Source organism: Somniosus microcephalus, chromosome 33 (genome assembly GCF_052327205.1).
Source record: "Somniosus microcephalus isolate GS21.2 chromosome 33, FLI_Smic_1.0, whole genome shotgun sequence".
Lineage (NCBI taxonomy): Eukaryota > Metazoa > Chordata > Chondrichthyes > Squaliformes > Somniosidae > Somniosus > Somniosus microcephalus.
In genome coordinates, this window is record NC_141019.1 from 26392304 (window position 1) to 26464392 (window position 72089).

The window sequence follows — 72089 nt, forward strand, 5'->3', positions numbered from 1 at the left end:
TCGAGGGTACAATTAAAATCCCCCCCGAGGATGACGCACTCGCCCGCGTCGATGGAGCCCAGAAGAGTGGACACTTCTTCAAAGAAGCGCGCTTGCTGCGCACCGGCCCCAGGGGTGTACACATTCACTAGATGGAGCGGCACGCCCCCCAGGCGAACAGTGACCTGGAGCAAGCGGCCCGGCACGAGCTCCTTGACCCCCAAGATCTCCGGCTGAAAATGCGGGGCCAACAAGATAGCCACCCCACTGGAAGCACTGGAGAGGTGACTCATGCTGACCCCTCCTTGCCACTCCAGGAGCCACGTGGCCTCGTCTCCCGGAACGGTGTGGGTTTCTTGCAGGAAGCACACCGCATACTTCCCGTCCCGAAGGACCGAAAAGTTATTAAATCTGCGGCTAGCTTCCCTGCTGCCGTTGATGTTGAGGCTGGCTATGGTTATCTTCATCTCAGAAGCATAGATCAACCTCTACTTATATCTAACGGGGGAAGGGAGAGCGGCCGCTAGTCGACCGCCACTCCCTTAGCAGCCCAGTGAGGAAGGACCGGAGCTGACGCAGCCCGAGCGGGCTCACGCCCACGCCCATGGCTTTGACGGCGGCGCGGGCCGACCCGACGAGCAGCGCCAGGTCCGACCATCTGTCGAGGGCCACCCGAGTCCTGTGACGACCCTGGCACGTGGCCACAAAGTCCCGGAGTTCCCCGATGGGAATGAGGGGGGTCCCGGCGAGGGACGGGAGGTCATCCATCGCCTCATCGGCGATGGAATCCCAGTCCTCCTCCGCCCCCACCACCGAGTCCCCGTCCTCCTCCGGGGGGTCGCCATCGGCGGCCGACCCGTCCGTCACGCAATGCGCAGTGAACGGCTCGGCCGCGACGGCCGGCTCCGCCTCCGCCCGGATCCCACCCCCAGGATCGATGGCGGAGGATTCCTCCCTGGGCTCCTGTAGGGGCGCCGGGCCAGAAGACGGCGGCGGTTCGGAGCCCCCCTCCGCCCCAGGTGCCGGAACGACCGGAGAGACCGGAGAATATGTAAAACCGAGCTCCTCCAAGTCGCCCGGCGCCAGAGACACAGACAGAGGGCCTTCCTCTACCGCGCCACCGGCCTCCGACCCAGCAGAAGGGGTATTTCTTGCGAAATCCTCGACGAGGTCGAGCAGCACCTGGGAAATGTCCGGGCCGCTTTGGGTGAGCTCATCTTCCGCGAGCTCGCCCGACCCAGACTCCAGGCCGCCCGACTCGTCGAGGGGTAACGCCACCGAAAGGGGATCGATTACGTCCACGGGTTGTTCCGCAACCCCCCCCACGGGCAGGGTCTCGTCCCCATCCCCGGGAGGCACGAGCTGGACAGACACCTCTGCCTCAGCCTCCCTAGGGACAGGCGACCCCTGCCGATCGCCCACGATGGTGACAGCGGTGGGGAGGGGCGCAGCACCGGCGGCAGGCGACGACTCCCCCTGTCCGGAGGGACCTTCCTCCTCCTGGTCCTCCTCCTCGTCTTGAGGGTCGCGCCTTCTTTTTAGAGCGGAGGGATAGTGGGAGAACTCCATTTCCACAGAGGCCTCCCCCGCTCCCTCCGATGGAGCAGGTTCGTCGGGTCCCTCGGGCCCGAGCCCGGCCGCAGGTTCTGGCGCTCCCGCCTCGGCGGTCACGGCCACAGGCTCGGGCACAAGGTCCCTCCCACTCTCGCCCTCCCTGATTAACGCAGTAACGCGCTCGGGTGTCAGGGGCGCCAAGTCCAGGGGCACGCCCACCACGGGGGGACCCACCCCACGGTGTTTATTTTTCCGCGCCCTCTTCCCGACCGGACGCACTTCCTCCCCCTCGCCAGAGGCCTGGATGGCATCGACCTCCAACGACGACCACACCTCGGTAGTATTTGTTTGGGGGGGGCGCGGCCAGACCCGGGGGGAGGAGCGGCGGCGGCGGCGCCAGCCTCGGCCACGCCAGACGACCTGGCGGCCTTGGAGGCGGGGCAGTTTTTTTGTATATGCCCCACCTCCTTGCAGGCATGGCACCGCACACCGTCCGTCGTCCAGAAGACGCGGTGAAGGGTCCCCTCGTGGAGGACCGAAAAAGCCCCGTCGGTCTCCCCCTCCCGCGCCAGCTGAACGAAGGCCTGGCGCCGGAAGGAGAAGACATGGCGAAGGCTGGCTTCCCGGAATCCGAGCGGGATCGGCGTGATCCCCGACCTCACCTCCCCAAGTTGGAGCAAGTGGAGGAGGAGGAGCTCACTCGAGATGTAGGGCGGGACGTTCGATAATATGACCCTCTGCGCAGTGGCCTCTAGAGGGTCCACCGGCAGGAAGGTCCCACCCACGGTGAGCCCCTTGGTGATGGCCAGGGGCACCGCCCGCTCCAACTCCAGGAAGAACACAGCCTTCCCGTACATTTTCGAGGCGGCGAGTATGGCTGGAGGGCCGACAACCCCAGCCATGGCCTTCACGCACGCCTCGATGGTCATGTTGGGGTGGGTGTAGCTCTTCACCCCAAGCTTCTTTGTTATAAGTTGGAATGGCGACGGGGCAGCAGCAGAAGCGGGAGCAGCCGTGGCTTTGGCCATCGCTGCCGCATAGGTCATTGCCGGCCCCGTCACCGCCGAAGATGTGCAAGCCATAATGGGGTGGTTCTTTAAAGAGCTACACACACCCCAAGTCACAGGCCTGAAGGTGTTAAAAGGCCTCGGGTAGGTTTTTTTGTTTTGAGTCTTCCCTTGAGCAGAGGGAGCTGTTAAACGAAAGGCCCGCCTCTCCCCTTGATGAAAGTAATTGGGAGAGGGGCCTACTCCCCTCTGCTCAATTGGCAATTAGTTGGAAGATTTAGAAAGAGGTGCCTCCTGAGAGACAGGGAGAGAGAGAAAGACAAAGAGAGGGAGAGGGGGGGAGGGTGGGAAGGAGGGAGGCCGCAAAGGCAGGGGCGCCACACAGGAGGGCAGGTGGGTGGGTGGGTGTCAGCAGGGGTGCACTCCCCGATGGAAAAATAGATAAAGTCTCTGTGGGTGGTCTTCAGGCAGGGGGAGAAGATGTCTTCGCCTGGGAGAGCTGGAGAAAGCCCAGGCTCAGCCCCACACCAGGTCTTCGCGATGAAGGCTTCACCTGGGCAGCTCCAGCTAACCCAGGCCAGGCAATGGAAGGGGCTTTTGACACCCCTTGTTCTTCCGGCCCGGTCTTCTTTCCTCCCCCTACCCACAATACAAAGTCTTTGGGGAATGCACGAATGACACCCCCCTGCAGAAGTTTCAAAATAAAAAAGTTGCTCCTACCCTCCTTCCAAGCAGCGGGTGTTGAAAGCAGCTCCTCTCCCCTCTCTCCCCCTCCTGGACTGGAGGCCAATTTGGGGAGGCAGTGATGGAAGGCCTCTCCAGTTGTAATGCTCGCCTCCTCTGTCCTCTCCTCCTCTCTCCCCAGGCACCTCGGTGGATGAAGTTGGTTGAAGGTGGTTGAAGGTTGCTGGTAGTGGTGGCCTGGGGTCTCTCCTTCCCCTCCACTCCCAGGCCAAGGCGACCACACACTCTCCACACAGCAGCAGCAGCAGCACAACCTGCTCTACAGAGAGCAAGGTCTGCAATGAGGTTGTGAGGGTGCCAGTCAGTTCCTTCTGTAGCCTCTAGATGGCACCTTCACTTGTTTGTTTCTAGCCCTTTGTTAATTGTTCCTAGCCTCCTCTTTGTGTCAGACCAAAAATACATTAAACAAATAAACTGTAACTAAAAGTCTAATAAACCTTTAAATAAAACTTAACAAATCAAATTAAAATTTGGTCGTTTAAACCGATTATGCACTCCAGTTCCCGCGGCGCCCACCGGTCACGAAAGAGCTCGAGCTCGCCGGCGGACACCGCGTGCTCCATCTCCAGGGCCACCCGGGCGCGAACATGGCCACGGAAGAGAGGGAGACAATCTGGCTGGACGACCCCCTCGGCCGCCCGCTGCCTGGACCAATTAATGGCTTTCTTTGCCAGGCCCAGGAGCAGACCCACGAGGAGGTCCTCCAGCCTGCCCACTCCCCTCCGCACCGGGTGACCATAGATCAAGAGCGTGGGACTGAAGTGCAACCAAAACTTGAGGAGCAGCCCCTTCAAATAATGGAAGAGGGGCTGCAACCTCTCACATTCAACATAAACATGGAACACGGACTCCTCCAGACCGCAGAACAAACAGGCGGTCTGGGAGTCCGTGAACCTACTTAAGAGCCTATTGCACGGGACTGCCCTGTGCAACACCCTCCAGGCCAAGTCCCCAATAGAACAAGGGAGGACTCCCGCATAGAGAGCCCCCCATTGGGGACTTCCGCCTCCGTCGGAAGGTAAAACAGCACGCCACGGCGTGTCCGGACGGCAGGCGAAGATGGCAAAGTGGAAGGTGTGCAGGAGCAGCCCGTACAGGAAACCCCTCCGCGCGGAATGAAAAGGCACGGAGGGCATCTCCTCGAGACGGCTCAAGTTGTGAGGCGCCAATCCCCGAGGGGAGTTTTGGGGCAGGGCGCCGATAAGGAATTCCGTCCGAACGGGGGAAAGCTCGGACGGGATCGCCCCATGCGCTTGAGCCGCCTCGATACACCTCGTGGCGCCAGGGGGCAGCGTCACTTTCACCGCCTCGATGGCATCGACCGCGAGCCGGACGTTGTCCCAACACATGCGCCGCGCCAACTCCTCCGGCGCCATCCAGCCCGCTCCTCCGCCATCGAGTAGGTCCCCGACTCTAGTCACCCTGCCAGGCACAGCCCTCCGTTCCGCCAGCCACCCGAACTCACGGACGCGGAGGTGCGGATTCCTGAACAGCGGCTCTCGAAGGACAGCCGCCATTCCTGACGGGGGAGAGCTCCGCCTGGAGGCGACGTAGTTCCAAACCCATAGCAGTTCCTGGTAGAAGACAGGCAGCTCCCGCAGGCTGGCACGCCTGCCGCCCACTTCCAAAAACAGGAGCTGCATGTCGTAATTGAGGCCGTGCAGCTGGCGGAAGAAATACGTCGCCAGCGCACACCATCTCGGAGGATTCTCAACGTACAGGTATCTCTGCAGCGTCTGAAGACGGAAAGTCGCAGCCTGGGTGCGAAGGCACACCAGCGCCTGACTGCCCTCCCTAAGCGGGAGACTCAGAACCGCAGCAGAGACCCAGTGCATCCTGTTGTTCCAGAAGAAGTCGACGAGCTTCTTCTGTATCTTGGCGACAAACGCAGGGGGAGGGATCAGGGTAACGAACCGGTACCACAACATGGCGGCCACCAGTTGGTTTATGACCAACGCCCGACCCCTGTAGGACAACACTCGGAGCAATCCTGTCCAGCATCCTAAGCGAGCGGTGACTTTGGCCTCCAACTCGTGCCAGTTCGCCGGCCAGGCGTCCTCGGCCGGGCTGAGGTAGACTCCCAAGTAGAGGAGGTGCGTAGTGCTCCAGGCGAAGGGCCTGAACTCCTCCGGCAGGGAGTCCACCCGCCACTGACCCACCAGGAGTCCAGAACATTTCCCCCAGTTGATCCTGGCGGAGGATGCGTCCGAGTAAATCTGCTGGCATTCCTGCATCCTCCGCAAGTCAACGGGATCCGTGACCATGAGGAGCACGTCATCGGCGTAAGCCGAGAGGACCACCTCCACGCCCGGCCCTTGCAGAGCCAGTCCCGCCAACCTCTTCCGCAAGAGGCGCAGGAAAGGCTCTACGCAAATGGCATATAACTGGCCGGACATGGGGCATCCCTGACGCACCCCCCTCCCGAAGCGAAGGGGCGCCGTCAAGGACCCGTTAACTTTAATCAGACACTCCGCGGCAGCGTACAGAAGTCGGATCCGGGCGACAAAATGCGTCCCGAACCCGAATGCGCGCAGAGTCCCGAAAAGATACTCGTGATCCACCCTGTCGAACGCCTTCTCCTGATCCAGGGAAAGGAAGGCGACCGACAGACCAGCCCTCTGGGAATGGTGGACCAGGTCCCGGACCAGATGGATGTTGTCATGGATAGACCGGCCCGGGACCGTATAGGACTGGTCGGGGTGGATCATGTGGGCCAGCACGGCGCCAAGGCGAGCAGACATAGCCCTGTCAAAAATTTTGTAATCCGTGCTGAGGAGGGAGACCGGGCGCCAGTTCTTAAGGAGGCGGAGATCACCCCTCTTCGGCAGCAGGACAATCACCGCCCTGCGCCAAGAGAGGGGCATCTCCCCGGTCGCCAAACTTTCCCCCAGGACCCGCGCGTAGTCGCCCCCCAGGACGTCCCAGAACGCCCTGTGGAACTCCACGGTCAGCCCGTCCAGCCCCGGGGACTTCCCCCTAGAGAGCTGGCGGAGGGCGCCGGTCAGCTCCTCCAGACTCAGAGGAGCGTCCAATTTTTCGGCGCCCTCCAGGCCGACCTTCGGCAGGTCCTCCCACAAAACTCTGCGCGCATCCTCGCTGGACGGATCCGGAGAGAACAGAGCCCCGTAATAGGCGCGGGTCTCCGCGCGGATTCCCTCCAGATCCGAGACCAGAGATCCGTCGTCGGCCAGCAGCTCCAAGAGCTGCTTACGGACCCCCCGTCTTTTTTCCAGCGAGTAGAAGAAGGGGGAGCCGCGGTCCAGGTCCCGCAGGAACTGGATCCGCGACCTCACGTACGCGCCTCGGGACCCGACGAGCTGCAGGTCCTTCAGCGCGCCCTTCTTCTCTTCGTACACCAACCGCAGGGCCGGGTCCTCGACGACTTGACCGAGACGGGACTCCAGGTCGAGCACCTCCTTCTCCAACTGCCCGACCCGGGCCTCCCGCCTCTTGGTCGACCCCTTCGCGTACTCCTGACAGAAGAGACGGATGTGAGCCTTGCCCACATCCCACCATAGCCTCAAGGAGGGGAAGCCCCCCTGCTTCCTTCTCCAGCCGGCCCAGAACCGACTAAACGAGTCCCGGAACCGTGCGTCCTCCAGCAGCAGGTTATTAAAGTGCCAATACGCGGACCCCCCCCGCGCGCGCAGCGGAACGAGCTCCGCCCACACCAGGTGGTGGTCCGTGCATGGCACCGGCCGCATGGAAGCCGCCGGAACGCAGGAGACGTATGCCCGGGAAATGTAGAGGCAGTCGATCCTGGACGCTCCTCTCCCAGACCTCACGCAAGTGAAGGCGCTGGAGTCGGGATGGAGATTTCGCCAGACGTCCACCAAGTCGAGGGACCCGACCAGGTCCCTCAACTTCTCCGTCGCCGCCGGGCAAGGCAGGGTGCCCGTGCGGTCCCTCGCCTCGAGGGTACAATTAAAATCCCCCCCGAGGATGACGCACTCGCCCGCGTCGACGGAGCTCAGAAGAGTGGACACTTCTTCAAAGAAGCGCGCTTGCTGCGCACCGGCCTGAGGGGCGTACACGTTCATTAGATGGAGCGGCACGCCCCCCAGGCGAACAGTAACCTGGAGCAAGCGGCCCGGCACGAGCTCCTTGACCCCCAAGATCTCCGGCTGAAAATGCGGGGCCAGCAAGATAGCCACCCCACTGGAAACACTGGAGAGGTGACTCATGCTGACACCTCCTTGCCATTCCAGGAGCCACGTGGCCTCGTCTCCCGGAACGGTGTGGGTTTCTTGCAGGAAGCACACCGCATACTTCCCGTCCCGAAGGACCGAAAAGTTATTAAATCTGCGGCTAGCTTCCCTGCTGCCGTTGATGTTGAGGCTGGCTATGGTTATCTTCATTTCAGAAGCATAACCAACCCCTACTTATAACTAACGGGGGAAGGGAGGGCGGCCGCTAGTCAACCGCCACTCCCTTAGCAGCCCAGTGAGGAATGACCGGAACTGACGCAGCTCGAGCGGGCCCACGCCCGCGTCCGCGCTCATGGTCTTGAAGGCGACGCGGGCCGACCCGACGAGCAGCGCCAGCCCCGACCATCTGCCGAGGGCCAGCTGGGTCCTCTGACGACCCTGGCACGTGGCCACAAAGTCCCGGAGATCCTTAATGGGAATGAGGGGGGTCCCGGCGAGGGGCGTGAGGTCCTCCATCTCCTCATCGGGGACGGACTCCCAGTCCTCCTCCGCCCCCACCACCGAGTCCCAGTCCTCCTCCGGGGGGTCGCCACCGGCGGCCGACCCGTCCGCCACGCAGTGCGCAACGAACGGCTCGGCCGCGACGGCCGGCCCCGCCTCCGCCCGGATCCCACCCCCAGGATCGGTAGCGGAGGATTCCTCCCTGGGCTCCTCTAGGGGGGCCGGGCCAGAAGACGGCGGCGGTTCAGAGACCCCCGCCGCCCCAGGCGCCGGAACGACCGGAGAGATCGGAGAGAACGTAAAAACGCACTCCTCCAAGTCGCCCGGCGCCGGAGACACAGACAGAGGGCCTTCCTCTTCCGCGCCACCGGCCTCCGTCCCAGCAGATGGGGTAATCCCGGATAAGCCCTCGACAAGGTCGAGCAGCACTTGGGAAACGACCGGGTCGCTTTGGGCGAGCTCATCTTGCGAGTCCTCGCCCGACCCGGACCCCAGGCCGCCCAACCCGTCGAGGGGTAACGGTACTGACAGTGGATCAATTTCCGCCGCGGGTTGTTCCGCGACCCCCCCCCACGGGCAGGGTCTCGTCCCCATCCCCGGGAGGCACGAGCTGGGCAGACACCTCTGCCTCAGCCTCCCCAGGGACAGGCGACCCCTGCCGTTCGCCCGCGATGTTGACAGCGGTGGGGTGGGGCGCAGTACCCGCGGCGGGCGACGACTCCCCCTGACCGGAGGGACCTTCCTCCTCCCGGTCCTCTTCCTCATCTAGGGGGTCGCGCCTTCTTTTTAAAGTGGAGGGGCAGAGGGAGACCTCCATTTCTGCAGGGGACTCCCCTGCTCCCTCCGGTGGAGCGGGTTCTTCGGGTCTCTCGGGCCCAAACCCGGCCGCAGGTTCTAGTGCTCCCGCCTCGGCGGTCGCGGCCACAGGCTCGGGCACGAGGTCCCCTCCACTGCCGCACTCCGCGATCAATGCGGCAACGCTCTCGCGCGTCAGGGGCTCCATGTTATGGGGCACGCCCTCCACGGGGGGACCTGCCCCACAGTGTTTAGTCTTCCACCGCGCCTTCTTCCCGACTGGACCCCCCTCCTCCCCCCCGCCGGAGGCCTGGATGGCATTGACCTCCGACGACGACCGTACCCCGGTAGCATTTGTTTGGGGGGGGGCACAGCTAGACCCGGGGGGGGGGGGCGGCGGCGGCGCCAGCCTCGGCCACGCCAGACGACCTGGCGGCCTTGGAGGCGGGGCAGTTTTTTCGTACGTGCCCCACCTCCTTACAGGCGTGGCACCGCACGCCGTCCGTCGTCCAGAAGACGCGGTATGAGGTCCCCTCGTGGAGGACCGAAAAGGCCCCGTCCGTCTCCCCCTCCCGCGCCAGCTGCACAAAAGCCTGGCGCCGGAAGGAGAAGACATGGCGAAGGCTGGCCTCCCGGAATCCGAGCGGGATCGGCGAAATCCCCGACCTCACCTCCCCAAGTCGGTGTAAGTGGGGGAGGAGGAGCTCACCGGAGATAAAGGGCGGGACGTTAGATAGTACGACCCTCTGCGCGGTGGCCTCAAGAGGGTCCACCGGCAGGAAGGTCCCGCCCACGGTGAGCCCCTCGGCGATGGCCAGGGCCACCGCCCGCTCGGACTCCAGGAAGAACACAGCCTTCCCATACATTTTCGAGGCGGCGACTATGGCCGGAGGGCCGACAACCCCAGCCATAGCCTTTACGCACGCCTCGATGGTCATGTTGGGGTGGGTGTAGCTCTTCACCCCAAGCTTCTTTGTCATCAAGCGGAACGGCGACGGGGCAGCAGCAGAAGCGGGAGTAGCCGCGGCTTTAGTCGCCACCGCCGCATACGTTCTCGCCGGCCCCGCCACCGCCGCAGATGTGGACGCCATAGTGGGGTGGATCTTCAAAGAGCCACACACACCCCAAAAGTCACAGGCCTGAAGGTGTTAATGGCCTTGGTGCAAAAAAAAATGTCTTCCCTTGAGCAGAGGGAGTGTAAATTAACTGGGCCGCCTCTCCCCTTGATGGTATTAATTGGGAGAGGGCCCTTTCTTCCCTCTGCTCAATTGGCAATTAGTTGGTAAAAGGAGGTGCCTTTTAGAGAGGACAGAGAGAGGACAAAGAGAGAGAGAGAGGGGGGGGGAAGGAGGGGGGGGCCGCAAAGGCAGGGTCCCCACTCAAGATGGTATTCGGGGGGTGGGTGTCGGCAGGGTGCACTCCCCGATGGAAAAATAAAGTCTTAACAGATGGTCTTCGGGCAGGGGGAGAAGATGTCTTCGCCTGGGTAGGCTGGAGAAAGCCCAGGCTCAGCCCCACACCAGGTCTTCTCAATATAAAAGGGAACAAGAAGCTTCACCCGGGCAGGCTCCAGCCAACCCAGGCCAGGCTTTCCGGCCCGTCTTCTTTCCTCCCCCCGCCTAGAATGCAAAGTCTTTAGGGGAATGCACAAAGACACCCACCTGCAGATGTTGAAGGTTGCAGCAGCTCCTCCCCTCCTTCCAAGTTGTAGCAGAGTGGAATTCCTCTCCCCTCTCTCCCTCTCCTGGGCTGGAGGCCAAATTGGGAGGCAGTGATGGAAAGGCCTCTCCAGTTGAAATGCTGGCCTCCTCCTCTGTCCTCTACTCCTCCCTCTCCAGGCACCTCGGTAGATGTAGATGGTTTGTAGTAGGTTGCTGGTAGTGGTGGCCTGGGGTCACTCCTTCCTCTCCACTCCCAGGCCAAGGCTACCACACACTCTCCCCGCAGCAGCAGCAGCAGCAGCACAACCTGCTCTACAGAGAGCAAGGTCAGCAATGAGGTTGTGAGGGTGCCAGTCAGTTCCTTCTGTAGCCTCTAGATGGCACCTTCACTTGTTTGTTTCTAGCCCTTTGTTAATTGTTCCTAGCCTCCTGTGTTAATTCTTAAGGGCCTGTTAGCTGTTCATGGGCTTCACCTGGTTTTCTTGGTATATAAGTTCTGTGGTTTGTTTCCTCTGTGCTCAGTCCTAACCGGGGAACCGGAGACTAGCCTTCGCTCTGTGGCTGCTGGCTTTGACTAGTTGGCTGCCATGGTTCTCGAGCTCTGTATTTAAGATGTATCTAAGTCTGTGTTCTTGTTGTTCTTAGTCTTGATAAGGTGCTGGGCTGGACTAGCGTGTTGCCATGTTGGCGCTTGTCTTGAGCTCTGTATTGATAAGCCTGTTACCCCTGTGGCAGCCCCTCGTGATAGCTTGTTTCGAGTCTCGTCTCGGCAAGCTGGTTGCGCTTGTGGTAAGCTTATCCCAGCTCAGTATGGACAAGTAGGTTGCCTCATGGAAGCTGTCCTGAGTTCCTATTCTTGACTAGCCGTTTTGTAACTTGTCTCGAGTTCTATGTATATTGTTGTGTTCCTTGTATGAATCTAGTTATGTATGAATCTAGTAAAGTACCTTAAAGATTGTATACCTGCCTCTAGCCTGGTTTCTGCACTTGGGTCCAGAACCTACCTTGCCCGGAGAGCACGGCCCCGTATCTACACGGCCCCGTGGCTCCCCAAACCCTGACAGCCTTTGTCTGCTGGGGAGGCATCTTCCTCCCTGATGAAGGGAAGAGCAGCTCCTTGTGAGCTCTTGCTCCCTCCACTAAAGCCTGCAGGGCAACGTCGTCAAAACGGGGTACAGACCTTGGTCTTTCTCTTACACTGAGCTGGAAGCAGAATGGCATCAGCAAATGCCAAAAGGTTGGCAGCCTGCAGAAGAAGCAAGGCTTGTTGCAGACCCTAAATGCAGCAGCAATAATGACGTCATATTATGCGACTTTCTGACTGGAAATACTCATTTGCCAAGGGTTCCCACACGTTGGAAATCAATTGGCCAATTGAGTTAAAATTGCATCAATCTCACACACCCATTTAGATTCATGTGGGAAACACCAAATTCGGGGAACCCGACAATTCCCCGCACCGGAGTTAAAATCGACCCCATGGCCTCTGCTTCAATCACTAACTCTGGGCATTCTACAGCCAGTGGATTTCTTACAATGCACTCACAGCTTCTTTGTTCATGATTGAGTTATCAGCTTCCTCAGTCATGGGTATGATACCACCCATCCGGCACATATTACACAGTAAACTGGATCAAGAATGCTGTGAAGTTGATAAGGTGCAGTACCAGTAACCCTCGGCTGGTGACGCTGTGAGCACTGTGATCAGCAGCACCACCAGTGGGTGTTGCAGTTTGTGATCAAGCACAGAGGGCTCCATTTTCTGGTTCCTCTGCTTCTCTCTGGTCTCTCATTTGCCCCAGGAGCACGACAAAATTGTGCTTGTAACAGAAGGCTGATTTTTTGTCCTTATTTCTCCACTGGGGAGTTTGAATGGGTTTTTGGGTGCCTGTTATTTCTGTTAACCAAAGGTATTAAGGGATATGGGGCAAAGGCGGGTAGATGGAGTTAGGTCGCAGATCAGCCATGATCTCATTGAATGGCGGAACGGACTCGAAGGGCTGAATGGCCTCCTCCTGTTCCTGTGCTTGTGCAGGCCATTTTCAGAAAGATTACACAGATAAGTACAGACCAGAAAGAAAGACTTGCATTTCTATAGCGCCTTTCACAACCTCAGGGCGTTCCAAAGCACTTTCCATGAAGTACTTTTTAGGTGTAGTCACTGTTGTAATGTAGGAAACGTGACAGCCAATTTGTGCACAGCAAGCTCCCACAGCAATGTGATATTGACCAGATAATCTGTTTTAGTGATGTTGGTTGAGGGATAAATATTGGCCAGGACACCGGGGAGAACTCCCCTGCTCTTCTTCGAAATAGTAGCCATGGGATCTTTTACGTCCACCTGAGAGAGCAGACGGGGGCCTTGGTTTAAAACGTCTCATCCGAAAGACGGCAGGACTCTTGACGACCTTATACTTTGTACAAACATAACACGGTTCTGAAGCACAGTACTTTGTTTTATTTCCCAAACATACACGTTACAACGGAACCAGACGCATCGCCTCGCCAATCTGTCGCGGTAAAACCTGCCGAAACCGAGCGATTTTCACACCGCCAAGACTAACCTGAGGCAAGCGTTCCCCAACTTCATTGCGACCTCTCTAAGCCTAGTCATGTTCCAGCGTGTGTATAATGCTCCATTCTTACAATGCTCTAACTACGATAACGTGACGCTGTAACTAGTTTGATTTTCACTCACTCTGTTGAGTTTCTGTTGCTGCTGGCTTGCAAATAGAGAACAGAAGTGTGGCATTAGCAACACAAGGTGGTGCTTCAGGAGAGCAGACAGTGCAGGGGGGCTGGGGAGGAAGGCAGAGGTGAAGCAGCAGACCTGAAAGCACTTGCTCCTTAGAGGGGTTTACAGGCAGGCTAAATACTAAGACCAGCCTGCTCAAGAGTTCACAGTATGACAGACCCCAGATCTGCTGAAGTACGAGCTTTCGCGAAGCAGTTTATTGTCAAAAAAGGTTATAAAATTAGTGGATTTACCAACTAAATAGTGAACACAGTCTGTCGCTGTGTACACACTGTATAATCCCAGGAGTCCGATATTAAAAAGTGTATAAAACCAGTAAATTCACTGTAGCAACAGCCACCTCATGTAAATTGGAGCCACAAGGCTTGTATTTTTATGTTTAAAAAATGTGTTTGTTCACATCAGAGGATCCCTTGCTGCATGCTCATTATCTCCAACCTTCCACTCTCTGTTCTACGCTGTCTAAACTAAACAAAGAACGATTCTGGGCTGATATGGGTGTCGGTGTCAGCTTCCAAACAGATAGCCACCCCCCGCCCCCCTCTGCCTAGGGCTCTCCTGAGGCTCCGAGCTTTAGGTCTCCGTCTCCGAGCCTTAGATAGAAGTTACAACACAGAAACAGGCCGTTCGGCCCAACCCATCCGTGTTGGTGTTTATCCTCCACACGAGCAGTAATCCTAATCCCGTGTACTCACCCTGTTCCCATATCGCTTTATTCCCCCTTCCTTCAACCACCTATTCTTAAAATGTGGACATGGTCTCTGCCTCAATCACTAACTCCAGTAGTGCGTCCCACTGCCTCACAGCCCTCTGTGTGAAACGGTTCCTCCTGCTCTCTGCCCTAAATCACTTACATTTAATCCTACCTCTATGTCCCCTCGTTCTAGCACCCTCAATCACTGGGAACAATCTGTTTCTATCTGCTCTGTCCCATCAATTCATAATTTTATCTGTCAAATCTCCCCATAATCTCCTCCAATCTAAGGAAAACAGCTCCAATTTTTCAAGTCTTTCTTCGTATTTGTATTTCCTCACACCAGGCAGCATCCTCGTGTATCTGCATCCTCGTGAGTGTGCACCCTAGTGAATCTATGCTGTCTCCCCTCTATTATCTCAACATCCTTCCTTTTGAAGCCCAATGCTGCACACAGTACTGTAACTGCCCCAGCCACTAATCACCCTTTGGATTTGCCTTTTGCTATCTGAACCGACTCCACTGAACAGCCTGGTGTGGGAACATTCCCCGTCTGAAGAAATGTTGATCTGAATTCCACTGGCGTGTTCTGTAGCACAGACTGTTACTGGTGTCGATGGTGCAGTATTTCAGGAACTGCTGCATCTTTATGACCTCATTTTAACAGAGTTGATCAGGCACCATAAAATGTAGTGTATAAGTCGAGTGTATAAGTAAGGCACTCCCCTATTGTATAGCTGGCATTTCTTTACAAACAGTTGAAATGGTGGCAGTGGCCTATATGAAAACGTACCTGAGGATGTGACTTATACACCAGATTGTCCAGCAGCTCTGTACTTCGGTGGTACCCCTCATCATTTTGATCAGGTCTCCCCTTAACCTTCTTTGCTGTAATCAGAGGAGCCCCAATTTCTTTAAGATAATACCAGGGCCGAGAGGCTTTAGTTACGAGGAGAGGCTAGTGAATCCCGTTTGCACACTCTCCATGGCCTTGACATCTTCTCTGAAATAAGACACCCAAAACTGGACACAATAGACTGGTTCATAGAATCATAGAATGGTTACAGCACAGAAAGAGGCCATTCGGCCCGTCGAGCCCGTGCCGGCCATTTACATTTTTTTTGTTGGGGGGGGGGAGGAGGGAGGAGATAGCATATTTTGGGATTTCTTATTTAAACACTGACATTAATTGCGTCACTGGTCACATCATCTTGGATTCCTTTACACAGGTTAGATTTCCTGCAGGATAGTCAATCAAGATGGCCATGTCGTGTGATTTGCTGAACGTCCTCTGTTCATCCACTGAACAGCAGATGGCTGTGAGCTTCACCGAGGTACTGGAATCCCACAACCACTCGTAGGGGGAGAATTAGCAAAGTGAGACTGCCGTGCCTTCTGACGCGCGTCCTTACGTCCCAAACAGTGCCCCACCCTCCCCGGGGCTCTCCCTGCTACCTTTCCCCCAAAACCACTGTCACTTTCTCTCCTCACCACTGATCTCCACGTCAAGTCACGGATGTGACCCTCACGCAATCTGCACACGCATCGACCGTAACTCGTGACACCATTTTGCAGTCTGAGCCAAAGTGCCTTGAACCTGTCCCTTCCATTGTGGGAACGCGCATCTTTGTCGCAACTGCTGGCTGCGCGTTTGGCAGCAACATCACTTCTTGATTTCAAATGGGCCTCTTTTATGAATCATCTCCTGCCACTTGCTCTCCTCTGAGGCTTCCCCCTAGGTTTTTTTTCTTCCTCAAAGCCCTTCCTGTATCTAACACACATAATGGTGGCCCTGTAATTACGGCGTGGGGTGCTAACAAGCACATGCTTAACTGAAATGCCTCTCGGTGCTATTTCAGCAGAGGTGCGAACCCCTTTGTTGTAAACGTCTCAACATCTCCGCTAAAATAGCAGAGAGATATTTCAGTCAAACACCATCAAGTAGATGGACAACAGCAACAACTTGCATTTATATAGCGTCTTTAACGCAGTAAAGCATCCCAAGGTGCTTCACAGGAGCGATTCCCACTAGTAGCCCACGGAGTCATTTCAGGGCCGATGAGGCTCCGCTTTAACCGGTTGCATTCAATGTCCCCTCTAATTTTTTTTTTTTTTTTTTTTTTTTTTTTTTTTTTGCGCGCGGTCCCTTTAAAGTTGCTGCGCGGTATCTGTTCCAGCGGCCGCAGCTGGTGAGCTGCCTGCGCGGGACCTCCCGCTCGATGCGGGGCAACGTTGGTTGCGTTGCAGTTCCCCATTCCAGCTGCACTCTTTCACTAAACGTCCGGTAAAGCCAGAGTCTGATGGTAACGTGCTAAAATGTTGTGAAAAGTGTCTAAAAGTACTTGGATATGCACCTGAAGTGCCGTAACCTACAGGGCTACGGACCAAGAGCTGGAAAGTGGGATTAAGCTGGAGAGCTCTTTGTCGGCCGGCACAGACACGATGGGCCGAATGGCCTCCTTCTGTGCCGTAAATTTCTATGATTCTATGAAAAGCAGCACTTCATTTATGATGAATGTGACCTTTTGGTTTTTCTATGCTTTTGCAACTAAAATTCCACTTAAACCGTACACCACATAAATGTATCTATCACTCAAAAACGTAAAGGACAAAGCTAAACTGAGCGGATTAATTAAAGCCACATATAATCTTAAAGGCTTTTTGCTATGTTTGAAAGCACTCTCCGAGCAACAGCAAGGCAGAACGCTGTGCCAACACACTAGCTGCTACTGGTCGGCAGCACTTCCCTTCTCAGCTGCAATCCCCCAATTGACAAATCCCCGATTTCCATCAGGGAATCGAGAAAAAGCCCTGAGGCATTTCCACCCCCAGAGAAAAGGGAGGGACCTGTTTTTTTGTTTGCTCTCTCCTGAAGGTACTAGAGGTACGGTAGCGTAGTGGTTATGTTACTGGCCTAATAATTGGGAGGCCTGGACTAATGATACCAAGTAGACGTAGAGTTCAAATTCCACTACAGCAACTAGGGAATTTAAGTTCAATTAATTAAAATAAATCTGGAATAAAAGTATCAGTAATATGAAACTAACGGATTGTTGTAAAAACCCATCTGGTTCACGAATGTCCTTTAGGGAAGGAAATCTACCGTCCTTACCCGGTCTGGCCGAGATGTGACTCCAGATCCACAGCAATGTGGTTGACTCTTAACTGCCCTCTGAAATGGCCGAGCGAGCCACTTATTCAAGAAGGCAGCTCATCACCACCTTCTCGAGGGAAAATAGAGACAGGCAATAAATGCTGGCCTTGCCGGCGACATCCACATCATGTGAACGAATTTTTTTTAAATGGATGCCGTCAGACCTCTGGTACCACCCACATGTCCACTCTTGACATGTGAGGCTGGACGTTGAGTGTCAGTCGGCTGTTAACCATGAGGGAGTCGCATTCAAGCCCAGTTCTGTCCTCATCCAAACATCCAACATCTGCATGCAACATCACTTCCCAGCAGCGGTCCCTGGAGAGCGATCGGGAGCAGAAACCTCACTAGCTTTTGCTCACCGGGGCATTGGCGCCAATTCCAGCCCCAATTGTTGTCATGACTGTGGTCAACTAATTGAACTCAGCCTGGAAAACAAACCTGGGGCCTTCTGGTCTGTATGTTAGCCACTAGGCCATCGGGGTTTACACTCCTGGGAAACTCCTGCTCAGGTTTATATTCCTCCCCTTGGTTTCAATGGACTAGTGTTTAAGATGATTAAAGGATTTGAGAGGGTAGATAGAGAGAAGCTATTTCCTCTGGTGGGGAATCAAGAACAAGGGGGGCATAACCTTAAAATTAGAGCTCGGCTGTTCAGGGGTGGTGTCAGGAAGCACTTCTTCACTCAAAGGGTGGTGGAAATCTGGAACTCTCTCCCCCAAAAAGCTGTCGAGGCTGGGGGTCAATTGAAAATGTCAAAACTGAGATTGATAGATTTTTGTTAGGCAAAAGTATTGAGGGATATGGAATCAAGGTGGGCAAATGGAGTTAAGATACAGATCTAATTGGATGGAGGAACAGGCTCGAGGGGCTGAATGGCCTCCTCCTGTTGCTAAGCTCCTTCCTACGACTGTTCTGCGCAAGTTGTAAGCTGAATATCAGCCTGCTCTTTGTAATTAGTTGCTGAATTCATGACATCGTTGAGCAGACGAGTTCATAGGAGATGAGGGGAGCAGCATACTTTTGAGAATTTCATTTAAAAAAGTGTAGTCTTAGAACTGTAAAGGTTTGAATAAGGAGCCCATTAGGTGCTTGAATTTAAAGTGTGTGTCCGGCCCTGGGTTTGCTTGCTGCCCAGGCTGAGTCTCCAGGGTTACAGTGCAGTGGAATGATTGGGAATTGTTACAGTTCTGAGCTTTAAATACGGGCCACAGAAATAAAGATAAATGGAAACTGTCTGAGGGCTAATGAAAATTCAGTCTTCTCTTCTGCATCTGCTTTGCTCAGCTCCCAAACTCAAACTATCGTTTGAGGCTGTGACTGTTTAATGATCACGCTCGTTTTGTTGCTCCTTTCTGGATTCATTTACCACCTGCCGAACGAAAAGAAAGAAATTACATTAAAAAAATTAAGCATCTGCAATAGGCAGCAAGTCAAATGAAAGAGATCCGAAACTGTGCATATGATCATTGCTGTCAAAAGTCAGGAAACGCTTGGCAGTGAGATTTGCGATCAAAGAGAATGAGACTATTCAGAATCCCAGTTAAACATGGAGGGGGGGTGGCAGGGGGGGGAAGATTTTGTCTGTGTAACAAAATCGTAAACCCTGTCATTCTTGGGAGCTGGTCGCCCAGATTGTCCATTTTCTTGATGACTAATGTGAGTGTGTGTGTGTAATTATCTGTTTGAATTATCCTCCCTACCAACTATCGGAGTAATGGATACCTATTCAAAGCACTCTTGTCTATCTCCTGGAGGTTGGTTTGGTGAGTCGAGAGGTTTCGTCCTTTAAGATGCTCCTTCAAACCTACCTCTTTGACCAGGCCTTTGGCGCAATATCTCCTCATGTGGCTTGGTGTCAAATTTTGCCTGATAACGCTCTTGTGGAACGCCTGGGAACGTTTGACTATGTTAAGGTGCTATATAAATGCAAGTTTTTGTTGCATCTATTGCCGGTATCCATCTCTCTGGTGGTTGGTTTGGTGAGCAGTGAAGGGGTATCTATTGCCGGTATCCATCTCTCTGATGGTTGGTTTGGTGAGCAGTGATGGGGTATCTATTGCCGGTATCCATCTCTCTGATGGTTGGTTTGGTGAGCAGTGATGGGGTATCTATTGCCGGTATCCATCTCTCTGATGGTTGGTTTGGTGAGCAGTGATGGGGTATCTATTGCCGGTATCCATCTCTCTGATGGTTGGTTTGGTGAGCAGTGATGGGGTATCTATTGCCGGTATCCATCTCTCTGATGGTTGGTTTGGTGAGCAGTGAAGGGGTATCTATTGCCGGTATCCATCTCTCTGATGGTTGGTTTGGTGAGCAGTGATGGGGTATCTATTGCCGGTATCCATCTCTCTGATGGTTGGTTTGGTGAGCAGTGATGGGGTATCTATTGCCGGTATCCATCTCTCTGATGGTTGGTTTGGTGAGCAGTGATGGGGTATCCATCACCCTGATGGTTGATGGAGGGATATCTATATCCACATTTTGGTGGGTGTGAATTAATCTGAACTCTCATCCCTAATTTTAAGATTTGGGTTTGGTTTACCTGGAAAAGGAAGGCCCTTTTCCAGGGAAGAGGATCCAATAATTGACATCCCAAAAAACGTCACTTTTTAAGCAATCCCCGTTTCTCAAAAAAAAGACGGGAGACACAACAACTCTTTCAATTGGTAATTCTCACCTCTCCATCGCGGGTCTCAATGGTTTTGATTAACACAGTCTTCCTGCTTTGAATATCTGCATTGTGATCATAGTCTAAAATATGACAGCCAAACACAAACAGGAATTATCAAACGGTCTCCGGGCACGCTGATGTGAAAGGTTACCATCTTAAACGTTTTATATATTTTCTAAACCCTCACAGACTCACCTCTAAAGCCGAGAGAAGAAAAGGACTGGACCGGGACTGCAATCCTAGTGAGACAAAGAAACAGATAGTGACTGCTAATTCCAGAATACTTGACCTCAAACTTAGCTTCAAAGGAATATTGCAAAGAATTGGTGGGGGATCGGAATGCTTTTGATGCTTCCGATTGTGCAGCACTGTTGGGCCACAGGTGTAATTCCTCAACTTCTAATAGGATTTGTGGTGCTCGGGGACCCCCTATTATGATGCTGTACATTGTCCATCATTGGCTCCTTCCCTCCCCATCTCCCTTAGGCATGAGGCCCATTCAAGTAGATTGATTTGATATATCACAGCACCTTAGGGATCACAATCATGGTTTAATTCATAATCTCTACATTTTCAAACTTTTAGACTGTTCAGGGACACTCCTGTTATCAACTCAAGTGCCCATAATCTAGGCTGACACCACTGCAGTACTGAGGGAGTGCTGCATTGTCAGAGGTGCCGTCTGCCTGTTCAGGTGGATGTTATAGATTCCATGCCACTATTTGAAGAGGAGGAGGGAGGTGTCCTGGTGGTGAGCCGCCTTCTTAAACCGCTGCAGTCCGTGTGGTGAAGGTGCTCCCACAGTGCTGTTAGGCAGGGAGTTCCAGGATTTTGACCCAGGGATGATGAAGGAATGGCCAATATATGTCCCAAGTCAGGATGGTGTGTGACTTGGAGGGGAACTTGGAGGTGGTGGTGTAGGCAGGTGCCAAGTTTGACCAGGTCTGTGCTGAGTTAGAGGCAATAGGGGCCCAATAGTTGGAATGCAATTGGAAATTGTGTGTCTCTAGACATCAAGTGGAGACAGGATTGGCCTCTCCACCAGATGAAGCCAAGTGACAAGTTCGAAGATTGTCCCCAAGCTGCCCAGCTCACCTGCTTTCTTCACCTTCCAGCAGTTTCCTGTAGGTGGCGATTTCAATGTCCAGGGCCATCTTGACGTTGAGCAGATCTTGATACTCTCTCAGGTGTCTTGCCATTTCATCCTTCATGTGGTGAACCTCTTGCTCCAGACGGGCGATGGTATCCTGGTAGCCAGACGCTTCAACGGAGAACTGCTCCTCCATCTCCCGCAGCTGGCGCAGCAATGACTCATTCTGTAGACAAATACTCAATGATGTAGTCAAAAACCTACAACATCTACACGAATGACCAACCTATAGACGGTGTTACACGCCGTTTTATATATGCTGATGACTTATGTGTCACTGCCCAAAGCACTGATTTTAACACCGTGGAGAAAACGCTTTCTGAGGCCTTGGAGGGACTAAAATCCTACTATGAAGAAAACCACCTTCGCGCAAACCCATCAAAGACGCAAGTTTGTGCATTCCACCTCAGAAACCGTGAAGCCAAACGCCAGTTGAAAGTAACCTGGTGTGGAGCAACACTGACGCATTGCGAGCACCCTATCTACTTAGGAGTCACCCTTGACCGATGCCTCACCTTCAAGAACCACATCGAGAAGACAAAGGCAAAAGTGAGCGTACGAAACAACATCCTGAATAAGCTCACTAACACAAGATGGGGAACAAGCCCGAAAACATTGCGAACCAGTGCACTTGCTCTTTGCTATTCCACTGCCGAATACACCTGCCCTGCATGGGAAAGGTCTACTCATGCCAAGAAGATGGATGCCGTTCTGAATGCAAGCTGCCGATTTATCACAGGTTGCTTAAAACCAACAAACACCAACAGCCTATATATCCTGGCGGGTATCGCTCCCCCTGATATAAGAAGAACGGTAGCCAGCAAGAAAGAGCAACTCCGTCAAACATCAGATGAGAGACACCCTCTGCATTGTCATACACCTACACCCAGCCGCCTAAAGTCAAGAAAGAGCTTCATGAACAGTGTTGTTCCATTACAATCAACCTCATCTGAAGCCCGCATCGCCTTGTGGAAAGACCGGCTCGCCAGTCTTGAACAACCCCCAGCGATGGAAATTTTACTTGATGAAAGCCTTCCCCCAGGAGCTAATTGCAACTGGGCAACTTGGAAGTGCCTTAACAGACTTAGGACCGGTGTAGGTTGCTCAAAGGTGTCACTGAGCAAATGGGGATATTCAACCAGCCCGACAACTTGTGAATGTGGAACTGAGGCACAGACTATGCAACATCTCCTGCAATGCCCATCATTAGAGGAACCCTGCACTGTTGCAGATCTTGCCGAATTCAACAACAAGGCGCAAAAATATGTCCAGTTCTGGCTGGGCTATGTATAGACTGTCCGTGGACACGATAAGAAGAAGAACCTCAAATACCACTCTCTGAAAGCATATACCATGGGTAGGGAACAGACCTGAGAGGCTAAGAACCAATAGGAAGCCCCAATGAACTCGGGCCTATTAATAAACAAGTTGACAACAGCAGCTTCGTTTGAATCTGGTTGACCAATAGGAAAAGCTGTTATTGCTGCCTGCTTAAATGGCGCTGATACATTGTCACTAAGTGTATTTTTTTGATGTTTATTTAGCAGATCAGTGATATTATATCAGGATTTAGTGAACATGAACATAATGCAAGCTAATAAAAAAATTGTTGCTGAGGTACATTTGCAAATATATATTTCTCAGTTTAAACCAATGAAATTACAGTCTTTTTTAACCTTCATTCTTTTCCTGAAGTTTTAAAACAATTCTCAAAGATGTACAATCACAGACGTATCTTTTGATCAATAAGTATTTGCAATTGACTAAAGATGTCTATGCTGACAAATCTCAGAATATTGATTAATTCTAGAGCTTCCCAGAGTAGCTAATGTGACTCTTCATAGAAAAATAGGAGGAGTCGGCCATTCGGCCCTTCGAGCCTGCTCCGCCATTCAATATGATCATGGCTGATCCTCTGTCTCAATACCATATTCCCGCTCTCTCCCCATACCCCTTGATGCCTTTTGTGTCTAGAAATCTATCTATCTCCTCCTTAAATATATTCAGTGACTTGGTCTCCACAGCCTTCTGTGGTAGAGAATTCCACAGGTTCACCACCCTCTGAGTGAAGAAATTTCTCCTCATCTCAGTCCTAAATATCCTACCCCGTATCCTGAGTCTGTGACCCCTCGTTCTAGACCCCCCAGCCAGGGGAAACATCCTCCCTGCATCCAGTCTGTCTAGCCCTGTCAGAATTTTATACATTTCCACGAGATCCCCTCTCATTCTTCTAAACTCTAGTGAATACAGGCCTAGTCGATCCAATCTCTCCTCATACGACAGTCCTGCCATCCCAGGAACCAGTCTGGTGAACCTTCACTGCACTCCCTCTATGGCAAGTATATCCTTTCTTAGGTAAGGAGACCAAAACTGCACACAGTACTCCAGGTGTGGTCTCACCAAGGCCCTGTATAATTGTAGTAAGAATGGCTTCTAACGACGAATGGCTGTAACAAACTAAACCTAGTTTATTAATTAGTTCCCCTGACTTCCTCTCATCAATACACCAGAGAGGGAAAGATTCCTCATCACTGGTGTGTGACCCTCACTCCCCAACCAAAAACCAACAGAGAAGGTGACCTTCACACCCTCTGGGGCAGGTTGCCCATCCCTCAAGGGTTTCATCAACGGGCCTCCCCCCCAAGGTCCCATTCTCTTTCACTTTGTAACAAAAGAAAGATCTTGCATTTCTACTGCACTGTTCATGACCTCAGGATGTCCCAAAGCGATTCACAGCCAATGAGGTACCTTTTTTTGTTGAAGTGTAGTCACTGTTGTAACATAGGAAACGTGGCAACCAATTTGTACACTGCAAGCTCCCACAAGCCTGTTTTTTTAGTGATGTTGGTTGAGGGGATAAATATTGGCCCAGGACACCGGGGAGAACTCCCCCTGCTCTTCCTTGAAATAGTGCCGTGGGATCTTTTACGTCCACCCGAGAGGGTTAACGTCTCATCCAAAAGACGGCACCTCCGACAGTGCTGCACGCCCTCAGCACCGCACTGGAGTGTCAGCCGAGATTTTTGTGCTCAAGTCTCTGGAGTCAGGAGTCTTGACTCGGAGTCGAGAGTGCTACCCACTGAGCTAAGGCTGACACTTTTGACCCAGCTTACACTGCCAGTGTGAAACGCTCCCCACCGCAGCTTGGACTGGGGAAGTTACCCCCTCCCCAGCTGTATTTACCGATTGGCAGGGTCTTTAGAAGTCACGTCTTTTTTTCCACTTACAGTTCCTCTCAGGGCGTCCAGATCGCAGGTCAGTGTCTGGATCTGACGCCGCGATTCGTTCAGATCCTGCTTCGTCTGTCGCAGAGTTTCGTTGTTCCGGTTGGCGGCATCCGTCAGATCTGTGAACTGTTGAGCGGAACGAGGACAGAGGCGGTTAGAGCACTCCAAGCACTCAAATGGGACAACACCGCATAAACATGCAGGGAGGAAGGAGCTATCCATCGACGCCTGCGTAGAAGGTGTGCATGTGTGGACAATGGGTGAAGGACTGGGCTCAGCCGTGCTGCCCCCGTGGTCAAATAGCCAGGTGACCATCACCATCAAGCTTCACACATGAAGAAAACTCATGGGGGAGGGGCGAGGCACCTGCGTAACTAGAACCCAACATGAACCACCATTAGCAGGAAAAGAGAAGCGAAACTTGGAAAAGAAATAAAATTAAATATATATATGTATCCATTTTGTGAAATTGAACTGGCTAAATCTGGTAATTTGTGGGCTGTCAACAGAAGAAGAAGATGGCCATTACGGTTGTTGGATTGTTGTAAAAACCCAACTGGTTCACTAATGTTCTTCAAGACAAGGAACCTGCCACCCTTACCTGGACTGGGCCTACATATGACTCCAGTCCCACACTACGACTGGAGTTACCTCAGGGTAACTAGGGATGGGCAATAAATACTGGCCTTGCCAGTGTTGCCCACATCCCAGGAACAAATATAAAAAAATATTAATTTTAAAGCATGGTCACTTATTAATAAACTTGGCTGAACTGATTCACAAGGAAGACACGGAGGTTTTGTTGATCTCATGGGGCAGTTGAGGCCTGTGGTGATAGGCTTTCACGACAGGATCAGTCACCAGTGCTCTTCACAGCTGTAGATGTTTCCGGAATCCCGCTGAGTTTGTACCTTGGATTTGTACCACTCCTCGGCCTCCTGCACGTTCTTGGTGGCAATGGTCTCGTACTGTGTGCGGATCTCTTTCAGTGCTGCAGTCAGGTCTGGCTTTGCCACTTCCATCTCAACCTGCACTTGTGAAGCCTGCATGTTCATTTGGAGGTCCCGCAGCTCCTGAAAGTGGAAGGAAGCGAGGAACACAGAAATTTAAGACCTGCATCAAATGAATTGCACATGAAACGTCCATACAGAAAGGCTACTGACAATAGAAACATAGAAGATAGGAGCAGGAGTAGGCCATTCGGGCCCTTGAGCCTGCTCCGCCATTCGATGAGATCATGGCTGATCATCCAAACTCAGTACCCCGTACCTGCCTTCTCCCCATATCCCTTGATACCTTTAGCTCTAAGAAATATATCTAACTCCTTCCTAATTTTGACTTTCGAATTCACTAACAAACAAAAAAAAATTGATCAATAATCAATCAAAATTGATAATTATAGGGACTGGATGGCACAGTGGGTATGACTACTGTCCATTTACATTTATTCAATGCCAACCCAGACAGATGGCATTTTTTTTGTTTTGCGATGTGGGCGTCGTTGGCAAGGCCGCATTTATTGCCCATCTTTAGTTGCCCTGGGCTGGTGGTGGTGGGCCTTTCTTCTTGAACTGCTGCAGTCCGTGTGGAGATGGCGCTCGCACAATGGTGTTAGGGGGGGAATTCCAGGACATTGACCCAGCGGCGATGAAGGAACGGCGTATTGCTGTAAAAGGTTCTTAGGAAGTAGTTCAAAACATTCTCAGTGGATTTCACAGTGGGCCATGGTCCACAGCAGCACAGCTGTCCGTAATGTGTTACTAGCTAGCACCATTTGGGCAACGTCACTCAGAGGGACCGTGAGAACACAGGGTAAGTAGTAATGTCCCACTGGTGATGTATCAGCTAGTCTGAGATTACATAGAAACATAGAAGATAGGAGCAGGAGTAGGCCATTCGGCCCCTCGAGCCTGTTCCACCATTTAATGAGATCATGGCTGATCATCCAAATTCAGTACCCGGTCCCTGCTTTCTCCCCATATTCCTTGATCCCTATAGATTGGGGTATAGATTGGGGCTGAGGAACAGCGATGATGTGAAGAGGAGTTCGCTAGCTGTTGATACTGGAGAGCAAGCTTTCTGTACTAGAGCCTGTGCTTGAATACAGTGGTGTATTCTTACTTCTCATTGTACTTATTCTCAGTTTATATCACAATGGGGTGCGGTGGGGAGGGGAGGTGGGGTGGAGGATAAGACAGTTAATTAGCACAAAGTGGATTTACTGTTTCTCTGTCTTTCATCGGTTGATGAAGATCTCACAAATCTGGCGCCGCATCTCAGGAAGGCCTTGGAGCGCAAATTCACCGGAATGATACCGGGACGAAAAGGGTTAAATTACGAGGACAGGTTACAGAAACGTGGTTTGTATTCCCTTGAGTTTAGACGGTTGAGGTGATCTAATCGAGGTGTTTAAAATGATGAAAGGATTCAATAGGGTAGATACTGTAGTGTCCGTGTGTAGATAAAGACACTGAAGACAGGAGTTGGTTCATAGGTATTTACTAAGCAAGTCTGGGGGGGGGTTTCTAAAGGATATACACAATACACAGGCTTATATAGCCCAAGTGGCAATTACCGGCATTACGCACACCTGGGGCTCTTAAAGGCACATACACCACAATTCCTCCCCTTCTAGCTAACTAGTACATCATATTTTAAGTAATTATTAATTACATGTTATATGCAAAATAATATACATTGCTGTATTAATTAATTATAAGTTAGTCTCTCAGGAGGCTTCCTGACTCGGTCCGGATAACGCCTCGGGGGTGTAGTAGTTTCTGGTGGTGTAGTAGGTTCTTCTGGCAAGGCTGATTCGGCTTGAAGGCCAGTGTCGGGTTCATCGGGCTCCAGTATCACCGGATCGGAGGTAGATATGGGTATCTCTACTTCATCGTTAGATGTATAGAGTGGTGGTGTAGGTTGTCCCTTTTCGGATGACTTGATGATTTGGTCAGCATGGCGCCTTATTATGCTGTCTCCGATGTCCACGGTATACATCAGTGGTCCTAATCGTGTGCAGATAGTTCCAGGCTGCCATTTCTCGGTACGGTAGTCCCGGGCCAAAACCGGTTGGCCTATCTGGAAGGCCCTAGTTGGCCTTTCATTCATGCCCTGAAACTGCCGGTTCTCCACGTCCCTTCGGATGTTGGGCTTGACCAAATCCAGCCGGCATCTTAGGTTTCTATTGTAGAACATCATGGCGGGAGTTTGGTTAGTAACCACATGCGTTGCATTCCTATATGCAAATAAGAAGTTATCCACCTTGTGCTGAAGTTTTATGTCTTCATTACCCATGGCCTTGATGGCCTTCTTGAAGGTCTGGACAAACCTTTCAGCCAATCCATTGGTGGCGGGATGGTATGGGGCGGACGTGTAGTGCTTTACCCCATTGTTCTTTAAGAACTTTCTGAATTCTTCGGACACAAATTGCGGTCCATTATCAGAACATATCTGCTCCGGCAGCCCATTCCTGGCAAATATGGTCCTTAATACTGTGATGGTTTTTTCCGTGGTGGTGGAGGACATCTTTATTACCGCCGGCCACTTGGAGTGTGCATCAACCGCGATTAAGAACATTGAGTCCATAAATGGACCAGCAAAGTCGATGTGCACCCTTTGCCAGGGAGATGAGGGCCACTCCCATGGATGTAGAGGGGCCTGTGGCGGAGCATCTTGGACCTTCTGGCATCCTAGGCAGCTCTTGGTCATGTCTTCGATGTCTCCATCGATACCTGGCCACCATACAAACGCCCTAGCTAGGTTCTTCATTTTCACTCCACCCAGATGCCCCTCGTGAAGCTCCTTTAGCACTTTATCCTGGAGTTTGGGTGGAATCACCACTCTGGATCCACACATCAAGGTTCCTCGGCACACTGACAGCTGTTCTCTTCTTTGCGAGAATGCTGGCAACAGTGGTTCGCCATGTGCTGGCCATCCCTTCACTGTTAAATCGTGGACCCGTGAGAGAGTAGGGTCATTTCTTGTCTCCCTTTCAATGGCAGAATTTGTCACCGGTAGACATTCCACTATGGTAGAGTGGAATATCTCTACTGGGTCTACTGTAGGTGCCTCTTCTATCGTTGGCAACAGTAGGCGTGATAAACCGTCAGCATTCCCATGCTGTTTTGACCCTTTGTATTCAATGTTGTATTGGTGTGCCCCTAGAAAAAGGGACCACCTCTGTAGTCTTTGTGCCGTCATAATGGGGACACCTTTTTTAGGGTTGAAATTTATGATAGTAATTTATTAATCCCAGGAACGACTTTAATTGTGAAACATTTTCAGGTGCTGGGCTTTTATGACCGCTTCAATTTTTTCAGGTGACTTATGCAACCCTTCCTTATTAATTATGTGGCCACAATATGATATCTGATTTTGGAAAAATTTGCACTTGGGGCGGTTTGCTCATAGGCCCCGTTCTTTCAGCCTAGTGAGCACCTGCTCCAAATTGGCAAGGTGCTCGTTGTCGTTTTCTCCTGTTACAAGGATGTCATCTAGGTAGCATTGAGTCCCCGGAATCCCTTGCAGGACTTGCTCCATAGCTCTTTGCCAGATAGCTGGAGCTGATGGTATTCCAAAAACCAGTCGATTGTACTGGTACAGGCCTTTGTGTGTGTTTATTGTGAGATACTTTTTAGAGGTCTCCTCAACCTCCATCTGTAGATATGCCTGTGCCAAGTCAATTTTTGTGAAACGTTTCCCTCCGGATAGTGAGGCGAAAATATCTTCTATCCTCGGAAGAGGATACTGTACTGTGTGAAGGACCGGGTTTACAGTCACTTTAAAGTCCCCACAGATGCGAATTTTTTTCTGTTCCTCAGAGTTATTTTTCAATGTTTTTTTCATGACTGGAACGATGGGTGTTGCCCATTCGCTCCAATCTATTTTGGATAATACGCCTGCCTTTTCCAAATTCTTCAGCTCTGCCTCGACTGCCGGACGTATTGCGTATGGCACCGGTCTTGCCTTAAAAAATTTTGGAATTGCTGTATCTTCCACTTTTATTGAGGCGGTGATGCCTTTCAAGGTTCCTAGTTTCTCTTGAAATACTTCTTTGGCGTTGGCCAAGATGTCTTTTAATCGTTCAGGTATGATGTCATCATTGTTTTTTTCCTTACTGGTCACCGTCAGTGCCTGAATGGAGTGCCAGTCTAAACGTATCTTCCTTATCCATTCACGTCCCAACAACGGTGGACCACCATCTTGTAGAATGTATAAATACAACTTTTGTATTTCTTTGCCGTTGTATACCACAGGCACCCTTATTTTTCCTTTGGGGTAGACTTTCTGCCCCGTATATGTTTTTAAGATAATGGATGTGTCTTTTAGAGGTATATGCGAAAATAGCCTCTCGTAATCTCGTCGATTTATTACGGTTAGAGCTGATCCTGTATCTAGCTCCATTTTAATTGGGGACCCTGCTATTGTGAGGGTAACCCAAATGGTTTGGTAATCCTCTTTGGCAAGTACATTATGTAATTTGAGACAGCTTAGTCTCTTGTTTCCGGAGTCGCTATCGCTATTCTGGTCTTCGGAGCTATTGTCCGTCATCATTTGTACCTTCCTGTACTTTTCTTTATTGATTTTTTGTTTTCTGTCAGTGGATTTATTTTGTCCAGATTGGCATACCCGTGCAATGTGTCCAATCTTACCACATTGCCTGCATGCTTTGCCCTTGAACCAGCAGTCCCTCTGGTTATGGGTGGATCTGCCGCAGCGATAACATCTTCCGAACTCCTGTGTCATTTTATGGGTGCCGAAGTCCTGTGTCTCTTGTTGTATCTCTGCAGCTCCTCTTGCTGCTGCTTCGTATGATACAGCCATACTGAAAGCTTTGTCCAATGTTAAATCTTTTTCAGAAAGCAGTCTTTTTTGTGTTCCTTCACTTAAGAGACCGCAAACAAATTTGTCTCGAAGATAATCCGATAGTCCTGCTCCGAATTGGCAGTACTTTGATAGCTTTCTTAATTCGGTTAGGTAATCAGCGTTACTTTCATTCTTGTGTTGATTTCTCTTGAAGAACTTGAATCGTTCCGCTATCAGCAGCGGTGTTGGGTTTAAATTCTCCTGCAGGGTATCAACAATTTCTTTAAAAGTCTTGTCCTTTGGTTTGGCTGGAGTGATTAAATTTCGTAACAGCCCGTATGTCTTCGCGCCCATTAAGTTCAGAAGTACTGAAGCTTTTTTTTCATGTTATTCCATTTGCAGTGCAATAAACCTCTATTCTTTCCACGTATGTGGTCCAATCTTCTATTTCGCCATCAAAAGCCTCAATATTACCAGATTTAGGCATTTCAGAAAAGATATGGCGCTTCCCGCGCTTTCCCGCCGCTGCTACCGATAACAACGCTGTTTTACTGTGGTTTCCGTTTATTCACTGTTGGAGACTCGTTCCCGACGGAGGTCTAAACGCTGACCTGCTTGCCGCGCCGGCTGTCTCTCGAGTGCACCCTCCCAGTCCGTTATTGCTTGCCTCCGATTTCGCTGCCTGTCTCAGCTGTAGAGCCCGCCGCTGGAGCTCCAGCCTGACGCCCAGGAAGGATTAGCGCAGTACCTGTCACCAGCTTGGCCAGCTGGTGAAACCACAGTTTCTCTTACTTCCTTGAGTCTTCTGGACGCTGGAGGAATCGATGTCCTTGAGGTGCTGCCGAATTGCAGGTAAGTCCGTTTCCACTTCGTCGCCACTGTAGTGTCCGTGTGTAGATAAAGACACTGAAGACAGGAGTTGGTTCATAGGTATTTACTAAGCAAGTCTGGGGGGGGGTTTCTAAAGGATATACACAATACACAGGCTTATATAGCCCAAGTGGCAATTACCGGCATTACGCACACTTGGGGCTCTTAAAGGCACATACACCATAATTGCTCTTAAAGGCACATACACCACAGATACAGAGAAACTATTTACTCTAACGGGGGGAATTCAGAACAAAGGGGGGCACAATCTTAAAATGAGAGCCAGGCCATTCAGGAGTGGAATCAGGAAGCACATCTTCACACAAAGGGGAGTGGAAATCTGGAACTCTCGCCCCCAAAAGGCTGCGGACGCTGGGATAATTGGAGCTTTATAGACTGAGATCAAGAGAGTTTTGTTGGGTAAGGGTATCAGGCGATATGGAGCTAAGGTGGAAAAATGGAGTCGAGGTGTAGATCAGCCATGATCTCATTGAATAGCTGTACAGGCTCGAGGGGCTGAATGGCCTATTCCTGTTCCTATGTTCCTGTGAGCTTTTGCCGTCAGCGTTGGAGAGCTGGAGGAGATGTCTGAAATGCTGGTGACTCCATCAAAACAGTGGAAGTGAATGGTTACCAAGTACAGAGCTTTGAACTGCATCTCGGCTGTCCTGCGCCCGGGCAGGAGCGCTGGATGTGAACTTCAGGTACAAAGAGGAAAAGGGTTCCCTTCCATTTAACGACATCCCTTGAAGCAGGCAACGAATAAACAAAGCAACAAAAACCCAGCTCACCTCATCGTGTATCTTCTTGAGAAATTCGATTTCATCCAGCAGTGATTCGATCTTCCTCTCCAATTCCAACCTGGCCAAAGTCGCGTCATCAACATCCTGCGGGGTTCGAGTTCAGGGAAAAGGAAGGGGAAGAGCAGAAGGGAAGCGGAGAAAGGAAAAAGGAGAAGGGGAAAAAGAAAAAGGAGCAAAGGAAAAGGGCAAAATAAGAAGAGAAAAGAACATATTTTTAATCCATCTGCTCAAGCTTGTTATAATAGGGTTGTTTGCTCGGAGCTATTCTCAGTTTTCAATGATGGATAAAATCATCTTCAGATTTAATTTTCTACTTATCATTTTTACTAAAAATACTGGTTTTAATGTGAGTTTAAATTCAAATTTCTCACTTCAAGTAAGATACTTAGGTTTTGCAGCTCGGTATGGTGGGTTTTCAGAGTCAAATATGGCAAATGCCACTAACCTCGGAAACCGTGACGTTGTTTCAGGCAGTAACACACAATACTCAACAATTCATCAAATTTCTAACATCTCTGCAGTGATCCCCTTCACCACCACCACCCCCCCGCCCCCCCCACTGAAAAGTGCGTGTATGGATGTCAGGTGAGAGCAGAATCGGACTCGGCTAAGATGTCCTGTATGGTTGAATACCCTGATGGCCTTAGGAACATGAGTTGGCCATTCAGCTCCTCAAGCCTGTTCCACCATTCATTGAGATCATGGCTGATCTGCGACCTAACTCCATCCACCTGCCTTGGCTCCATATCCCCTTATACCCTTGGTCAGCAAAAATCCATCGATCTCAGTTTTAAAATGATGAATTGAGCTCGCATCTACTGCTTCTTGTGGGAGAGAGTGCCACACTTCTACCACCCTTTGCGCGAAGAAGTGTCTCTTGAACTCCCTCACTAAAGTCCGCCACTTCTCTCTCCACCTTCAAAACCCTTCTCAAAACCCACCTCTTTGTTCAAGCTTCTGGTCACCCATCCTAATCTCTCCCTCCCTGGCTTGGAGTCCGTGTCCCCATTTATTCTATTTAGTGGCGCACCCTTAGGACATTTTTGTGCATGAAAGCCAGCGCATGAATGTAAGTTGTTGCTATTGATGTCACTCACTATCAAGGTCCACACGAAGAACGGCCACATGGGCATGGTGCCAGAGGGTGGCAGGCACCTGTGGCACTGCATACATGCCAACCGTCAGTGTTTTGCGCTGGTAGTTGGTGCTTACGGATTGCTTTCGCACATCAGCATTTGCTGACAAAAATCAGCGCTTCGGCTACCATCTAACCCCTCTTCCAAAGCGGCCCGCCATCTTGTTCTGCGATTGTGCGCTTGCGCAGTGACGTATGCCCCGTGCCGCCTGACTCCTCTGCCCAAGGTTATCCCGGACAGGCCCACGCTTCTCGTCTGTGCGTACATGATCACGAGAAGCCAGAAGTGACCGCAGCGATCAACTCACTTGGAGCTGCCGGCAGGTAGTTAGCTCAAGGATGGCACTTGCTGGGAGGGCGAAGAAGAAAGACTTGCATTTCTATAGCGCCTTTCACGACCTCAGGATGTTCCAAAGCGCTTCACAGCCAATGACGTACTTTTTGGAGTGGAGTCACTGTTGCAATGCAGGAAACCCGGCAACCAATTTGCGCACAGCAAGCTCCCACAAACAGCAATGTGATAAATGACCAGATAATCTGTTTTTTAGTGATGATGATTGAGGGATAAATATTGGCCAAGACACCAGGGTTAACTCCCCCGGGTCTTCTTTGAAATAGTGCCATGGGATCTTTTACATCTACCTGAGAGAGCAGATGGGGCCTCGGTTTAATGTCTCATCCTGAAAGACGGCACCTCCGACAGTGCAGCACTCCCTCAGCGGGAGTGGGCCTTTGGCATAGCGGTACCATCCCCGCCGCTGGGCCAGAAGGTGTAGGGTTTCGAACCCCACTCCAGACAGTCCCGGCAAGTGGAGTCAGAGCTCCAGCTCTAAATTCTGGGTTGACATCCAGCGGGATACTTGCGTCCGTGGGTGTGGGTGGCCCCCCCCCCTCGTAGGAGTTGTGGGAGCCCGTAAAACCCTCCCGCCATAGGACTAACCACCCTAATGGCTGGTACGAAGATGGTTACGGTCATGGAAGGAGCGTTAATCGCGGCCAGAAATCCTTCCACCACTTCATACAGTTCCCCAAAGGGAACAGTGTGAAGACACGTACAACGACGACTCCCTCAGCACTGCACTGGAGTGTCAGCCTAGAGTTTGTGCTCAAGTCTCTGGAGTGGGACTTGAACCCACAACCTTCTGACTCCGAGGCAAGAGTGCTACCCACTGAGCCACGGAAGCCAGGCCTACTGCAAAACAAAAGGCTGGATCTTTCTTTGGGTCGGTCCTCTAACGATCGCAGCCGCCTCCCCCACCCATTTTAAGTTCCTGACTGCCCACTTTCTGTAAATACCCTGACTGTGGGAAATCCAGCAGGCACCTGGGGCCAGTGGGTGGAAGTTCCGCCCAGCTATGGGTACAATAGTCCTGCAGGCCCCAAGGAAATTCAAGGCCAAGGTATAAAATCATCCCCACATCCCCCAGGCACCATTCATCCTTAAAGACCATTTCTTGCTTCCTAGTGTGGAAGGAAGCTTTGAATCCTGATTTCTTCCAATCAACAATGCTAAAGGATAAAGGGGTGACAGAGACGGTTACCATTACAGGCGTCTCCCTTTACAGCATCTTGGACTATGTAAGAATTTGGTGGAACACAAAGTGACAATATTTGACTGAGGAACGTCAGGTGACTGGGAGGGTGCTTTTGGCGGCAAAGGGATACTCGAAGGTGAATGTTGGGGCTTAAAATGAGTCAGAGACCACTGGGTGGGGTCCACAGCTTCAACACTGGAAAAGTCCTTTAAGGGGGCTGGGGTCAAAAGGTTTTCCACTTTTTTTTTCGCAGTCTGATTAAAAGAGACTTGTTCTGAATGAAATACATTGCTGGCCGCGTGAAAGCCTCGGTGCTTAGCCAAAATATAGCCATACCCTTGCCAATTGGGAATGTGCCTTTCTTGTTTATTTGCACTGAGCACGGCTACAACAAAGAGGTTCAGGAACGTGACTCCCATTTCCCGTAGATTTTCCCCCCTTATTTTACAGGCGCGGGCACAAACAGCAGTACTGACGCTCCAAACATGCCAATGGTCAGTTTTCCATGTTGACGGTTGGCGCTTGCCGCATTCCCAAAAAAAAATCAGCGCGCATTTGAAAGTTGTCGCTCCGCCTGCCCGTTCGTCCTGGGTCGCCCCGGATTGCTGACGCAATGCGTGACTGCACGATGAGCTGACTCCCTCCCATGACGGTACGTTATCAGGCGGCAGGTACGGGCATAGCAGCAGGAGGAGGCCATTTAGTCCCTTGAGCCTGTTCCGAAATCAGACTCCCTCAGAAATACATTTTTCCCACAAGTGCTCACTTTCCTCTTCAAATATATCTGCAAATACCACACATTTGTGTACTTTCGTTTTTTCCTACAGTACAACTGGTGGAATATTGGGTCTGCCTGCAGATCAAGTTATGAAAAACATAGAAGCATAGAAGATAGGAGCAGGAGTAGGCCATTCGGCCCCTCGAGCCTGTTCCACCATTCAATGTGATCATGGCTGATCATCCAAATTCAGTACCCTGTCCCTGCCTTCTCCCCATATCCCTTGATCCCCTTAGCCTTAAGAAATATATCCAACTCCTTCTTGAATATATTTAATGAACTAGCCTCCACCGCCCTCTGTGGCAGAGAATTCCACAGGTTCACCACTCTCTGGGTGAAGAAATTCCTCCTCATTTCAGTCCTAAATGGCTTACCCCTTATCCTTAGACTATGACCCCTGGTTCTGGACTCCCCGGCCATCAGAAACATCCTTCCTGCATCTAGTCTGTCCTGTCCAGCTCATATCCCACTGCATTCTCAGTGTAACCACTTATTTTCACACGTCATACGCAAAGGATTTCAGTTTACACAGAAAAACAAAATGAATCACGGAATAAGATCCCCCAAAACACTGGCCCATATCCATGGCTGTTTTTGAGGTGTCAGGTTTTCTGGGTCAGCTTTTGTGAGTATTTTTTATGTTGGCATGCATGGAACTACAGTGAAACCTGTAAATTATGGACACCTTAGAGACTTTTGTTTTTACAGGTGTCCTTATTTTCAAAATGATCATTGTATGTACTGTAGCAATTTTCAGTAGAATTCTTTACCCAGCATCCATAGCAGCAGAGCCGTGCAAGCATTCAATCTCCGAGATAGAGCCATTTCTCGGGCGCTATGGATGCTGGGTAAAGAGCCCCCCATTCCGCAAAAGCCCTTTCGTTCACCCACTGCCGCCTCGTGCTGACCTGCAGGTCTCGTGTTTTGAGTTGTAAAAGGGCTTGGTGCATTGAAGGCTGTCCGTAGCTTGTAATTTGCGAGTTTCAGGGTGCCTCTTGTATATCTTACTACGTAAGTTATTTGGGTCTCTCAATAAGTGTCCATTTTTTGAAGATGTCCGTTTTTTTGCGAGTGTCCATTTGTACAGGTTTCACTGTATACCCCTTAAGAGTCAAAGCCTTCAGGAGGGGAGGGGAGTTTGTGCATTGCCTGTCGGTCTGAGTCACTCACCTTCCTGAACAATACCAGATTATTCTCGGCATCCTCTCTCTTCTGGGATTCCTCTTCCAACCTGCAGCACAATTACACGTGAACGTTACTGAGTCTCCCCGCCAGACAATAAAACCTCAGATGTTCGATCCCCATCTCCACCGAGTTGCCCCATCTCAGCCATGCTGCTGTGGGGAGGTGTGGAACCTTGAGGCTTCTCCGCTCTAGCTACGGCAAATGGTGCACAGCGAAGTGGTTAAGGTAAAAATGTAAAAAAAGACTTGCACTTTTATTGCACCATGTCACATCTCCAAGTGCTTCAAAATGAATTACTTCGACATGCAGAGATTGTCACTATGTAGGCAAATGTGGCAGTCGCTTTGCGCACAGCAAGATCCCACAAAAATTGCTATGTGTTGAGCCAGGTTATCTGTTTTGGTGGTGTTTTCTGAGGGAGATATGTTGGCCAGGACACCAGAAGAACTCCCTGCTCTTGTTTGAACAGTGCCATGGAATCATTAATGTCTACCTGATCCAACGGAGCAGGCAGGTGGAGCCCTCGTTTTAACAACTCGGCCAAAGAACAGCACCTCCCACGACGCAGCACTCCCTCAGTACTGCGCTGGAACATCAGTCTAGATTATCAGCTGATAGTCCTGGAGTGGGACGCAACCTCCCATAACCTTCTGACTCAGAGGCAACCATGCTACATAGAAGAAGATAGGAGCAGGAGTAGGCCATTCGGCCCCTCGAGCCTGCTCCGCCATTCAATGAGATCATGCCTTCTCCTCATATCCCTTGATCCCTTTAGTCTTAAGAAATATATCCAACTCCTTCTTGAATATATTTAATGAATTGGCCTCCACTGCCTTCTGTGGTAGAGAATTCCACAGGTTCACCACTCTCTGGGTGAAGAAATTCCTCCTCATTTCAGTCCTAAATGGCTTACCCCTTATCCTTAGACTGTGACCCCTGGTTCTGGACTCCCCGGCTATTGGGAACATCCTTCCTGCATGAACTGAGCCAAGCTTTGGAAGCTAATACCAGGGAAACTCATGTTTGTATTCAAAGGGTTAGTGTCAGAATAAAACGAGATTCCTAATCAACCAGTAGGGGTCTCTGTTGGCCAAATGTTTTAGAAGGCTGTTGTTTTGAGACCTGTACTCAGAATTCAAAATACACCCCCAAATGATGTCCCCTCCTCTCCTGTGGGCACTGTATCTTGCTGGGGTGCAGGCCATGGTTCCATGGGTGCCAACAGCCCTCTGGTACCTCACCCAAGTCGACCATTGTTGACGTTTGAACCTTGGCAGTTCGCATTAGCAGGCTATTTCACTGTGGAGGCATCACAGCCGACCCCAATCCTGTCCTCACCCGACACTCTCCAGCAGGAGTCACTGCTTAGCGACCAGGAGCAGGGATCCTGGCTGCTTTATCCCCTCCCTGGCCCAGATCAATTGCAAGGCCTCTCCGCAGGCTCAGCTAACTAAGTGCAGGCCAGGAATTGAACCTGGGGCCTTCCTGATCGCCATGACTTGAGCAGTGTAATTAAACCATCGAGGGGACTATTAACAACAGGAACACTAACATCTTGTGATCTTGTGAATTTAGTAGCACATCAGTCCAGGCCCAGCTAGTTAGGGTAACTAAGTTCCCAGGGTACAGCAAATAGGATGCAACGCCAACTGACCTTTATTGGGGGGAAATAATTTGGACCCCAAACTCCCAGACGTGTTTATCAGTAGGACTTGGCAAACTAAAGGATCTAGTAAAAGAAAAAAAAACTGTTCATTTACAAACAGCTCCCACCACCTAACCATGTTGCATGGTGACTCTGGGTTTAAAAAAAATAGTTTAAGCTCTGAACCTTGACTGCCTAAAAACATGTTCACACATGGTTACCCTACAGGAAAGAGTCAGCGTTAGTGAGGTAATTCCTGAAAGCAACAGCATGGGGGAAAGAGTTGCTCTGGTTGCTATGTGCAGTGGCACGTTCACTTTGAATGCATTTACAATGGAGCTACACAATAGCGGCCTGAATAATTCTACCCCCTCGCATGTTTTAACTTGTTACCGGCCGAGTGGTTTCTTATTAAATTCAGGGTTCAAAATTTCAACCTCCTGCCTCTATACTTCATACCACGAGCAATGCTTTGCACGTTCTGGGTCTCCAGAAGTAGTCATGCCACCTCATTTAGACTGAAGTGCTGCCTCCAAAGCAGGATAAGTGGGCTATTGGATAAGCAGAAGGGTTTTTTTTGCCAGTAGCCCTTTATCTCTTCCTCTGTTTGCTGGAATCTGGTTCCCAGAACACCAGAAGCCCTCTCGTACCTCAATTAAAAGGACATTCTTCATGTGTGGGCCTTGACAATGAGCTTCAGCGGCCTATTTAACTGTGGAGGGCAACACAGCTGATCCAAAACCCTGTCTTCAACTAACAACAACTTGCATTTATATAGTGCCTTTAACGTAGTAAAACGTCCCAAGGCGCTGCACAGGAGCGATTATCAAACAAAATTTGGCACCGAGCCACATAAGGAGATATTAGGGCAGATTGGTCAAAGAGGTAGGTTTTAAGGAGCGTCTTAAAGGAGGAGAGAGAGGTGGAGAGGCGGAGAGGTTTAGGGAGGGAATTCCAGAGCTTAGAGCCCAGGCACCACGATCTGTTACTATCAGCAGCTTGAAATGTATGTAAATGAATAAGAGTATGGGCTTAAACGTTATATGTGGCAATGAGTCTCTGTGGTACGTGCCTAAGTGGCCCACAAAGACAAAAAAGCTTGGGCACTTCTGTGCTAGTTAAACTAAGGTAGGAAAGGTGTGCTCCTCTGCAGTATGAGCCATCTGTGGCTGCACATAGCGCAGGCTCAGAAAAGTAACTGGGATTCCTCTGTTGTGTTAACTCTTCTGCATTCAAGAATAAAGCTGACTCAATCACTGTGGATGGTTGTCTATATATTTTTCTATATGGACAAGCAAGGAGCCTCAACGCTCTTGGAACCCGGAGAATGGGAGGTGCAACTTTATTTAATTTTTTTGCCACTTTTATACTAAGTCCCGTTGTTGTCCTCCTTTTTCTGTGGTAATTCACATTTAACTTTGTGTACAACAGACCCTATCCCAAAAGCCTCAATGATCGTTTAAGGAATCACTGGCGGGCTGTCCCCCCAGCAATGGGTAAATGCGCTGCCTGGTGAAGTACTGAGCCATACAGACCAGGCCAGTCTTGGTTGAGGAAGGAATGTTGGCTAGGAGATCCAACCAACAGCAATGAAATGAATAACCAGTCAATAACTGGCCTCAGCTGGAGTGGAGGTAGGGACGCCTTAGTGAGCCCCAGGCTAGAAAGGAGAAAAATAATCCTGTGGTCCAACTCCTAATCCCTGAAGAACAGCACCTCTAGTAATGCAGCAGCACTCCCGCGGTGCATGGGTGTGTCAGCATAGATTATGTGTATAAATCACGGAGCAGGACTTGAACCCGCAATCTTCTGCCAACTAAGCCAAGCTGACACACATCTCCCACTCAATTCTTTTAACTTTGTATAACATTTCTCATTAATATCAAAATATCAAAACAACAATGGAACGATCCACACTGTCCCAGGATCCAGGCCTATCCCAGCACTCACTTTCCCTCCCCCTACCAATGCTACAATGTCTCGGTCCTAAATTTTCCTTTCACCAGTAAAGCAGGATATGGAAGCCTAAAGATATTTCAGTAAAAACGAAGGTAAGAGTTTATGAAGCGATGGTTGTCCCCATGTTATTATACGGAGCTGAGTGTTGGAACATGGGAAAAGTTGACGAGCAAAAGATACTAACAGCAGAGATGAGTTGGTTGAGAGGAATACTGGGAATGTCCAGGATGCAAAGAATCAGGAATGATATAATAAGAACATGACTTGGACAAGAAACAACGCTTATACAGAAGGTCCAAGAAAGATGGTTTAGGCATGTTTCAAGAATGGAAACGGCTGGAATACCTTTCGTGGCCCTGCGTACAGAGGTACATGGAGCACGAAGCCGAGGAAGACCAAGGCAGCACTGAAAGGACAATGCCAAGAGTGACTTGTCACAGATAGGGATACAGATGACTGAAGCGGCCAGGCTAGTTCAGAACCAACAGCAATAGAGCTCCTTCAACAGCACCTTCCAAACCCGCGACCTCTACCACTTAGAAGGACAAGGGCAGCAGACGCATGGGAACATCACCACCTACAAGTTCCCCTCCAAGCCACACACCATCCTGACTTGGACCTGTATCGCCGATCCTTCACTGTCGCTGGGCCAAAATCCTGGAACTCCCTTCCTAACAGCATTGTGGGTGTACCTACATCATATGGACTGCAGCGGTTCAAGGCGGCGGCTCACCACCATCTTCTCAAGGGCAATTAGGGATGGGCACTAATTGCAGGCCTAGCCAGCGACGCCCACATCCCATCAATGAATACATTTTTTTTATTCATTCGGCCCCATTGTTACTGCTGAGCTGAATGATGGGAATTCAGTAGCAGTTATAACCTATGCCACTTGGTTCTAATATCCTGGCATAGCTTGATGTAGTGCATCAGATTAGCCTTATCTATGCCATTTTGCATCTTGCACACTTTTGTAAGGTCCTCTTTCACCCACAGTTTCTCCAGTGAATCCTCATAACTCAATCCTTTGACGTTGGAGATCAGCCTTGTGGCTCTTCTCTACACCATCTCCAGGGTTTGATTGTTTCCCTTATGTCTTGGTGACCTAAACTGAACCCAGTACTCGAGGTGCGGTCTGAACAGGGCACTGTACAGTTTTAGCTAGAAGCCAATGGAACCCCATGCCTTTTAAATCCACCCTGAAGATTACATTAATTTCCCAGAAGAGGACCCAGTCAATGGAGCAACACTAAAAGCATCAGGCTCCAGGAGCTAGTTTGCTGACTTGATCCAAATGTCTCATTATCTTTCCTCATTTCATTGATTCCTATCAAAAAGCAATGGGTAACACATGGAATTACACTGCTCAATGTCTGGGGGCAGACAAGCATTTGTCTAAACAGAGGTTAATATATAATTGACGTATCGATATTTGCCTTTCTGATGAGTTGTTCAATTCAGTCACGTATCTGGTAGTATTCTCGACTGTCACACTACCATTATCATTACATTTTATTTTATGTAACAGTGAAGCTGAAAACAAACACATATGGAAGGTCAGTGTGCTGAATAGATACTCCCGGCTTTAATGTGTCAGAACAATGATTTGCTTTGCTTTTTGATATTTGCACAGATACAGTCCCCAGTAGATACCATCTGTGAATGAGGTCGCAGGATGGAAAACTGGACACTAAAAGGGAAACGCCTTCAATTAGTCTACACTTCAGTAATGGAACAGACTGACAGACTAATAAATGAGGGAAAATGGTGCTTTTGAGAAACATTTAACAAGAGATCACAGTTAACGGGGCCACAAGCAGGGCTAAGGATTAATGGTTAATGGAAAGCACTCACCCAGCTATGAATTCCCAATACACAGAGTCCTTCAGTTAAGGATCAAAAACAACTTTAACCAAGCTCGCGGGGTGGGAAACCCACGGGATTGGGTTTCAATGGAGAGTAATACGGGGCGGGGTGTAAAACCTGCATTGCACCAGATCGCGTCAGTCTCCCAACAAAGTTATGTTAAAATTGCCTCCAACATTTCTGATTTCATGGCCAAGGCTAGCGCACATAGAAAACTACTGGCCCTTATTTCAAAGTCAATGGCCCAGCTATTGTAATCCCAAGTAAGTATGGATTTTTTCATGGCTGCCCAAATTCATCTTTAAATAGTTAGTAGAATATGCTAATGACAGATGTTGATTATCTTGTTGCAGTTGGTAACCATTAGTTGCCTAACAGGAAAGGTCTATCTGATAGATGAGGTGAAGAATTAAGTCAGGTTCATTCAAGCCCTTGTCAATATGGCTTCCCTCGTTTCCAAACTGTAGAACTGAGAGAGCTTGACGTGCCTGCACCCTGCCAAACACCAAGAAAAACACCTCAAAATGTCTGCTGTGCCAAGTGTTGACCTCCATGTTGAAAAGATCAGCATTCAGCTGTCTAAATGTCAACCGCATCTCTTGACAAGGTTGAGAATTTTGGGAGGTCCCTCAAGCTGTTTCTATTGCACCTTTTACATCTTCAGGACAGCCTAAAGCGCTTTGCAGCCAAATAATTAATTTTGAATTAAAGTTGTCATTGTAATGTAGGAAAATGCAGCAGCCAATCTGCACACAGCAAGGTCGCACAAACACCATCTGAGACAAATCAACAGTAGTGTTGGTTGCAGGAGGAATATTTGCCAGGACAACTCCTTATTCTTCTTCAAGTAGTGCCATGGGATTTTTTTACATCCACCTAAACAGGCAGATGGGACCTCAGTCTCATCCAAATGATGGCACCTCCAATAATATAGCACTCCCTCAGCACTGCACTGGATTGTGGATGCAATCAGTGCACTTTATCCTGACAATAAAAGAGATCAAGAATCCCAGATATGGTTATTTAATATCTCAATGTATTTTGCGTACTAGAACTAAAACACTGACCACTTGCCCCTATCAAACATCTTCGATGATGAGCAGGGCCTTTCAATGAAAATGATACATGGACTAAACCTGAAGCCAGTTATTTTTTTTAGCCTCATTGACTGAGTGCCAGGAAGGCAGAAGCCTTCAACCATTTGTTTTTACAGTACTTTGGCTTTGAAACCTTTTGATTTGTATGCTGTCTAGCTGAAACACAGTGGCCTGGATTTTGCGGTCATGGGCGATTGAATAGCGCCAGTCGTTCATTGCACTTACATGTGCCCACAGACTTTCTATAGGCTTTTCTATGGAACTGGCGGTGATTAGAAATCCATTTCAGCACCGCGCCCTTTACAGGGCACCTGGGACCTATGTGAACAGAGCAAGCAACAGTGTGTCTCCTTAACCAATCAGATTGAAGAACTCTTACTGAGCCACGCAGAGTCTGAACTGGAAGTGTAAATTAGAATAGTTAATTCACTGCCAAATCATGTTCAGAAAGTGAAATAAAGAGAGGGAAAGAAAGATGGGCTTAAGAGAAAGAGAGATAAAAGAGACAGAAAGAAAAAGTTTTTTAAAAAGTATTTACATTCTTTTATTTTTTTTTAAATCTCCAACAATAATTAAAATCTGAAGGAATGAGACTCCACACTTGTAAAAGTTGATTTTCAGTCCCAGTGAGGTTGTTTGGCAGTAATTAGGACTTAACATGCCATTAAAAATTAGGACTTAGCAAGCCCTAACTTTTTCTGACGTGTTTAGTGGGTATCTATCACGTAAGTACCCCAACTTCACGCCCTTCCATGTGTTTCAATGTCGAGTCTCTCGGTGAGATACCGGTATAGTGCAGCTTCTGGAGGAGCAGGGCAACTTGGACAGCAACTTCCTGATTTCCGCGTTTAACTACACATGTGCAGTCGCCGGAAGTTGTTCTCCGATTTACTTTTTAATAGCGGTGAGCACTGCTAGCCTCACCATTATTTTGACCGCAAAATATGGGCCACTGTATTGGGCACCACCTTGAAGAGTTGACTTTGTGGCCACAAAGTTGCTTCATAAAGATGGTGGAGAGCACATCTCTTTTCAACATGAAGTTTGTGGATCCCTGACCCATCAATGTAGCATATTCTACACTGCTTTCCCCCTCTCCTATATTCTCCCTGTCTAGTCTCCCAAGTCAACCTTATCCTGTGGATCAGCGAGTAGACCATGTACTCCCAGGCCTCCACCAATGCTGTTCTGTAACCAGCCACTAGGAGGTGCTGGAAAGCAGCGCTGTGATTACTCACCCTGCAATTTTCCCTCCCTGTGGGGAGGCATCTGGTTTCCTCTTCCCTCAATCACCACACCCTCCCACCCCCCCGCCCACCCCCAATTTTCTCTCTTCCTTTCCTGAACTCATGCTGGGAATACTGTTCCACAGGCACCACCGTCTGGTACCAGGTGCCCATTCTTCATGCGTCAGCTTTGACAGTCAGTATCAGCAGTCTTTTCCACCATGAAGTGCATCACAATCGAGCCTGGTCCTATCTTCATCCAATGTCCACATAAGCGCATCTTCCAGCAGGGGCAGCAATCAGGAATGGGAACCCTGACTGCGATCAGCTAACAAGCCTGAGACCTTCTGGCCTGCATAGTTCAGGTGCAATTCTTTGTAAAGATTTCCCCCCTGTCCTTTCCTCTTTCTTGGTTTCCTCATACCAGCGACCAAGAGGGCAGGTGGGTGGGTTGCTCTCAGACCATTCTGAGACAAACCAACGGAGATGTGCGAGGGTGACTTTGCCTGACTTTTACTCCCTCCTTGTGAGGAAGCACCTGAACTCGACTCTGTGTCTCCCTACACTGGCCTGGCTGAGATAGGGAACTCACCATGTGGGAAACCGCTGCCAAACATCCACATCTTTCCACTCTGTACTAAGCCCCCTGTGTAATACCATTTTTATCTTCACTGCTGTAAAATATGACTGGTAAGGATTGTGGAAAATAACAAGGTACATGTGAAGTTAGTTGCCCTTTTTATTGTTGTTGAAAGGTTTTGTTGGGTTTTTTTTTAAATAAGAATTTTTAGCAACAGAAAAAGGTAATTTGGCCCAACAAACCTGTCCCTTTTTCATAGATCAACCTTCTGACCATATCCCTTAATCCCTTTTCCAGAAACACATACCGAGAAATTAGAAATCAGAAACAGGCCCTTCGGCCCAACCAGTCCATGTTAGCATTTACCCTCCATCTAAGCAAACAGTCCTAACCACATCTACCCACCCTGTTCCCCTATCCATTCAGCCCCTTTTCCTTCATCCTCCTGTCCAATCTAATCTTGAATGTGGACATAGCTTCTGCCTCAACCACTAACCCTAGCAGTGAATTCCACAGACTCACAACTCTCTGTGTGAAGAAGTTTCTCCTGCCCTCTGTTCTAAATCTCTTACATTTAATTGTCTCTTGCCCCCATTTATACTGTCCCATTCATTGTCCTCCCACAGCCCAATTTCGGGCTGACTCCTAACTTCCTTGTGTTTAGCTTGTGTCCCCATGCTATTTGAACCCTTCATCACTGTGAACAATTTGCCTGGATCAACTTTATCAATTCCCTTCACAATCTTGAAAACTTCAATTAGGTTACCTGGAACTCTCCCCTTTTTCAAAGAAAACAAGCCCGACTTTCTTAACTTCCCCACATAACTTACCTTGCATTTTCTATCATTTTTATGCCATTTAATTTCTTGACATCTCAACTGTCCTTTTAAACTATTCCCTCAGTTTATTTCAGTCTGTTGGAAGTTACTCTACCACCTTCGGAACACTTGTTTTGCAGATCTCCTAGTCCCAAACGTTTTCTTTTCGCCACTTTCTATAATTTTTTATTGAAACATTAAAAAAAGTGCCCAATTACTTGAAGGGGATGTATAAAAATGTTTGTAATAGGCAAGTTCAGAGATCTCCGAGCACATGTGGACTGGGATAAGACGTGGCCTTTCACCCTCGCTTTGTCCACCCTGCTTTGTGCGACTTTTCCGTTTGTAACGGGTTTGTATTGTGCTCTCCGCCCCTCCCCTTCTTAGAACTAGATTGGTTAAACATTCTAACCCTTTCAAAGAATCCTGGAAAAAAGATATTCAATTGTATATTTGCAATCTCATTGTACTAAAGCACTACACTGGGAGAACACATTGCAAAAGACATGTCTGGGATTATTTTGCACGGAGATTTTTTTTTCCAAATAAAATGATTTTGGAGCAAGACCACTCCCGCCCTTAGATTCGGTTTTAAAATGCAGAAAGTATGAGGTTCTTATTTTCGCAGTCCCGTTCGTTTAAAAAGAACTCCCTTTCCTTTGTACAAAGGTCGCCTACCGTTGTCTGAAGTTCTGCAGATCCTCGGCTAGGTTGTCCTTCTCCACCTGGACACGGTCCCTGTCCTTGACCACCAGGTCCAGTTGCCTCTTCAGCTCCCTGATCTCCTGCAGGTAGATATCTCCAGCCCTGCTCGGCTCTTTGGATCTCAGCTGGTTGAGCTCGGCTACCAGCACGGCGTTCTGCTGCTCCAGGAACCTCACCTTGTCGATGAAGTTGGCGAAGCGGTCGTTCAGCTCCTGCAGCTCCACCTTCTCGTTGGTCCGAGTAGTCAGGAACTCCTGGTTGAGGGCGTCCGCCACCGAGAAGTCCACCTTGTCGTAGGAGATCCTGGCAGTGGCCGGAGTGCTGGACCTGTGCCGGTAGGACGTGCTCCTCATGGTGGACAGAGAAGATGGAGAAGTCAGCAGCCGGCCAGAGCTGGACAGCCTGGAGACCGAGATGGGGGACACGGAGGGACCGCCAAATGTCCTCCTGTAAGAGGCTGTGTTGCTGGAAACCCGATAGGAAGACATGCTTTGGGATGGGACGGTGTTCTGAGTACAAACAGGCAGGGAGCCTTCAGACCGGGAACAGGCTGAGTGGAAGAGAGCCTCACCTCTTAAGGTTCTTTATAAGGATTTCAATAGATGACTGACCACGCCTTCTGCGGTGAATCGCGCCCCTGTTCACACAGATCAGGGGCTTTGGCTGATTTCCAGCCCATTACACATCACGGCACTTGAACAGATCTGTGAGATTTAGGCTCCAGCAATGCGATGGAGATTTAAACGGAAGAAAAGGGGGGTTGGGTGTGGGGAGGGGGAGGGGGGGTGGAGAGCAGTAGAAATCTGTCTTCTTAAATAAAATATTACAGATCTCATGTATTTATAAATATATCTAAGTATGGAGCAGCAGATTTTCAAAAAGTTTGCAGTTTTTCTGTAAAACAGAAAGTTATTAAACAGGACAACCCTGGGGAGGCAACTCATAAAAGGGTGGAATCGGACAAGTAATGACTGGTAGGTGCCTTTGTCCCGCTGTGTGGCAGCGTCAGATGGAAGAGCAGCTATAGGCTGGGGCACCTGCTCGGCACTGGGACAGAACCCCACTGGCAATTAGCAAAGTTCCAATAAAAAGTGAACAAAGGCTTTTGAATAAACAGGAGCAGTGCTTGGAGTTCTTGCGGGCCCTTCCTCTCTCTGCACTGTGAAAGCACCAGTTTTTGCCCAGCTCGGAAGCTCTGCTGAAACAAAATGTTTTCCTCTAAAATATCTCTGTTGGTGCTGACAGCCGTCCCATACTGTCACTTATGTGTGAGGCTGGACACTGCATTAGAGGCCTATTCAGCCATGGAGGCCATCACAGATCCACAAGCACTTTCCAGCAAGAGCCACAGAATAGTGAGCAGGGCCAGAAATCCCGGCTACATACTGTTGCTCTTCCCTAGCTTGGGGACATTGAGGCAAATTTTATGTCACCCCCCCCCCCCGCCCCCCATCACTGCCCTGGCTGAGATCAGAGGACAGAGGGACTGAGGACAGAGTGAAAACTATACTTCCATAACGAGCATTTAACTAGAGTGGGAATTCGGAGCCGAAGGGGAAGTAGGAGCACAGTAGCTTAATTGAAATTTAAGTCAATAAGAATATAAACTTAACTATAACTTGACAATTTATAGTAAGAATGGCAGCTCAGGGAGGGACAGAGATGTGCTTATCCTGCGTGATGTGGGAGTGTCGAGTCACAGATGTCACAGAAACCCCACAGTGCAGATAGAGGCCATTTCGGCCCATCGAGCCTGCACCGACACATATCCCACCCGATCCCCGTAACCCCTACACCAACACATATCCCACCCTATCCCCGTAGCCCCACGTATTTAATCCCCCTACCACTAAGGGTCAATTTATCATGGCCAATCATCCTAACCCGCACATCTTTGGACTGTGGGAGGAAACCGGAGCACCCGGAGAAAACCCACGCAAACACGGGGAGAATGTGCAAACTCCACACAGACAGTCACGTCACAGATGTTAACTCGGACAAACCCATCGGCAGGAAGTGTCTCCAACTGAGATTATTTGAGCTCAAGATCTCCGAACTTGAGGTGGAGTCGGAGACAATCCAAGACATCAGGGAGGGAGAGAGGTTTCTGGAGTTTCAGAGGGTAGTCACCTCACGGAGAGACAGGGAACAGGCAGTGGGGGAGGAAGGAGTGGTGACCATTCACAGGTCAGGGAAAGTGAAGAGGGACAAGCTGGAGCAGGAACGTCCAGAGCAAATTACCCAACAAGTTTTGAAGCATTCCTGTGGGGAGGTTGAGGACTTTGGGCAGAACCATCAAATGGATTACGCTGGCACCAAAAAACATGAGATGGCTCAAGGTGAGTGGGAGGAGATTAGCAATTTAGTCAGGAATAAAGTCTCGATAGAGGGGTAGACACTATATTTTGCAGTCCAGGTAGAGTCCCAGGTGTTTTGCCTTCCAGGTGCTAGGGTAAGGGGCATTTCGGAATGACTGAAAAGATTATGGAAGGGGAGGGAAAGTCATTGCAATCCATGGGGGAACCAAAGATATAGGAAAGGAAACGCCTTATGTTCTGCAACAGGAGATGAGGAAGAAGGTTTGGGAGCTTCAAGGGTGGTAATCGCTGGATTACTGCCCCAGCCATGTGCTACAATAGGGAAGATTAGGGATCTCAACATCTAGCTCAAGGGGTCAGGAAGAGGGTTTCCATTTTGTGGGGCATTGGCCGCAGTTCTGGGGAAGATGGGAGCTATTCCGCTACATCTGGCCAGGAAGGGAGCTGATGGACTGGCAAAATGGATAAATAGGGGTGAAGCCATTTAAACTAGGGAGGGGGCAGGGAAAATAAAAACAATCAGAAAAAGCAAGTAGAGAGGGTAGGAATAGATGAGATAAATATACAAATAAAAAATAATTTAGCACAAAGGGATAGCATGCAGAAGGAATATAGGGAGTAGAAGAGGATAATCAAATTGGCCAGTTATACGCAGGAAAAAGATTGAGATAAAGGTTTGATGTGTTAGCTTGGACAAACAGAAACTTGGCTGCAAACTGGGCAGGAGTGGAAAATATTCCTGCCCGGGTTATAATATTTTTCAGGAGAGACAGAATGGGTAAGAAAGGAGGAAGAGCAGTAATATTGGTGCAGGAGGGAATACCTGTTGTAGAGAGGACTGATGTACCCTAAAGAGGTTGAGACACGGTCAGTATGGTTAGAGAAAGAAGATAAAAGGGATTGTTGCATTAGTGGGATTGTACTACAGATCCCTTAATTGTGAGAGGGAAATCAGGAAGATCAGTCGGAATAACATTACTGCTCTAAGAGATTTTAATTATCGCTCATTGATTGGGACAGGGAGGGAGTAAACAGGGAAAAGGGAATGGAATTCCTAAAACGTGTGTAGGACTCCTTCCCCAAGCAGTGTGTCTGTAAGCCTTCAAGGGGAGAGGCGTTGCTAGATCTAGTTATGAGTAATGAAATAGATCAGGTGAAGGAGTTAAATTTGAGTGAGCACCTCGGGAGTAGTGACCATAATACGATCAGGTTTAAGGTCCAAATACAAAGGGAAAAACTTAGTACAAACACAAGGGCAGCAGATTGGAATAGGGCAGATTTTAGAAAAGGGGAGGAGTGAGCTAGCTGAGGCGAGGTGGAAACTGATATCGGCACTCTGGGCTGTAGATCAACAATGGGATATTTTTAAAGAGGAGATTGGAAAGTTGCAGAATAAATATATGCCATTTAAAATAGGGGACAAGTTCAAGTTTCAGAATGCTGTGGATAAATAGATTAGAAACAAACTAAAAGGGGAAAGGGCATATGGGGTCAAGAGGCTTGATAAAAAATAAGAGAGAATCTGAGAAAATAGATTAAGAAAGGGATAAGAGAAGCAACGATTCATCATGTTGAATTCCATCTGCCACTTTTTTGCCAGTAACTTATCAATCTCTCCTTGCAGCTTCCTATAGTCCTCAGAATTATTTACTATGCTTCCTATTTTGTCTACAGATTTGAATACCACTCCCTATAGCCCTGTATCCAAATCATTGTTGTACACATTGCATCTCAAAAAACATTGAAAAGAATAGTAAAGTATTCTACAAATATATCAGTAAAAAGAGAATTGTTAAATGTGAGGTGGGACCCTGAGGAGAGGGGAGTGAGTTATATTTCAGGGTACTATTGAGAGTGGATATAAGAACATAAGAATTAGGAGCAGGAGTAGGCCATTCGGCCCCTCGAGCCTACTCCGCCATTCAATAAGATCATGGCTGATCTTCTACCTCAATTCCACTTTCCTGCACTATCCCCATATCCCTTGATTCCCTTAATCAAAAATCTATCGCTCTCTGTCTTGAATATACTCAACGACTGAGCCTCCACAGCCCTCTGGGGTAGAGAATTCCAAAGATTCACCACCCTCTGAGTGAAGAAATTCCTCCTCATCTCAGTCCTAAATGGCCGACCCCTTATTCTGAGACTGTGACCCCTGGTTCTAGACTCCCCAGCCAGGGGAAACATCCTCCCTGCATCTACCCTGTCAAGCCCTGTAAGAATTTTGTATGTTTCAGTGAGATCACCTCTCATTCTTCTAAACTCCAGAGAATATAGGCCTAGTCTACTCAATCTCTCCTCATAGGACAATCCCCCCATCCCAGGAACCAGTCTGGTGAACATTCGTTGCACTCCCTCTATAGCAAGTATATCCTTCCTTAGGTAAGGAGACCAAAACTGTACGTAATACTCCAGGTGTGGTCTCACCAGGGCCCTATATAATTGCAGTAAGACATCTTTACTCTTCTACTCAAATCCTCTTGTAATAAAGGCCAACATACCATTTGCTTTCCTAATTGCTTGCTGTACCTGCATGTTAACTTTCAGTGATTCGTGTACAAGGACACCCAGGTCCCTCTGAACACCAACATTTACCAATCTCTCACCATTTAGAAAATACTCTGCTTTTCTATTTTTCCAACCAAAGTGGATAACTTCACATTTCTCCACATTATATTCCATTTGCCATGTTCTTGCCCACTCACTCAGCCTGTCTATATCCCCTTGAAGCCTCCTTGCATCCTCCTCACAACTTACATTCCCACCCAGCTTTGTATCATCAGCAAACTTGGATATATTACATTTGGTCCCCTCATCCAAATCATTGCTGTAGATTGTGAATAGCTGAGGCCCAAGCACTGATCCTTGCGGTACCCCACTAGTTACAGCCTGCCAACCCGAAAATGACCCGTTTATTCCTACTCTCTGTTTTCTGTCCATTAACCAATCCTCAATCCATGCTAATATATTTCCCCCAATCCCATGAGCCCTAATGTTGATTAATAACCTCTTGTGTGGCACCTTATCAAATGCCTTCTGAAAATCCAAATACACCACATCCACTGGTTCTCCCTTATCTAATCTGCTAGTTACAACCTCAAAAAACTCTTAACAGATTTGGCAAACATGATTTCCCTTTCATAAATCTGTGTTGACTCTGCCCAATCCTATTATAATTTTCTAAGTGCCCTGTTACCATGTCCTTAATAATAGATTCTAGCATTTTCCCTACTACTGATGTCAGGCTAACTGGTCTGTAGTTCCCCATTTTCTCTCTCCCTCCTTTCTTAAATAGTGGGGTTACATTTGCTACCTTCCAAACCGCAGGAACCATTCCAGAATCTATGGAATTTTGGAAAATGACAACCAATGCATCCACTATCTCTATAGCCACCTCTTTCAAAACCCTAGGATGTAGGCCATCAGGTCCAGGGGATTTATTGGCTTTCAGTCCCATTAATTTCTCCAGTACTATTTTTTTACCAGTATTAATTTCTTTCAGTTCCTCATTCTCGCTAAAGCCTTGGTTCTCCACTATTTCTGGGAAGTTTTTTGTGTCTTCTTCTGTGAAGACAGACACAAAGGGCTGGATTTTCATTGAGGAGGCGGGACTACAACTTTTGGGGTTGTAGTCCTGCCTCCATCGAGTTCTAGCCAACCCACGCGATTTTGACTTGATTGACCTTGTTGAGCCCGCCCAGCGGGCTTAGCAGGCCAATTAAGGGCCACCCAGCAACAGGTGACATCACAGATTGAAATTTCATCTGTCAAGACCTTTTAACAGATGAAATATCAGCGTTTCTCTGCTGTTTGAAGCTGTCAAACACTGACAATCTGTACTCCAGGTTAATTCCTTCTTCTCAGGATGATTTAGAGATCTCCCCGGAACAGAAAGCAGAGACTGCAGATTTTGGCAGCTGGCGGCCATTCTGCTTTCTGTGCCGGTGAGATGAGGGACTCCCGAGACCTGAAGGAAGGAAGGCTGTAAAGGTAAGTAAAGGTTAGTAGAACTTCTTTAAACACTTTACACAGACCAAACACACTTACCTCTGCACTCATGCACCCATCACTCACCTCGACCCCTCCAAGCCCTTCATCCCGACGGCCCGCCTCGCCAACTTGGCGTGTTTTGGAGCCATCGGGAATCCCACATTTCAACAATGAAAATAGGGATTAGACTAAAAGCTCCCTGTTAACTACCTGTTAACAGGCAGTTAATTAGCACTAATCCCCTTCCCGCCTCGGGGAGGCGGGTCCCATTACGGGATTCACTAGGATGCAGATTCACTAGGATGCAGATGTAGATTCACTAGGATGCAGATTCACTAGGATGCAGACTCACTAGGATGCAGATACACGAGGATGTAGATTCACTAGGATGCAGATTTATTAGGATGCAGATTCATTAGGATACAGATTCTCTAGGATGTAGATCCACTAGGATGCAGATTCACTAGGATACAGACACACTAGGATGCAGACTCACTAGGATGCAGATTCACTAGGATGCAGATTCACTAGGATGTAGATTCACTAGGATGCAGATTCACTGGGATGCAGACTCACTGGGATGCAGATTCACAAGGATGCAGATTCACTAGGATGCAGATTCACTAGGATGCACATTCACTGAGATGTAGATTCACTAGGATGTGGATTCACTAGGACGCGGATTCACTAGGACGCAGACTCACTAGGACGCAGATTCACTAGGACGCAGACTCACTGGGACGTAGATTCACTAGGACGTAGATTCACGAGGATGTAGATTCACTAGGATGCAGATTCACGAGGATGTAGATTCACTAGGATGTAGATTCACTAGGATGTAGATTCACTAGGATGTAAATTCACTAGGATGTAGATTCACTAGGATGTAGATTCACTAGGATGCAGATTCACTAGGATGTAGATTCACTAGGATGCAGATTCACTAGGATGTAGATTCACTAGGATGTAGATTCACTGGGATGTAGATTCACTAGGATGCAGATGTAGATTCACTGGGATGTAGATTCACTGGGATGTAGATTCACTAGGATGCAGATTCACTAGGATGTAGATTCACTAGGATGTAGATTCGCTGGGATGTAGATTCACTAGGATGTAGATTCACTAGGATGCAGATTCACTAGGATGTAGATTCACTGGGATGTAGATTCACTGGGATGTAGATTCACTAGGATGCAGAGTCACTGGGATGCAGATTCACTAGGATGCAGATTCACTGGGATGTAGATTCACTAGGATGCAGATTCACTAGGATGCAGATTCACTAGGATGTAGATTCACTAGGATGCAGATGTAGATTCACTGGGATGTAGATTCACTGGGATGTAGATTCACTAGGATGTAGATTCACTAGGATGTAGATTCACTAGGATGTAGATTCACTGGGATGTAGATTCACTAGGATGTAGATTCACTAGGATGCAGATTCACTGGGATGTAGATTCACTAGGATGCAGATTCACTAGGATGCAGATTCACTAGGATGCAGCTTCACTGGGATGTAGATTCACTAGGATGTAGATTCACTGGGATGCGGATTCACTAGGATGCAGACTCATTAGGATGCAGATTCACTAGGATGCAGAGTCACTAGGATGTAGAGTCACTAGGATGTAGATTCACTGGGATGTAGATTCACTAGGATGCAGACCCCCTAGGATGCACATTCACTGGGATGTAGATTCACTAGGATGGAGATTCACGAGGATGTAGATTCACGAGGATGCAGATTCACGAGGATGTAGATTCACTAGGATGCAGATTCACTAGGATGTAGATTCACTAGGATGTAGATTCACTAGGATGCAGATTCACTGGGATGTAGATTCACTAGGATGTAGATTCACGAGGATGTAGATTCACTAGGATGTAAATTCACTAGGATGTAGATTCACTCGGATGCAGATTCACTGGAATGTAGATTCACTAGGATGTAAATTCACTAGGATGTAGATTCACTAGGATGCAGATTCACACGGATGTAGATTCACTAGGATGCAGATTCACTAGGATGTAGATTCACTAGGATGCAGATTCACTAGGATGTAGATTCACTAGGATGTAGATTCACTAGGATGCAGATTCACTGGGATGTAGATTCACTAGGATGTAGATTCACTAGGATGCAGATGTAGATTCACTGGGATGTAGATTCACTGGGATGTAGATTCACTGGGATGTAGATTCACTAGGATGTAGATTCACTAGGATGTAGATTCACTGGGATGTAGATTCACTGGGATGCAGATTCACTAGGATGTAGATTCACTGGGATGTAGATTCACTAGGATGTAGATTCACTGGGATGTAGATTCACTAGGATGCAGAGTCACTGGGATGTAGATTCACTGGGATGTAGATTCACTTGGATGTAGATTCACTAGGATGCAGATTCACTGGGATGTAGATTCGCTAGGATGTAGATTCACTAGGATGCAGATTCACTAGGATGCAGATTCACTAGGATGCAGATTCACTGGGATGTAGATTCACTAGGATGTAGATTCACTAGGATGCGGATTCACTAGGATGCAGACTCATTAGGATGCAGATTCACTAGGATGCAGAGTCACTAGGATGCAGAGTCACTAGGATGTAGATTCACTGGGATGCAGACTCACGGGGATGCAGATTCACTAGGATGTAGATTCACTAGGATGCAGATTCACTAGGATGCAGATTCACTAGGATGTAAATTCACTGGGATGTAGATTCACTGGGATGTAGATTCACTAGGATGCAGATTCACTCGGATGCAGATTCACTAGGATGCAGATTCACTGGGATGTAGATTCACTAGGATGTAGATTCACTAGGATGCGGATTCACTAGGATGCAGACTCATTAGGATGCAGATTCACTAGGATGCAGAGTCACTAGGATGCAGAGTCACTAGGATGTAGATTCACTGGGATGCAGACTCACGGGGATGCAGATTCACTAGGATGTAGATTCACTAGGATGCAGATTCACTAGGATGCAGATTCACTAGGATGTAGATTCACTGGGATGTAGATTCACTGGGATGCAGATTCACTCGGATGCAGATTCACTAGGATGTAACATAGAAACATAGAAACATAGAGATAGGAACAGGAGTAGGCCATTCGGCCCTTCGAGCCTGCTCCGCCATTCAATGAGATCATGGCTGATCTTCGTCTGAGATCATAGCTGATCTTACCAGTTCAGTACCCCGTCCCTGCCTTTTCTCCGTAACCCTTAATCCCCTTAGATTTCAGAAATATATCCAATTCTCTCTTGAAAATATTTATTGAATTAGCCTTCACAGCCCTCTGTGGCAGGGAATTCCACAGGCTCACCACTCTTTGAGTGAAGAAATTCTTCCTCATCTCTGTTTTAAATGATTTGCCCGCTATTTTTAGACTGTGGCCCCTGGTTCTGTGCTCCCCTGCCATTGGAAACATTCTCTCTGAATTCAGCCTGTCCAGGCCTGCCATAATTTTATATGTTTCGATGAGATCCCCTCTCAATCTTCTAAACTCCAGTGAGTACAAGCCCAAACTATTCAATCTCTCCTCGTAGGTCATTCCCGCCATTCCAGGTATCAGCCTGGTGAATCGCCGCTGCACTCTTTCCATGGCAAGAACATCCTTCCGCAGATGGGGCGACCAAAACTGTACACAATACTCCAGATGCGGTCTCACCAGCACCTTGTACAGCTGTAGTAAGGTATCCCTATTCCTATACTCGAACCCCCTTGATATGAAGGCCAACATACCATTTGCCTTCTTAATCGCCTGTTGCACCTGCATGCTCTCCTTCAGTGACTGGTGCACAAGAACACCCAGGTCCCTCTGCACTTCCCCATCTCCCAATCTATTGCCATTTAGATAATAATCCACCCTCCTGTTTTTACCCCCAAAGTGGATAACCTCGCATTTATCCACATTATAGTGCATCTGCCACGTATCCGCCCATTCCCCCAACCTGTCCAAATCGCACTGTAGCCTCCTGACATCCTCATCAGAGCCCACCCCTCCTCCTAGTTTAGTGTCGTCAGCGAATTTGGAAATATTGCATCCAATTCCCTGATCCAGATCATTTATATATATTGTGAACAGCTGGGGTCCCAGGACAGATCCTTGCGGCACCCCGCTGGTCACTGCCTGCCACTCCGAAAACGAGCCGTTTATTCCAACTCTCTGTTTTCTATCCGCCAGCCAGTTCTCTATCCACGTTAATACTTTGCCCCCAATCCCATGAGCCTTAATTTTGCATGATAATCTTTTGTGTGGAACCTTATCGAAGGCTTTCTGGAAGTCAAGGTACACCACATCCACTGGCTCTCCCCCATCTATTTTACCAGTTACTTCCTCAAAAAATTCCAGCAGATTAGTCAAACACGATTTACCCTTTGTAAATCCATGTTGACTCTGTCCGATCCTTTCCCCATTTGTCAAGTGCTCCGCTATTTTATCCTTAATAATGGACTCTAGCATTTTGCCCACAACCGATGTAAGGCTTACTGGTCTATAATTCCCTGCTTTCTCTCTACCCCCCTTTTTAAATATTGGGGTAACATTAGCTACCCTCCAATCCACGGGTACTGTTCCCGAGTCAATGGAGTTCCGGAAGATGATCCTTAGAGCATCTGCTATCTCCAGGGCCACCTCCTTAAGTACCCTAGGATGTAGTTTATCAGGCCCCGGGGATTTGTCGGCCTTCAGTCCCCTCAACTTACCCAACACCACATCCCTAGAGATACTAATTTCTGTCAGCTCCTCCCTCTCATTAGTCCCTATGTTTGTCGATATTCCTGGGAGGTTATTTGTGTCCTCCTTTGTGAATACAGAACCAAAGTATGAGTTTAATTGGTCTGCCATTTCCTTATTCTCCATTATATATTCTCCCGAATCGGACTGCAAGGGACCGACTTGGGATTTTACCAGTCTTTTCCTCCGGATATACCGATAAAAGCTTTTGCAGTCTGTCTTTATGTTTGCTGCAAGTTTACTTTCGTATTCTATTTTCCCCTTCCTGATTAATCCCTTTGTCCTCTTTTGCTGTATCCTGTACTGCCCCCAATCTTCCGGTCTGGTGCTTTTTTTTGCCAGTTGATATGCCCTTTTTTTTGATTTTATGCTGTCCCTAATTTCCCTCGTTATCCACGGTTGAGTCACCTTTTTAGGTTTATTTTTATGCCAAACCGGTATAAACATGTTCTGGAATTCTTCCATTCTATCTTTGAATGCTTGCCATTGTCTCTCCACTGTCAATCCCCCCAGAAACACCACCCAATCAATCTTACCCAATTCCCGTCTCATACCCTCGTAATTCCCTTTATTTAAGTTCTGGACCTTAGTCTCTGATTCAATTTCCTCACTCTCCATCTCGACTGAGAGCTCGATCATATTATGATCGCTCTGACCCAAGGGGCGACTACAAGAGGCCCCAGAGGCTCAGGTAGGCCCCAGTGCGGCAGCGGGTGGAGGCGGAGCTGAGCGGCAGAGCGACTACAAGAGGCCCCAGAGGCTCAGGTAGGCCCCAGTGCGGCAGCGGGTGGAGGCGGAGCTGAGCGGCAGAGCGACTACAAGAGGCCCCAGAGGCTCAGGTACCCCAGTGCGGCATCGGCAGCGGGTGGAGGCGGAGTCGGGACCAGCGGGAGCAGCGAGGAGGAGCTCGGGAGAAAACCCGGCGACCAGCGAGGCCCGAGACCAGTCGGGAGCAGTGAGTCGGAGACCGGTATAAAAACCGGAGAGAGGCGAGGCCCGAGACCACAGCTGGGGCAGTCGGGAGAGCAGGAGGCCAGTAACTGGTGAGTTTAAAAGCTCACCTTTCGCGGGCTTTTTCTTTCACAGCTGGGGCAGTCGGGAGAGCAGGAGGCCAGTAACTGGTGAGTTTAAAAGCTCACCTTTCGCGGGCTTTTTCTTTCACAGCTGGTGCAGTCGGGAGAGCAGGAGGCCAGTAACTCTTATATAGGTGGAGCTGTTGCTAAACCCGAAACACTACAGTGTAGTGTCTCCCACCCTTCCACCTCCTCTAACCTTTTAGGGGTTAGGGGAAGTTGAAAAGGTAGGTTCAATTTATTTTATTTCAGGAGCCTAACCTGGGTGGAAAAGGTTCCAGGACAGGAGGCGGCAGTGAAAATACAACACCAGAAAACAGGTAGCTGACTGGTTGGTGAGTACTTTCACAAACTTATTCTAAGTAGAATTCAATAATTAAGCTAAATCGTAGTAAATAAAAGGGTATTGTAAGGGTTAAGTCATGGAAGGGCAGCTCGGACCCGTGTCATGTTTCTCCTGTGCCATGTGGGAAATCAGGGACACTGTCCCTGACAACTATGTGTGCAGGAAGTGTGTCCAGCTGCAGCTCCTAGCAGACCGCATGGCGGCGCTGGAGCTGCGAATGGACTCACTCTGGAGCATACGCGATGCTGAGGATGTTGTGGATAGCACATTCAGTGAGTTGGTCACACTGCAGGTAAAGGCTAGCTCAGACAGTAAATGGGTGACCAAAAGGCAGGGTAAAGGCAGGAAGGTAGTGCAGGAGTCACCTGCGGTCATCTCCCTCCAAAACAGGTTTACCGTTTTGGGTACTGTTGGGGGAGATGACTTATCAGGGGAAGGCACCAGCAGCCAGGTTCAGGGCACCATGACAAGCTCTGCTGCACAGAAGGGCGGGAAAAAGAGGGATAGGGCTATAGTGATAGGGGATTCAATTGTAAGGGGGATAGATAGGAGTTTCTGTGGCCGATACCGAGACTCCAAGATGGTATGTTGCCTCCCTGGTGCAAGGGTCAAGGATGTCTCGGAGCGGGTGCAGAGCATTCTGAAGGGGGAGGGGGATCAGCCAGTTGTCGTGGTACATGTAGGTACCAACGATGTAGGTAAAAAGAGGGAGGAGGTCCTACAAGCTGAATTTAGGGAGTTAGGAGCTAAATTGAAAAGTAGGACCTCAAAGGTAGTAATCTCTGGATTGCTACCAGTGCCACGAGCTAATAAGTTTAGAGAGAGTAAGATAGATAAGCTAAATACGTGGCTTGAGCAGTGGTGCAAGGGAGAGGGATTTAAATTCTTGAGGCATTGGAACCAGTTCTTGGGGAGGAGTGACCTGTACCAAGGGGACGGTCTACACCTGAACTGTGAGGGAGCCGATGTCCTCGGGGTAATATTTTCTAGGGCGGTTCGGGAGGATTTAAACTAATTTGGCAGGGGGATGGGAACCTAGGTAGTGGAAAAGAGGGAAGTCATATGAAGTCAGAAATAGATGGTAGAAAGGTGAGAAGCAATAAGCAAAGGAGAGAAACACAAAGGGCCAAACTAATTCATAATGAGAGTGTGAAAAAAGCAAGCCTGAAGGCTTTGTATCTTAATGCTAGAAGCATTAGGAACAAGGTGGATGAATTAGTTGTGGAAATAGAGGTAAACAAGTATGATTTGATTGGGATTACAGAAACGTGGCTGCAGGGTGGGCAAGGCTGGGAACTTAACATCCAGGGATATACAATATTTAGGAAGGATCGGCAAAAAGGTAGGGGAGGTGGGGTAGCATTGCTGGTAAAGGAGGGGATTAATGCAATGGAAAGGAAGGATATTAACTCGGATGAAACGGAATCTGTATGGGTAGAAATGAGAAATAGCAAGGGGAGGAAAACGTTAGTGGGTGTGATATATAGGCCTCCAAATAGTAATATGGAGGTGAGGGAAGGCATAAAAAGGGAAATTAGAGAAGCGTGCGATAAGAGCACAGCTGTCATCATGGGTGACTTTAATTTACATATTGATTGGACTACCCAAATTAGTAAAAATTCTGAGGAGGAGGAATTCCTGGAATGTTTTCGGGACGGTTATCTGGACCAATATGTAGATTCACTAGGATATAAATTCACTAGGATGTAGATTCACTAGGATGTAGATTCACTGGGATGCAGACTCACTGGGATGCAGATTCACTAGGATGTAGATTCACTAGGATGCAGATTCACTGGGATGTAGATTCACTAGGATGTAGATTCACTAGGATGTCGATTCACGAGGATGTAGATTCACTCGGATGCAGATTCACTCGGATGTAGATTCACTAGGATGTAGATTCACTAGGATGTAGATTCACTAGGATGTAAATTCACTAGAATGTAGATTCACCAGGATGCAGATTCACTAGGATGTAGATTCACTGGGATGTTGATTCACTGGAATGTAGATTCACTAGGATGTAGATTCACTGGGATGTAGATTCACTAGGATGCAGATGTAGATTCACTGGGATGTAGATTCACTGGGATGTAGATTCACTACGATGCAGATGTAGATTCACTGGGATGTAGATTCACTGGGATGTAGATTCACTAGGATGTAGATTCACTACGATGCAGATTCACTAGGATGTAGATTCACTACGATGCAGATTCACTAAGATGTAGATTCACTTGGATGCAGATTCACTAGGATGTAGATTCACTAGGATGTAAATTCACTAGGATGTAGATTTGCTGGGATGTAGATTCACTAGGATGTAGATTCACTGGGATGGAGATTCACTAGGATGTAGATTCACTGGGATGTAGATTCACTAGGATGTAGATTGACTAGGATGTAGATTCACAAGGATGCAGATTCACTAGGATGTAGATTCACTGGGATGTAGATTCACTAGGTCGCAGATTCACTAGGACGCAGATTCACTCGGACGCAGATTCACTAGGATGTAGATTCATTTGGATGTAAATTCACTAGGATGTAGATTCACTAGGATGCATATTCACTAGCATGCAGATTCACTAGCATGCAGATTCACTCGGATGCATATTCACTAGAATGTAAATTCACTAGGATGTAGATTCACTAGGATGTAAATTCACTAGAATGTAGATTCACCAATATGTAGATTCACTGGAATGTAAATTCACTAGGATGTAGATTCACTCGGATGTAGATTCACTGCGATGTAGATTCACTAGGATGTAGATTCACTAGGATGTAGATTCACTGGAATGTAGATTCACTAGGATGTAGATTCACTAGGATGCAGATTCACACGGATGTAGATTCACTAGGATGCAGATTCACTAGGATGTAGATTCACTAGGATGCAGATTCACTAGGATGTAGATTCACTAGGATGTAGATTCACTGGGATGCAGATGTAGATTCACTGGGATGTAGATTCACTAGGATTTGATTCACTAGGATGTAGATTCGCTAGGATGTAGATTCGCTGGGATGTAGATTCACTGGGATGCAGATTCACTGGGATGCAGATTCACTGGGATGTAGATTCACTCGGATGTAGATTCACTGGGATGTAGATTCACTAGGATGCAGAGTCACTGGGATGCAGATTCACTAGGATGTAGATTCACTGGGATGTAGATTCACTAGGATGTAGATTCACTAGGATGCAGATTCACTGGGATGTAGATTCGCTAGGATGTAGATTCACTAGGATGCAGATTCACTAGGATGCAGATTCACTAGGATGTAGATTCGCTAGGATGCAGATTCACTAGGATGCAGATTCACTAGGATGCAGATTCACTGGGATGCAGCTTCACTGGGATGTAGATTCACTAGGATGCAGATTCACTAGGATGCGGATTCACTAGGATGCAGACTCATTAGGATGCAGATTCACTAGGATGCAGAGTCACTAGGATGTAGAGTCACTAGGATGCAGAGTCACTAGGATGCAGATTCACTGGGATGTAGATTCACTAGGATGCAGATTCACTAGGATGCGGATTCACTGGGATGTGGATTCACTAGGATGCGGATTCACTAGGATGGAGACTTACTAGGATGCAGAGTCACTAGGATGCAGAGTCACTAGGATGCAGAGTCACTAGGATGTAGATTCATTAGGATGTAAATTCACTAGGATATAGATTCACTGGGATGTAGATTCACTAGGATGCAGATTCACTAGGATGCAGATTCACTAGGATATAAATTCACTAGGATGTAGATTCACTAGGATGTAGATTCACTGGGATGCAGACTCACTGGGATGCAGATTCACTAGGATGTAGATTCACTAGGATGCAGATTCACTAGGATGCAGATTCACTAGGATGCAGACTCACTGGGATGTAGATTCACTAGGATGTAGATTCACTAGGATGCAGATTCACTAGGATGTAGATTCACTCGGATGCAGATTCACTCGGATGTAGATTCACTAGGATGTAAATTCACTAGGATGTAGATTCACTAGGATGTAAATTCACTAGAATGTAGATTCACTAGGATGCAGATTCACTAGGATGTCGATTCACGAGGATGTAGATTCACTCGGATGCAGATTCACTAGGATGTAGATTCACTGGGATGTAGATTCACTAGGATGTAGATTCACTAGGATGCAGATGTAGATTCACTGGGATGTAGATTCACTAGGATGTAGATTCACTAGGATGTAGATTCACTACGATGCAGATGTAGATTCACTGGGATGTAGATTCACTGGAATGTAGATTCACTAGGATGTAGATTCACTACGATGCAGATTCACTAGGATGTAGATTCACTACGATGCAGATTCACTAAGATGTAGATTCACTAGGATGTAAATTCACTAGGATGTAGATTTGCTGGGATGTAGATTCACTAGGATGTAGATTGACTAGGATGTAGATTCACTAGGATGTAGATTCACTAGGATGCAGATTCACTCGGATGCAGATTCACTGGGATGTAGATTCACAAGGATGCAGATTCACTGGGATGCAGATTCACTAGGATGCAGATTCACTGGGATGCAGATTCACTAGGATGTAGATTCACTGGGATGTAGATTCACTAGGATGCAGATTCACTAGGACGCAGATTCATTTGGATGTAAATTCACTAGGATGTAGATTCACTGGGATGTAGATTCACTGGGATGCAGATTCACTAGGATGCAGATTCACTAGGATGCAGATTCACTAGGATGTAAATTCACTAGGATGTAGATTCACCAATATGTAGATTCACTGGAATGTAAATTCACTAGGATGTAGATTCACTCGGATGTAGATTCACTGGGATGCAGATTCACTTGGATGCAGACTCACTGTGATGTAGATTCACTCGGATGTAGATTCGCTGGGATGTAGATTCACTAGGATGGGGATTCACTAGGATGCAGATTCACTGGGATGTAGATTCACTAGGATACAGACTCACTAGGATGTAAATTCACTAGGATGTAGATTCACTGGGATGCAGACTCACTCGGATGTAGATTCACTAGGATGCAGATTGACTAGGATGCAGACTCACTGGGATGTAGATTCACTAGGATGCAGGCTCACTAGGATGTAGATTCACTAGGATGCAGATTCACTAGGATGCAGATGTAGATTCATTTGGATGTAGATTCACTAGGATGCAGACTCACTCGGATGCAGCTTTAGGATGATATAGATTCACTGGGATGCTCCTGGTGTGAGGTAATACAAACAAAAGAAAGTTTTGCAAAATTGGAGATGTTTTCCTTAGATTGGAGGGAATTATGGGGAGATTTGACAGATAAAATTATGAATTGGTGGGGCAGAGCAGATAGAAACAGATTGTTCCCAGTGATTGAGGGTGCTAGAACGAGGTGACATAGAGGTAGGATTAAATGTAAGTGATTTAGGGCAGAGAGCAGGAGGAACCTTTTCACACGGAGGGTTGTGAGGCTGCGGGATGCACTACCAGAGTTAGTGATTGAGGCAGAGTCCATGTCCACATTTAAGAATAGGTGGTTGAAGGAAGGGGGAATAAAGCCATATGGGAACAGGGTGGGCACATGGGATTAGGAGTATTACATTACATAGGATATACGGTACAGAAACAGGCCATTCGGCCCAACCCGTCCATGCCGGCGTTTATGCTCCACTCGAGCCTCCTCCTGTCTTTCCTCATCTAACTATCAGCGTAACCCTCCATTCCCTTCTCCCTCATATGCTTGTCTAGCCTCCCCTTAAATGCATCTATACTATTCGCTTCAACCACTCCCAGTGGTGGCGACTTCCACATTCTCACCACTCTCTGGGTAAAGAAGTCTCTTCTGAATTCCCGATTGGATTTTTTGGTGACTATCGTACTGTTTGCGTGGAGAATAAACACCAACACAGACTGGTTGGGGTGTTTCTGTGTTGTAATTTCTGTGCAATTATTGAACCTGAGACCTTCCTGGTCAATATGCTTAGCAGTGCAGTGGGTGGGTATTTAGCTGGTGAGCTGTTGGTGGAGACCGGCAGTACTAACTTTTCTCATGCAACTGGGCTTTCCATTTATGTTTTTACACAGGGTTAAAACTTGAGTGGTGCCAAATGCAGATTGGCAATGTACTGATGTTAGTGTATCACCATCCTATCATTGCATAATCTCCTGCTGGTTATCAGAACTCCCAACACTAACACCAAGATCACCTCTCCCAGTGCAAAAAGAAATAAATACCTAGGCTCCAAACTATTCACAGAATCACAGAAACCTCACAGTGCAGATAGAGGCCATTTCGGCCCATCGAGCCTGCACCGCACATATCCCACCCCCGATCCCCGTAACCCCTACACCAACACATATCCCACCCTATCCCCGTAACCCCACGTATTTAATCCCCCTAACACTAAGGGTCAATTTATCATAGCCAATCAACCTAACCTGCACATCTTTGGACTGTGGGAGGAAACCGGAGCACCCGGAGAAAACCCACGCAAACACGGGGAGAATGTGCAAACTCCACACAGACAGTCACCCGAGGCCGGATTCGAACCCGGGTCCCTGGCGCTGTGAGGCAACAGTGCTAACCACTATGCCACCGTGCTGCAATCCTTGAGGGTGCTACCCACTAAGCCACAGTGTCAGCCGTGGCTCAGTGGGTAGCACCCTTGCCTCTGAGTCAGAAGGTTGTGGGTTCAAGTCCCACCCCAGAGACTTGAGCACAAAAAATCTAGGCTGACACTCCAATGCAGTGCTGAGGGAGTGCTGCACAGTCGGAGGTGCCGTCTTTCAGATGAGATGTTAAACCAAGTCTGCTCTCTTGGGTGGATGTAAAAGATCCCACGGCACTATTTCAAAGAAGAGCAGGGGAGTTATTCCCCGGTGTCCTGGCCAATATTTATCCCTCAACCAACATCACTAAAACAGATTATCTGGTCATTATCACATTGCTATTCATGGGAGCTTGCTGCCTTTCCTACATTACAACAGTGACTACACTTCAAAAATACTGCATTGGCTGTGAAGCACTTTGAAACGTCTGGTGTTCGTGAAAGGTGCTATATAAATGCAAAGTCTCTTTTTGTTTCCTTTCACCCACCCTGGAGTAAGGACACAAAGATTCCTTTTCAGCACTAAAAGTTTTATTGTATCCAAGTGTCCTTGTGTGTGGGTGTTGAATGTGAATGTTTAATGCGATTTCCCTCCCCCGCTGTTCAGCGCCAGGGTGTGTGACTGTCCACCTTCCTGCTGCTACTGCACTCTGCATACGACTGTGTGAGAAATCGAGCTGGGGCCTGAGTGAGTGATTTTCCGAGGTGCTTAACACAAAAAAACACATCGCCTTCTTTAGATACAGATTCTTGTTTCTTAAACACTGCCACACTCAATCTCCTCACTACGAATACACTGTGTTACAGAATGCCTCAAAACCCTATCATATCTTTCACTGTCTCACCGTGAATTCTTATATTGGCTGGTGTATTTGCACTCAATTATTGCACAGCAAATATGGAATGGAGAGCAGACATAGGGCATACAGTCCCTCTGTCCATTCTGTGCTTATTTGAGGTCAAGTGAAGTCAGGCCTGGGCAATGGAACGTTTCCTACTTTTGAATTCAGTGTCAATATAAGGGAGCTTTACCCTCTTCTTTTGAAGGGACTGCTGGGGAACAGGTTCCACGATCCCCAGCAGTCCCCATGGCCATTTTCATATGCAAGTCTGGACAGTGTCAGCTGGCTATTTAACATTGGATGTCACAGCCAAGCTGGATTTTCTTTCCTCACCCAACATCCGCACAAACACGCTGGCTGATTTTTCCCCTCCCTAGGCCAGGGGCAATGAGGGCCTTCAGCTGCCTTGGTTGGGACCACAGGATGAACCTGGGACCTTCCTGATTTGGATGACTCAGTACCGCACTTAGTATGTGTGTCAGCTGTGGCTCAGTGGAAAGCACCCTCACTTCTGAGTCAGAAAGTTGAGGGTTCAAGTCCCACTCCAGAGACTTGAGCACAAAAAGCTAGGTTGACACTCCACTCCAGTGCAGTGCTGAGGGAGTGCTGCACTGTCGGAGGTGCTGTCTTTCAGATGAGACGTTAAACCGAGGCCCCGTCTGCTCTCTCAGGTGGATGCAAAAGATCCCATGGCACTATTTCGAAGAAGAGCAGGGGAGTTATTCCTGGTGTCCTGGGGCCAATATTTATCCCTCAATCAACATCACTAAAAACAGATTATCTGGTCATTACCATGTTGCTGTTTGTGGGAGCTTGCTGTGCGCTAATTGGCTGCTGCATTTCCTACATTACAACAGTGACTCCACTTCAAAAAAGTACTTCATTGGCTGTAAAGCACTTTGGGATGTCTGGTGGTCGTGAAAGGCGCTATAGAAATGCAAGTCTTTCTTTACTATTGTGGGAGCTCAGGGAAAATGACTTTAGCTTTGACATGGGTCAGATAGACAGGCTTTAGTTATGAACAGAGGGTACTACTACGACTCCTCCGATTATTATCACTACTGCTGCAACAGCTTGCACTTATGCAGCACCTTCAACATAGAAAAATGTTCCACGGCGCTTCTCACAGGTGTAAGTGAAAAATAGATGCTGACCCAAAGAAGGAGATATTATTAGAGGTGACCAAAAGCTTGGTCAGAAAGGTGGGTTCTAAGGGAGCATCTCACGTTGCACTGTCTCATACACGGGTCATGTGATTAAGGCCTATGCAGGACCACTGCAGTTCTGCTTCTGTCTCCATCCCAGTTTTACAATACACGTTGGTAGCGTGTGTATAGGGCACTGAATTTATAAATATACCAGGTTAGAACAGACCAATCTATTGGGACGCTAATCTGAAATGAATAATTCAACATTTGGAGATGAGGAGATACTGATTCGGCCTTCTGTAGATAGGTTTGCCATGCACAACACAAAAACCAATTCCCACAGGCAGGCCTGCTTTACCTAGGAACTTAAGTGAGACGTTGTGTGCAAAGTAATAACATGCCCAGGGTGATCAATTTATAAAGAGCACGTTTATGATTTTGTTTTATTAGTGCATAGAGGAAATCGTCCCCCAAAAGCACATTTTTTTTCCCAAAGATAACAGATTCCTTCTACTTTCGAGGCACTTAAAAGGCTGAGATTCGAGACGCAAACTGCAGCCAGAAATGATACTCGTCGTTAATTATTCATGTGCAAGTGACTTGTTCCCAGTTTTCGTACAAATGATCGCAGTAGCCCGGGACTTGAATTAGTGATAAACTGACGTCATTGTCCTCTTCCATACTGGCTTTTTAAAGCTAACATCTGTTCAGCATCCCGTTGCACTCACTCTTTCCTACTGGCTCACAGTGCACTTCTTAAAGCTCAGGACAATCCAATCAAAATTTTCAATAAATTTAAACCTCAACATAGTGTGATGAAATTTTAAGAGAATAAAATCCAATTAGGTTTTTGTGTCCTGGGGATAGGGTACATGATTCTCTCGCCTTCTCCTAAAGGTAATTACTTTTGCTGGAGTATAGTTCCAGTGGCCCCCTGATACCTCAAGTGGCCAAATAATTATGTGTGAGTGTTGGCAGACTCTTCGACCATGGAGGGATCAGAGTCAAGGCTGATCCTTTCTTCGTTTGACATCCAGACATGTTCACCTTCAAGCAGATGCCACTGGATAGCATTCAGGAGCTGAGTTTTCTCCTCCTTATCACAAATGCAATGATGCCAGTTGTAACCTCCCCTACTGCTGTCTTGACTCCTTGGGGGGGAAATTGGAGGCGTTAGCGGCGCCCCTAGTGCCTGGGCGGGGCGCCGCTAACGCCTCCCGTGAAATTCAGCAGGAGGTTAGCGGCGGCGGTAGCCGGTAGCGCCCCACGGCGCTGCGCCTCCGCCGATGACGTCATTGCCGTGCGCAGCGCCCCGCTCGCAAACTTCAGTTGCGCCCCCTGACCTACCACCAGACGATATGTCTGACAGGGTCAGGGGGCGTTTTTGCGGCCGCACAAATTAAAGGGCAGGTGCCGGGCGGCCATTTTTGGGGGGGGCCGCCTGCCAGCACCTGCCCCCTCTGGCCTCCTCCTGCGGGGTGCCGGCCTCGATCGGTCAGCCCGGCACTCCTCTTGAGTGCTGGGCTTTTTTGCTGGCACACCACTCCCCGGTGGTCCAGCGGGCTGTGCTCGGCCCCTCCCCTTTAATCAATGGAGGGAGGCCTGTAATACCGCGGCGCTACGTGCCGACGCAGGTGGCGCTGTTGCACATAGCGCCGCGATATTGAATGGTAGCGCCCCAGGAAGGAGGGGGAGCGCTTCCAGTAGTGCCTCGCCTCCTGCTTGGGGCGCTACCATTCAATTTACGATGCGGGGCGAACTTTCTTGGGGCGCTACGAAGTTAGCGACCCAAAGGGGCCGCGACCAAATTTTTTCCCCAAGTCTTAGAGTGCAGCGCAGATTCACCAGAATGTTACCAGGGTTCCAAGGGTTCGATTATGAGGAGAGATTACATAAACTGGGCTTGTATTCCCTGGAATATAGAAGGTTAAGGGGTGATTTGATTGAGGTTTTTAGGATTTTGAAAGGAATTGATCGGGTAGAGAGAAACATTTTCCACTGGTGGGGGGAATCTAGGAAAAGGGGACCTAACCTTAAAAAAAGAGCCAGGCCATTCAGGAGAGAAGTTAGGAAACACTTCACACAAAGGGTGGTAGAAGTGTGGCACTCTCTCCCACAAGAAGCAGTAGATGCTAGCTCAATTATTCATTTTAAATCTGAGATCGATAGATTTTTGCTAGCGAAGGGTATTAAGGGATATGCAGCCAAGGCGGGTGGATGGAGTTAGGATACAGATCAACCATGGTCTCATTAAATGGCGGAACGGGCTCGAGCGGCTGAATGGCCTCCTGCTGTTCCAGTGTTCCTATGAGATCAGCTAACTCAGTACAGGTCGATAATTGCACATGGTCTACATAACCCAATCTACCAGGTGGTCTATTTTCTCTCCTCTGCATCCCATCCCTCCTCCAATGTCCACACTCATCATCCTCAATCAACAAGGTGTCATTGTCCAGTGCTTGTATATCTCCACTGCAGACATCCTGCAAGAAGGCTTGAATTGTGCCTTATGCAGAAAGGGAGCATCCCTCATAGCACTAAGTGGTACAAACCGGAAGGTCCCAGCTTTGCTTTGTGGTCTCTGCCAAGTTAGACGGGTTACCCAAGCAACACCTCTGGGAGGGGAGAAAATTAGGGGGAAATAATCTTGGGTCACCTGAACCACTGTCACATATATCCCAGCAGATGGGTACAAAAGTCCCCCTGGAATATGCTTGGAATTAGGTTGCCCTGTTAGGTAGGAAGAGCTATGCATCATCCAACATAAGATATGAAGCTTTTTTTAATTGAGGGGAAGAGCACAGGTTGTTTAGTGTTGCAGTTCCAAGCTAGAAACTTCTGAAGTTACAGCAGTTAAAGGGAGTCTGAAATGCTTCATTTGTTTTCTCTCTACTCCTCAATTAGAGTGATTCACCTTATTGTGGTTTGACGGCACATAGTTTACATTTTAAGATGTGTATCATCAAAATACATTAAAGTGTGATTGAAAAATAGAAGGGGAAACAAATTAAGCACATACCAGATCAAAACTCCCTTCATTTGTATTTGTATTTATGGAAGCCAAACTAATTTATTAAAGTCATAATAAATACATAATAATAGCATCAGACATTTTAAAAAGGGTTATTTGAATGTTCATGAATTGCGGATAGTAAAATAAATAAAAGTATCCTTGATCTTTAGGGCATGTGTTGCTGATTTTCAAGTTGAGGTATGTCAGGAGGTGCTGAGTAGAAGCTAGGCCGCATCTCAACAAATGAAGCCTTTCAGACTTGTTTTATTATCCCAGTGCAAAACTGGAGACAGGGTCCTCACTGGGCTGTTCTTGGTGCAGCTCCTGGTGAACCGTGATGCTGAGGGGGAAACCCATAAGCTATCCACTCACGACCACAGGGGACTCGGAAGACCACAAGGAGAGTGGAAAACACACAGTGAGAAAAATCAGACAATAAAACAAGGCAGAGATGCAAACAGTTACAGTAATGGAGTCAAGAGGTCATTTATGCTGGTAGTATATATTGAAAACGAGGCTCAGGGGTCAAGCAAGAGGAAACAATTATCTCCTTAATTCCGGAATTTGATAGCCCCGAATGGCTTTTTGAGGAACAGCTCTGGAATGAAGCCCTGTGGGCACATAATGCATCAGAGAACAATTTCTAAAAATTAAATGTGTCTTTCCCTTCCAACTGTTCACTGTATCAGCTTAGTTACTGGCGTATATGAAAATGAGTTGTCTTGCTCAGCAAATACCCAACAGAATAATAGTTCTGATGCAAGGTCATCAACCTGAAACGTTAACTCAGTTTCTCTCTCCACAGATGCTGCCTGACCTGCTGAGTATTTCCAGCATTTTCTGTTTTTATTTCAGATTTCCAGCATCTGCAGTATTTTGTGTTCGCGTTCGAATAATAGAAGTGCCTTTTTCAAGCTTTTTTTTTCTCTCCTCCAGTTTTCTGCCCTCCTTCTGCCAATGACGTACCTTTGACGTGTTGCCACTGTTGTAATGTAGGAAACGCAGCAGCCAATCCGCGCACAGCAAGCTCCCACAAACAGCAATGAGATCATGAGCAGATAATCTGCTCTTAGGCTTCTCAGGTAGACGTAAAAGATCCCCCCCAGCATGATTCAAAGACGAGCCGGGGAGTTCTCCCCTGTGTCCCGGCTAACGTTTATCCCTCAACCAACATCACTAACAAAACAAGATTGTCCGATCATTTATCTCATTGCTGTTTGTGGGACCTTGCTGTGCAGAAATTAGCTGCCATGTTACAACAGTGACTACACTTCAAAAGTACTTCATTGGCTGTGAAACGCTTTGGGACATCCTGAGATTGTGAATGGCGCTATAGAAATGCAAGTTCTTTCTTAAACTTGGTAACTGAATTGCATCTGTGTGTCCTGGTTCAATGATTCCCTGCTTCACCTGAAGGCTTTTCTTAGTCTTAAATCCCATTGTGCAATGCCACGGAAAATCAACTAGGCTAGGAAAAAAATCAGTTCGCTTTTTTTAATGCAATCACTAATTCCTAAAGTAGTCAAAAGAACAACATCCGATGCATTCTGTGGTGAATTGGCTGAAGGGTCGAGAACCAGAGGACACAGATTTAAGGTGATTGGCAAAAGAACCAGAGGCGACATAAGGGAAAACTTTTTACGCAGCGAGTGGTTAGGATTTGGAATGCACTGCCTGATAGGGTGGTGGAGGCAGATTCAATAGTGGCCTTCAAAAGGGAATGGGATAAATACTTGAAGGAGAAAAAATTGCAGGAATAGGGGGAAAGAGCAGGGGAGTGGGACTAACTGGATTGCTCTTCGTAAGAGCCGGCACAGACTCGATGGGCTGAATGGCCTCCTTCTGTGCTGCACTATTCTATGAAGTACAATGCAAAATTCATCTGGCATCCAGGTAAAGAAATAAGAGCATTTAAAAAAAAAAGAACAATTCTGATTCATC

At 48.4% G+C, this 72089-nt stretch overlaps 1 protein-coding gene across 1 annotated transcript; it reads right to left on the bottom strand.

Moving 5' to 3' along the window:
• Positions 1 to 12824: 12824 nt before the first annotated feature.
• prph (peripherin) lies at positions 12825 to 46735 on the bottom strand. Its single transcript, XM_085972768.1, has 9 exons — positions 46027 to 46735; positions 36143 to 36203; positions 31513 to 31608; positions 24955 to 25116; positions 24044 to 24169; positions 20762 to 20982; positions 19862 to 19905; positions 19673 to 19746; positions 12825 to 18364 (listed from the first exon to the last, which is right to left on the bottom strand). The coding sequence occupies exons 1-9, from the start codon at positions 46539 to 46541 to the stop codon at positions 18317 to 18319; spliced, it is 1347 nt and encodes a 448-aa protein (XP_085828894.1). The 5' UTR covers positions 46542 to 46735; the 3' UTR covers positions 12825 to 18316.
• Between the last annotated feature and the right edge of the window lie 25354 nt (positions 46736 to 72089).

Coding starts and splice junctions, on each gene's coding strand:
- prph (XM_085972768.1), bottom strand. CDS start 46,541: ATGTCTTCCTATCGGGTTTCCAGCAACACAGCCTCTTACAGGAGGACA. Junction 20,983..24,043: donor TGGACGCCCTGAGAGGAACT/GTAAGTGGAAAA, acceptor ATTTGTCTACAG/AATGAGTCATTGCTGCGCCA. Junction 19,747..19,861: donor TTCTTCTCTCGGCTTTAGAG/GTGAGTCTGTGA, acceptor GTCATATTTTAG/ACTATGATCACAATGCAGAT.